General features: G+C 49.0%; 4 protein-coding genes, 1 non-coding gene and 3 pseudogenes across 6 annotated transcripts in view; 5 read left to right on the forward strand and 3 right to left on the reverse strand.

The window, feature by feature from the left end:
- Positions 1 to 1,641: 1,641 nt before the first annotated feature.
- On the forward strand, positions 1,642 to 7,378 carry LOC136451278 (LRR receptor kinase SERK2-like). 2 transcript variants are annotated; one of them, XM_066452082.1, is made up of 12 exons: positions 1,642 to 2,043; positions 2,897 to 3,013; positions 3,123 to 3,255; positions 3,572 to 3,643; positions 3,877 to 4,020; positions 4,105 to 4,176; positions 4,263 to 4,328; positions 4,418 to 4,488; positions 4,613 to 4,753; positions 5,174 to 5,515; positions 6,210 to 6,604; positions 6,761 to 7,378. In XM_066452082.1, exons 2-12 carry the CDS (start codon positions 2,947 to 2,949, stop codon positions 7,073 to 7,075), a joined length of 1,818 nt encoding a protein of 605 aa, XP_066308179.1. In that variant the 5' UTR covers positions 1,642 to 2,043; positions 2,897 to 2,946; the 3' UTR covers positions 7,076 to 7,378. The 2 variants fall into 2 exon arrangements, with proteins under 2 accessions (XP_066308179.1, XP_066308117.1); XM_066452020.1 differs by having other exon boundaries at positions 1,642 to 1,981.
- Positions 7,379 to 7,482: 104 nt separating this feature from the next.
- LOC136452897 (beta-glucosidase 8-like) lies at positions 7,483 to 17,461 on the forward strand (annotated as a pseudogene).
- On the forward strand, positions 13,234 to 13,372 carry LOC136512204 (small nucleolar RNA Z247). Its single transcript, XR_010773005.1, has one exon. It is a non-coding gene; the product is annotated as a small nucleolar RNA Z247 (small nucleolar RNA).
- Positions 17,462 to 18,935: 1,474 nt separating the features above from the next.
- Positions 18,936 to 22,794, forward strand: LOC136474989 (beta-glucosidase 7-like). The gene is made up of 11 exons (XM_066472551.1): positions 18,936 to 19,270; positions 19,523 to 19,581; positions 19,696 to 19,771; positions 19,875 to 19,946; positions 20,040 to 20,127; positions 20,430 to 20,673; positions 21,059 to 21,174; positions 21,266 to 21,483; positions 21,563 to 21,594; positions 22,008 to 22,110; positions 22,212 to 22,794. Exons 1-11 carry the CDS (start codon positions 19,039 to 19,041, stop codon positions 22,487 to 22,489), a joined length of 1,518 nt encoding a protein of 505 aa, XP_066328648.1. The 5' UTR covers positions 18,936 to 19,038; the 3' UTR covers positions 22,490 to 22,794.
- A 2,048-nt stretch (positions 22,795 to 24,842) lies between these two features.
- Positions 24,843 to 28,664, forward strand: LOC136452908 (beta-glucosidase 7-like; annotated as a pseudogene).
- Positions 28,665 to 28,783: 119 nt separating this feature from the next.
- On the reverse strand, positions 28,784 to 29,809 carry LOC136475000 (uncharacterized; annotated as a pseudogene).
- Positions 29,810 to 31,472: 1,663 nt separating this feature from the next.
- Positions 31,473 to 34,517, reverse strand: LOC136475008 (eukaryotic peptide chain release factor subunit 1-2-like). The gene is given in 3 exon segments (XM_066472570.1): positions 31,473 to 32,749; positions 32,751 to 33,208; positions 34,369 to 34,517. Coding segments are annotated over 2 exon segments (1,314 nt in total). The 5' UTR covers positions 33,180 to 33,208; positions 34,369 to 34,517; the 3' UTR covers positions 31,473 to 31,864.
- A 35,795-nt stretch (positions 34,518 to 70,312) lies between these two features.
- LOC136475019 (transcription factor MYB4-like) overlaps positions 70,313 to 70,361 on the reverse strand; it is a 1,629-nt gene continuing 1,580 nt past the window's right edge. Inside the window, exon 2 of the mRNA XM_066472580.1 lies at positions 70,313 to 70,361. This exon is cut by the window's right edge and continues 1,072 nt beyond it. The gene's annotated coding sequence lies outside the window, so the exon portion shown is untranslated.

Here is a 70,361-nt window from a genome sequence, read left to right on the forward strand (position 1 = left end):
AATAAAAGTAAAATTGTGAGTTAGATGACGACAACAAGTTATACATAGAATAGTTGTCTTATAATTCTAAATTTTAGCTCATGAGATGGTTGTTGTATCAAACAAAGATATCTTTCTCTGTCCTCTGTCTTTTTCATCCACGTCAGTAAAAATCCTAAGTGCCACTGCATTAAACCACGTACGAGACCATCTACCTGTAGCAATGCAATAATCGGCTAAACGACCACCACGTCAGCACCGTGCATGTGATGGAGGAGAGAGTGCGTAGCTTGGCGCTGCTTCCACCGCCGAGCTCATCACAGAAACCAATGCTCTTCTTTCACTTTTACAGACTATGGGAATTGATGTGCGACACTGGTAAGTAATCCCAGTATAAATATAAAATACTATTTATACTAAAAAGAAAGAGACTAGTTATTATATGAACTGGAATGTAAACTTGTCTCGTATTGACTTGCTTAGACCGTCTCCAACGATGAGAGTGTAAACATGAGATCTATTCAGGATTTTAGTCACGTACGGGAAAAAAGTTACGGACCCGAAACCTTCGTTCTCCAACAACGAACCCAAAACAAGACTCGCAGTTTCCTCCATCCGTCCGGTGCCGCTTGCTCCTCCGTCTTCGTCTTCCCCGCGGCCGGTCACCGAGCTGCGAGCTCCGACGCGAGATTCAGCGAGGCGCTGAGGAAAGGCCGACATAGGGAGTGGACAGAGGCAAGAAACACCGTGGGCTTAAGCAGAAGAGGAGGGAAGAGGGAGCAGAGAAGGTACAACGGCGGCCGGACGCGCAGAGCAGTTAGCAGCGCACCGACGACCAGCGAGCGACGGCGAGGCACGCACAGAAGGCGGCAGCACGGGAGAGACGCAGCAGCAGAGCGGGCGGGAGACGAAGAAGAAAGCGAAGCAAGCGCGAGAGGACAAGAGGGCGCAGAACGAACGGACCGCGGGAGGCGCCACCGCCGATTCTGCCGCCGCGTCGGGACGGAGAGAGAGGACTAAGAGGATGGGGAATGGTGTGTTCTTTTTTTTTCTTTGTTTGGCTGATGATGATGGATGAGAGCGACAGCTATTTGTGTGGACAGCAACCTGCGGACGACGGATGAGATTTGCGTCGTCTCTCCGTTGAGACGTTTATTTGCATTTCGGATCGGCTTGGACGCAAAATGCGTCGTCAGTTTAGGTCATCGGTTGGAACATGTTTTTGGTAACAAAACACTGTGAACTACATATTTTATGTTTAGGCTGTGTTGTTGAAGATAGTCTTATAGCCCAAGTTTTATTGGACGTGATCTTATCATCACCCGCTTGGCAGCATGAAAGAGAGTATACAGACCAGACAAAAAGGTTATGCGCCGAACGAACCCGTCGACTTACCCTATATTCGATTCACAATAATTCAGCCAGACGGTATTTTTCAAACAGTTTTTGAAAAAATTCAGCTAGGCGAACCGGACCGAAAACTACACGCGGACAGCAGTCCGTGCACCGAAGCCGTGATGGCGTCCGCCTCGTCTCGCCCGTTCGGCCAATCCGTGAAGCCGGACAGACGCGTCATCAGCAAAAGAGAAAAAAAAAAGAGAAGAAGAAGAAGAAGCAAGCGATCGCAGCAGCATCCGCCAAAGTCCAATTCCACCTTATCCGAAGGGACTCGAGAAAGGGAGGTTCGAAAGATCCACCCACCCACCCCACACAGTTACTGGAGTGCTAGACCTAGACTGCTACCTGCCTAATCGCGCGCGCCTGCCAAAAAAGCGATGGGCTCCCGTTTCGGAACAGCATCAGGGGTCAATTCCGGCGCCTGGAGTCAACCGGCCGAGTCGTCCACCACCTACGCCTTCACACGCGCGGCGGCCGCGGTGGTGGTGGAGGTGGAGCAGAGCAGAAGATGATGATGCGGCAGGCGGCGTGAACCGCCGAATCTCGCGGTCGCGGACGGAGCCGCGGCGCGGGCGGGCGAGTGAGCCCTGGTTTCTCTCTGCGTGTGAGTGTTTTCTCGCTCCGTCGTTCTCGAAGCTCTCAGCTCTGTAACGAATCGCTAATAAAGTAATTGGAGCTCTTGCCCACTTTTAACTCGCTTCCCTTGTTTCTCCCGAATTGAGCTAGCTCTCTGCCTCTCTGTGTGTGCGCGCTTGCTTGCTTTGGCTGGGATTCTATGCACTAGTATCTGGAAACGTTCAATTCGATTCTGATTAATTCTTTTAAGCCATGCATGTATATCCACTCCAATCCACATGTGTTGGAGCGGATTGGAATGGAAATTAGTTTTATTCCACTCCAATCCATCTCAACACATGTGGATTGAGATGAATACATGGGGTTCTCATGAAATTAACTTTTCCAATATCATTTTGGCATCTTTCTATGCCCGTGCCTTAGTATCAAAATTCGGGCTCTAATATGTTGAAAATTGGGAATTCAGGGTTGACTCCAGAGATTTTGGGACCACCTCAGGGCTAGCTAACTGGTTGGTTGGGTTAGACTGGGGGAACTGAGGGGGGGTGGGGCTTCTCTTGGTCAGTACCTGAAATGGATGCATATTTCTTTTTTGTGCTGTACTAGTATCTTATTTAGAAATAAACTATGCTTCTTTTACTGATATAGAATCTGTTTTGGCTAATTTCTTAAACAAATGTATGCTCTGGTCTGAGTTCAAGACAACACTTGCATTTCTGCACAACTTGTTCCATTTTCCATGATATGCTGATCAGATGTGGATACTAATTTTCTTTCAGTTCAAACAAGTGCACACAACATTTGTATTTGACAACTTGCCATGTCTGTGCCTTACTTCTTCGTTTATTGTGTGCTCTGTATTCCACTATGAACTGATTTTGTTGATTAACCAGATAAGGCACGGACCACTAACATGATCAGTTTCTGCATGTTTTCTGGTCAGGCAAGCTTTCCAAGGAACTCCTCTGATGCTACAGTAATAATAGAAGAAAAATGGAGCTGCTCAACATTATTCTAGTTATAGCATCTCTGCTCCCATTCTCAGCATCTGATCCTCAAGGTTACTCACATGCCTATCATATGTGTATTTCACTTTTTTAGTTCACTTTCACTATCAACACATAATTTTCAAGCTCTTGCAAGTAACAAAGAATCTTTTGTTAACGTAGGTGATGCTTTGTATGATATGAAGCTGAAACTAAATGCTACTGGCAATCAGCTTTCTGACTGGAACCAAAATCAAGTTAACCCTTGCACTTGGAATTCTGTTATTTGTGACAATAACAACAATGTTGTGCAAGTGTAAGTTGCAGCATTCTGTTTCTCTGCACTCTTATTTTTAACTTTTGTACTTCGATTAGTTGACGAATAGATCACTTAGCTCAGAGCTAAATTTATTTGGTATTACATTTCCTACATTCATTACGATAAGCTCTTAAGGTCTCTAACAGCTCCAAATATCAGTTGAGAGGCATTTACTTTAGCATGTAATTATTAACTTTGATGCGGTTGCAGTTCAACCTGCAATATGTTGGTGTGCTAAACTCATCATTGAGCTATATCTATATGATAGGATCTCCATTTTTTCTGAGTTTACCTTCCTGATACCCTCCTGCAGAACATTGGCTTCTATGGGGTTTACTGGAGTTCTGTCACCAAGAATCGGAGATCTGGAGTATTTAAATGTTCTGTAAGTGCACTCTTCTAGATTGATGATGCACCTAAATATTTTAGGTAGTGGCTGTGATGTAATAGCTACTGACTACTGTGCTTACGATTCTTTGCAAACTAATTAGCATCTAAAAGTAACTAAGTATTAGTGTGTTTTTTTTTGGCTTGCTAGATGAAATAATGGCTTTGTTGTTATATCATGTCGCCATGAATTCCCTGTTTTGTTGATCAATGTAATGTATGATACTGCAGGTCATTGCCTGGTAACAACATCACTGGTGTCATACCAGAGCAGTTTGGCAACCTCTCTCGGTTGACAAGCTTAGATTTGGAAGACAACCTGTTGGTTGGGCCAATACCGTCTTCTCTTGGCAGGCTTTCAAAGCTCCAGCTTCTGTATGTACTAGAATCCTTATTCATTTGTTTTATGGACATTCAATGACTTGACATTCCTGTTTTCTGTTTCTGTTTCTTAACAAGGATACTAAGTCAAAACAATCTCAATGGCTCTATTCCTGATACGCTAGCAAGCATCTCAAGCTTGACAGACATGTAAGGTTTTAGCACTCAAATGATAGTTTTTCTCACAAGACTTAAATTCTTGTCTTATACCAACTTTTTTCTTCATATGATGGCAGTCGGCTGGCTTACAATAAACTCACTGGTCAAATACCTCCCCAGCTGTTTCAAGTTGCACGTTACAAGTACTGTGGAATAAGTGATCATTATAAAATTTATGTGGCGTCCATGCGTGCTAATTTTGAGAGCTAACAAAGGTTTATTTACTTCACAGTTTTTCAGGTAATAACTTGACCTGTGGAGCAAACTTCCTCCATCCTTGTGCCTCAAATATGTCTTACCAAGGTAACAGGCCATGCATTTTTGTGTTCTTTATTGTACATTTGTCAAATAGCACAGGGGACAGACTCCCTATTGGACGTTTGTCAAATAATTAGAAGCATCTGATAATATTGTCGCTTTTTTATAGGTTCATCCCGTGGTTCGACAATAGGCATTGTGCTTGGAACAGTTGGAGGTCTGATGGGGCTTCTAATCATAGGGGCTATATTCATTATCTGTAATGGAAGGAGGAAAAACCATCTTCGTGAAGTATTTGTGGATGTATCAGGTAGTGAATAAGCTGCACTTTATATCATCACCTTGCTGCAGCTAAACTTGTTCATTAGCTAAAAAAAATACTGCAATCCGCATAATTTCATCACGTATTAAACAAAGAAATGAAACCAATAAGTTAAAGCTGATATGTAGAGCACTGAAACTAAGTTCTCTCTAAAGAAATAAAAAAATAAGCTCAAGTAGAATTAGGTATAATGATTAATTAAAACCATGGTTTCCAGAACTGGCCTATGTATGCCAGTGTACGTCTTTGGAGTGGCATATTCTGCTTACTGTACCAGTTTAACACTGATGATGGCACACTAGAAACTAGCATATTTAGATGTGTTCCTAAGACACTGCCAATCTTTCAAATTCCACATTTCAAAAGATTTGCATTGAACTAACTGAATGGATAATTTATGCTCCCCAGGTGAGGATGATCGTAGAATTGCATTTGGCCAGTTGAAAAGATTTGCATGGCGAGAATTGCAACTTGCAACTGATAATTTCAGTGAGAAAAATGTTCTTGGACAAGGGGGTTTTGGGAAAGTATATAAAGGAGCACTTCCAGATGGCACTAAGATTGCTGTAAAACGCTTAACTGATTATGAGAGTCCTGGTGGAGAGGCTGCTTTCTTGCGTGAGGTTGAGCTGATCAGTGTTGCAGTTCACCGGAATCTTTTAAGATTGATTGGTTTCTGCACAACACAAACAGAGCGCCTACTTGTTTATCCTTTCATGCAGAATCTTAGTGTGGCCTACCGTCTGCGAGGTACTCTCTTTTTTAAGTCTTAACTAGCTAATCACTTGTTTCATTGCATTTAGTTCTGCACTGTTACTACTCTATGAAGTTACCTAGACCATGAGTGTGCTTATAGATTATGCAACTTATGTATTTAGAAGCTAGCATAGTGAGTTCAGTTGCCCCTTTAGGTAACTCTTTGTTGAAAATTCATGTTTCATATGCTCTAAGTTAGATGTAATTCTGCACGATTGGTTTGTAATACGGTGTTAAAATGATCTAAATTTACCAGGTAGGTGAGATCTGGTCTACAGAGTGCGTACAGCAATTTGTCACCTAGTAATGCTTGAGATTTGTCATCCAGTTAACCTACAGAGTGGGTTAGCACTTAGCAGAGATTTGCATCTTTTTGTTGAGGATATGTAAAGTGTTTTTCAGTAGGAACCTCTTTGGTATCAGAACTGTTCCATTTTGCTGATTGAACAGGTCATAGTCTACTATTTCTAGCACATTACATCATAGCTACACCATGTTACCATGTATGGATAGCTAGTTGCATTAATTTATATTTCACTGGATATACATCCAATGAGTGGAAAACTTTGCCACTTTTTATTTTTAACAAACAAATCTTTCACCACTTCTATACTATTTCCCTTTCATAGTGATGATTTTGCTGTAATACGTCGTCATCTAATACGTGCTTATCATGTCAACGATTCAGAATTTAAACCTGGGGAGCCAATATTAGATTGGTCTGCAAGGAAGCGAGTGGCTTTAGGCACAGCTCGTGGACTGGAGTATTTGCACGAACACTGCAATCCTAAGATTATACATCGTGACGTCAAGGCTGCCAATGTCTTGCTTGATGAAGGTTTTGAACCAGTTGTTGGTGATTTCGGCTTGGCCAAGCTGGTGGATGTACAGAAGACATCCGTGACTACTCAGGTTCGTGGAACCATGGGTCACATTGCCCCCGAGTATTTGTCCACTGGGAAGTCATCCGAGAGAACCGATGTTTTTGGTTATGGCATAATGCTTCTCGAGCTAGTTACTGGTCAGCGTGCCATCGACTTTTCACGTCTGGAGGAAGAAGATGATGTGTTGTTACTTGATCATGTAAGCCGATTCCTATGTCTTCTACAACTGATCCCTCGTAGCTGTTGTCTGAACTGCTTCTGTGCACGAAGAGCTTGCAGTTTTTTGATGCAAGCATACACATCGCATGAAATTTCTCTTCGCAAAACACTTGTGACCTTGCTGCAAAATTTGTAGGTCAAGAAGCTGCAAAGGGAAGGGCATCTCGACGCCATCGTTGACCGCAACCTGAACAACAATTACAACGGGCAGGAGGTGGAGATGATGATCCAGATCGCGCTGCTCTGCACGCAGGCTTCGCCCGAGGACCGCCCTTCCATGTCCGAGGTGGTCCGGATGCTGGAAGGTGAGGGCCTCGCCGAGCGGTGGGAGGAGTGGCAGCAGGTGGAGGTGACGAGGAGGCAGGACTACGAGCGGATGCAGCTGCGGTTCGACTGGGGCGAGGACTCCGTCTACAACCAGGACGCCATCGAACTGTCCGCCGGCAGGTAACGACGTCGGGTCACACGGAGCTTCAGCTTGTCGTCGACGTCGCAGCGCTGACATGTAACTATATGTATGTAAGGCATTGTTGCAAAGCTTGCTAGCAAAATTTGTGCCACTTGGTGTTGATACGTGCCTGTATTTTATTATGTGTATGAAGGATGATTTAAAGGGGTTCAGGTGTTAACCAGCTCGATCCCACCCTGTAATCTGTAGGAGGGGGAAAGCTGGGAACACGCATGTGCCGCCCGGTTGAAACCACATCACACGCAAGCTGCAAGCATCGGCTTGACGAAGTCGAGTCATTCATCTGCTCGACCTGTTCAGACTGAATCTAGTCTGGTTTATCCCTTCAAAAAATGAGGACGACACTCGCTTCAAATGTTTCACCGTTGACCATTAGCACTATAGCAGACATGCGTCTCAGTGCTCCACTGCTCCTGGTCCTGGTGAACACCGTTGCGTTTCTTCGTTTACTGCTGAGTGCGGAGCAGCACAGATCCACTACGGTACGTTCTGTAGTGCGTCACAGCTCACGGATTGTTCGTTCGGTCCTTGTGAGTGATGGCTAGCAAGACCGCCCGGCACGGTACGACGCTACCGTGCATCACTGCTCACAGAGCCGAGGACATAGCCGTGAACCGCGGGCCGCGAAGTGTGCGACCGCCACGCTGGTGTGGGGTCCACGCCTCCACGGACCAGTGGACCACCAACCCAGATAGCACCTACCCGGCTACCCCGCGGCCACGCCGACAGGCCTGAGCTGCCGCCATAAACCCTCCGCGACGCACGCGGCACGCCTCCCGCTCCAATCATCAGCAGCGCGCCGAGCATCGTTGGCTGGTGGGTACAGTTGCTGGTTCGTTTACGTGAGAGAGAAGTACTGGTTCACATGAACAGTGTTTATGTGAGAGGGCTGGCCAGCTAGCCCAGCCAGCCGCCCCCAGCTGATCAGGCTGCAACGATACGAACCAGCCAACCGAACAGGCTAGGCAGACAGGTAGATGCCGCAGATCAGCTCTCCTCGTTCTCGCTCGCCAAGCTCGCAACCCGCTAGGCCAGGTGGCAAAAAGAAAGGGGGAATGTCTTGTGTACCATTAAAAAAAATCGTAATGTCCGGTGTGTTTTTGAAAAAGTTCAGCGATCTTCAGCGTCACTACTCTAACTTTTTTGTGTCTTCCATGCCACTGCCGTCAGTTTGGGCTCTAGCGCCGTCAAAGTGCAGGTGTGAAATGTCAAAAATATCCTTAAGGGTAAATATGTCATTAATTTTTTTGAGCATCTTAACGACTTCAAATGAAAAAACTCAAAACTAGAAAGTTGTAGATCTCGTCGAGATCTATAATTTTCATATAAAAATTATCTTCATTTAATTCCATAAAAAATATGATTTGATATGATTAATATATCTTAGAAAAATCATATCTTTTTTTGTGGAATTAAATGAAAATAATTTTTATATGAAAATTATAGATCTCGACGAGATCTACAACTTTTTAATTTTGAGTTTTTTCATTTGAAGTCGTTAAGATGTTAAAAAAAATTAATGATATATTTAAACTTAAGGATATTTTTGACTTTTCACACCTGCAGTTTGACGGCGTTAGAGCCTAAACTAACGGCAGTGGCATGGAGGGCACAAAAAAGTTAGAGCAGTGGCGTTGAAGACCGCTGAACTTTTTCAGGGACACACAGGGCATTGCGATCTTTTTTAATGGCACACAGGGAATCCCCCATCTGTTTTAAATTTATTGCTTAATCTTTCCGTTGATTGATGGATCAGAGCATGATTGTTATTTTACTGGCCATGAAGATGCTTTCATTTATGTAGTAGCAATCATTTTTTATTCTAACATGAACAAATGTGCAAGAAACAAAAGAGTGTCCCAGGTGAACTCAAATCTGGGAACAAACAATCTTAAAATAGTGTTGGCCTCTGAGCAAAGCTAAAAGTTGATTTGGCATAAACTAGGCTTGTTGCATAGCAAACTGCCTTAGAGTATATGATTTTCGGAAATCTCGAGAGAGCTGTTAAGAAACATCTCACGCCAAGAATTAATTCTTCATTTAGAAATTAGGAACTATTTCTTTTAGTCTGATATTTGGCTTCTTTATCCTTGTACAGGAAGATGTTGATCTCATGAAAAGCCTAAATTTTGATGCATACCGGTTTTCAATCTCCTGGTCCAGGATCTTTCCAGGTGCATAACTCTACTAACACCATGCATGCTCACTATTGAGTTGTATGAGTCACCAGTAGTTTATTAGATCCATTGATGTGCCTCCAGGTGGCGAAGGGAAAGTTAATGAAGGAGTACAGTATTACAACAATCTTATAGACTACATGATTAAGCAAGGTAATGATTCAGACACGAAAGTCCAGTTGAAGATTTTACAGAAACATTATGTTCCTCTCTGAATGTTCCCTTCAAAACTGAGCAGGTCTTACTCCTTATGCCAACCTTAACCACTATGATCTTCCGCTTGCACTTCAGAAAAAGTACCAAGGCTAGGCCCAAAAATTGTGTAAGTGGGAAACGGCCTTCTTGTCTTTGTTACTTCATGTTGAAATATGTGAAGAGTCTTGTACAATATGAACTTGATACATTGTATACACATAGTTGAGACTGAAGCAAACGCACTAGTAGTGAGGTGGTTGGTTACCGAGTATTAGCATCAGCCAGCTGGCCCAACTTGCAGCTCCAAAAAAACTCATTCTAGGGCAGACTCAGTGCCGGAGGCTCCCACATGAGTGAGGTTTGAGGAAGGGATAAACCGAGGCAAGCCTTTCTCCCGCAAAACCTATGGAGAGGCTGCTTCGAACCCACGACCTGATGACTTAGTGAGACAGCTCTCACCACTGCACCAGATCTGCCTTTAAAAAAAAAAATTGGTTCTGCCTCCCAAAAAAAAATAGTGGCTAGGCACTGGTTTGTGGTAACGGTGCAGTCCTACCTGGGGTAGTAGCAGTGGTTGCTGGCCCAGGTTATGGTGCTATAGGGTGAGGCTGGGGTACAGGATTTTTTCGCCCAGTTTTGCTGAGGTTTCTTCTTAGTGCATAGCCATGGGGGCGGTCTTTCCCCAACCGGTCAAGTTTCTTTATAGTTGAGACTCAAGGCTTCATTGTTGTATGAACTTGTACTGGAAAAATTGCCACTTATCCTGTTGCAATTATTAGAAGGTGGGATAGTGGTTTAATTTTGAAATTTTGCATCAATATCTAGGCCAATTTGATGATGGCTTAGTATTTTCACCCACATGGACAAGTGTGAACTATGAAGTGATATTGTTCTTTTTAGATATACATTTCATTTGGTCTTATCATAATCTGTACTGAGGCAGGGCTTTTTCTGGATATATGCAGCCTGTTCGTTTGGCTGTGGCTCGTCGTAAACGATCGTAAATTTTCAGCCGGAACAGTATTTTTCTCTCACACAAACCAGCCAGCAGTACTTCTTCACGAACCAGCAACGATATGAACCAGCCAACCGAACAGTCTGATGTTCTGCAGGGACAAATTCGCTGACTATGCCGATTTTTGTTTCAAGACTTTTGGCGATCGAGTCAAGAACTGGTTCACATTAAATGAACCAAGGATAGTAGCATTCCTTGGTTATGATAAAGGGATTAACTCCCCTAACCGGTGCACACAATGCACTGCCGGTGGGAACTCATCAACAGAACCTTACATTGTTGTTCATAACATTCTCTTATCTCATGCTACTGCAGTTGCAAGATACCGCAATAAATACCAGGTATTTTTCAATGGAAGGGAAGAATAAATAAATAAGAACTATTGCAAATACTTAAGTATTAGTACCAGGATAATATGCATGTCTGTGACAAAATGTACAAACTGGTGCACTGACATTGAATGTGTCAATGGTAGTATAATTTGCATATATGCAGCAAGTAACCTAAACCTGCAAGTGTTAATTATTGGGTGTTCTTAATGCTTACATGCTGCGATGGTCCTTTTTCGAAAAAATACATCAGTCGATAGCAACATGACAACATACGAGATTAACTGTTGACAAATGCATCATGGTACATTCGGGGTTTCTCAAATTAGTTTTTTTCTACTTCCTCAGTAAATTGAACCCAAAATGACCATCCTGTACTACATTGCATCTTACACTCACACACACAAAAAAAAACTCTTGTGCCTAAGCAATCTAGTGGCAACAACTGTAATATGTAAAGCATATTCTGCATTTTTTATCATTGATGTAATTTATAAACTCCCCAACCCAAAAGAAGAAGAAAAAGATCGAAAATGATCCATTATTTTCCTGAGTCTTTTGTGAGGAAATGATCCAGAACAAGTTACTTTTTTTTCTCTATAGGCAACTCAGAAAGGCAAGGTCGGGATAGTTCTAGACTTCAACTGGTATGAACCTCTTACCAACTCAACTGAAGATCAAGCAGCAGCGCAAAGGGCCAGGGACTTCCATATTGGTTGGTAAGATCTTAACAGCAATATGCGACAAACTTCAGTATCTTATTTAACACAGTTACCAATATTAACCATACCAAATGGTCATGGTTCAGGTTTCTTGATCCATTAATAAATGGACAATATCTAAAGATAATGCAGGACATTGTGAAAGATCGGCTACCAAGTTTCACACCTGAACAGGCTAAGCTAGTCAAGGGCTCATCGGACTATTTCGGGATCAATCAATATACAACATACTACATTTCAAATGAACAAACTACACAGCAAGGACCACCAAGCTGCTCGTCTGACTGGGGCGTTCAATATTAGTGTGAGTTACCAACCTGTGATTCTGGTTCTATGTGGTTGTGTGTGTATCACTACAGTTTCTGAAGATCATCGCCTTCTTCCTTCCATGTTGAACTTTGCAGTTGAAAGAAACGGCGTGCAAATTGGACAGCTGGTATAAGCTTCTCCCTTTTACTACTTTGAACCCTCTACTTTATTCTGTTGGTGTTACAAGATTGACAAGTGCAAAACACCATGAAAATTTCTGATGATGAATGTACCTGTGCTGTGCAGGCGCACTCAGTTTGGCTTTACATCGTCTCATCGGGCATGTATGGAGTTGTGAACTACATAAAGGAAAAGTACCAGAATCCAACCATCATCATATCCGAAAACGGTAACACGAAATAACCTGTCTCCTTCACCTGAAATGCTTGCACTCCCTTCCATGATGCTCCTTGAATTGCATCGACAAATCATTGTGCCATGAATGAATGGACATAATTATATCAGGGATGGATCAACCCGGAAACCTGACACGCGAGGAGTACCTGCACGACACCGTTCGGATTGACTTCTACAAGAACTACCTGACGGAGCTGAAGAAAGGGATCGACGACGGCGCAAATGTGGTGGGCTACTTCGCGTGGTCCCTCCTGGACAACTTCGAGTGGCTGTCGGGCTACACGTCCAAGTTCGGCATCGTCTGTTAGATGATATAGGTAGTCCAGATTCTATGTATATCTTTAGGTTGTTATACAAGGAAGTAGATGAGTAATTCTAGGGATTAGTTTGTTGTAATCATGATCTTGTAACCTGCCACGGTGGAGGTTGTTTCCATCTATATAACATGAAGCTGAGGATCCCAAGGGGTAACCTCATTAACCTATTTCGTTTTACATGGTACCAAGAGCCATCTTCCACATGGAGCTCTTCAATGGCGTTTGCGAGTTCATCCCCATTGCCTTCTGCTGCCATGTTTCCCATCTCCTTTCTTCCAACCAATGAAAAACTCACCCGAGCGAATTTTCCTTCGTGGAAAGCTCAGGTTCTCTCGGCCCTGAGAGGATATCAGTTGGCCGGGTACATCCATCCAGAGGCGCAGTCGCCGTCTCCCTTCCTCGTCCCGGAGAAGGGGAAGGAAGATTCGAAGGAACCCCCCAAGCCCAACCCGGAGTATGATGCATGGGTGGCGAAGGATCAGATGGTCCTCAATTACCTCCTCTCCAACATGTCCAAGGAGATCCTTGGGCAGGTGAATCAGGAAGTCACCGCGTCGGGCGCATGGCGTGCGCTTGAGAAGATGTTCTCCTCGTTCTCCCGCGCGCGAGTCATTTCCACGCGCATGGCTTTGGCTACGGCCACGAAAGGTACAAATTCCATTAGTGAATATTTTGGGAGGATGAAAACCTTAGCAGATGAGATGGCATCGGCTGGACGCAAACTTGAGGATGAGGAGCTTGTCTCCTACATCCTTACAGGTCTCGACCTCGACTTTGACCCTGTCGTCTCAGCTGTGACTGCACGTGTGGAGCCTATCTCCGTCGCCGAATTGTACACCCAGCTCATCAGCCACGAGCAGCGTCTTGAGATGCGTAGCGGCGGCGGGAACCAGTCCTCGGCCAACATGGCGTCGAGGGGAGATCGTGGGGGCAGTGGCAACTGCAGCGGTGGCGGTGGCCGTGGCGGCTCCGGAGGTTACGGTCGTGGAGGCTACGGCCGCGGCAACAGAGGAGGTCGTGGTGGCGGTGGTGGCCAACGCAAACAACCCTTCCAACCGGGGGTCTACTGCCAAGTGCCAAGTCTGCACCAAGGAAGGTCACACTGCCATAGGCTGCTTCAAGCGTTTTGACGCATCGTACACGCCTCCACAGAAGTCGGCGTCATCGGCAACTGCATCCTACGGCGTGGACACCAACTGGTATATGGATACGGGTGCCACGGACCACATCACCAGCGAGCTGGACAAGCTCACCGTGCACGACAAATACCACGGTGGTGAGCAAGTGCACACCGCCAGTGGCTCAGGTATGGAGATCAGTCATATCGGTCATGGCATTTTAAGTTCCCCAAACACTAATCTCCAACTCAAACACATCCTTCATGTTCCATCTGCAAGCAAGAATCTGCTTTCTGTTAATCGTATTACCCGTGACAATGATGTTTTCTTAGAATTTCATCCTGATTGTTTTCTTGTCAAGGAACAGTCAACGAGGAAAACAATCCTCGAAGCCAGATGTGAGCATGGCCTTTACCCAGTAAGGCCACCAAATAAAGAGGTGTTAGGTGCGGTCAAGCCAACAACGTCCATGTGGCACCATCGTCTAGGCCATGCCGCACCCGCCATAGTTCACCAAGTTCTTCATCGTCATCAGCTTCCCTGTGTCAAGGAGTCCAATAATTCTAGTGTTTGTGGTGCCTGTCAACAAGGCAAAAGTCACCGGTTGCCATATCCTAGATCAACTAGTATTTCATCTAGTCCTTTTGATCTTGTTTTCAGTGATGTATGGGGACTTGCCCCGAATTCTGTTGGTCGCAACAATTACTATGTTTCGTTCATAGATGATTATAGCAAGTTTGTTTGGATTTATTTGTCGCGTAAAAAATCTGAAGTCTTCCAAATCTTCCGTGATTTCCAAAGCTTAGTAGAAAGGCAATTTGACACAAAAATGCGTTCTATCCAAACCGATTGGGGAGGAGAATACCAAGCTCTAAGTCCTTTCTTTAAACGTATGGGCATTTCACATCACATTTCGTGTCCCCATGCCCATCAACAGAATGGCTCCGCAGAAAGAAAACATAGACACATAGTTGAAATTGGCCTAACAATCCTAGCGCATGCTTCCATGCCGCTCAAATTTTGGGATGAGGCATTCTTGACAGCTGTTTACTTGATAAATTGGCTCCCGTCTAGAGTTATCAGTAATGATACTCCCTATTTTCGTCTATTTGGACAACACCCTGATTATACATCTCTGCGCACTTTTGGGTGCGCCTGCTGGCCACATCTACGTCCATACAATGCTAGAAAGCTAGGCTTCCGGTCTAAACAGTGTGTTTTCTTAGGGTATAGCAACCAACATAAGGAGTTCAAATGTTTGGATCCCAGGGAAGGACGAGTCTATATCTCCAGAGATGTTATCTTTGATGAAAATGTGTTTCCATTCGCCTCACTTCACCCAAATGCCGGTGCTCGTTTGCGCGCTGAAATTCTTCTTTTACCTGACAACCTTATCAATCCCTCTGGTATTGGGGAACTCCAAATGTCTGATCATGTGCTGACTTCTCCATTACCTATTCATGCACCTAATACTTCTGGAGTTGCTGCTAGCACAGGTCAAAATCATGATCCGCACGTCCAGTTTCCGACGATCGGCAGTGCATCCACCTCGAGATCGGAGACGATCTTCCATACCGCGTTGTTCCCGGGCGATCTGGCGTCAAGAGCGGGATCCTCTACACCAGCACATGGATTGACCGTGTCTGAGGCCACACCGGGTGCGGCGCATCCTGATCCCAGTGGTGGGCCTGAGATATCGGCACCGGCACCCGATGCTGATGCAGCCTCTGGATCCGGTGCGAGCGTGGATGCTGCACCTCCGTCTGTGGTCTCGTCCTCCCTTCCGGAACAGCAGCGCCCAACTACAAGATCGCAGCATGGCATCGGCAAGCCTAAAGTGTACACGGATGGTACAGTTCGATGGTGTCAACTTGCCAGCACTACTGTTGAGGAACCTTCTACTGTCTCTGAGGCACTCCAGGATGATAAATGGGTCTCGGCAATGGATACTGAACATTAGGCACTCCTTCGAAATAGAACATGGCATCTTGTTCCTCCACCAAGAGGCAAAAACATAATTGGGTGTAAGTGGGTCTACAAAGTCAAACGGAAAGCAGACGGGTCTGTTGATCGTTACAAGGCACGTATGGTTGCAAAAGGATACAAGCAACAATATGGGATAGACTATGAAGATACCTTCAGTCCAGTCGTCAAAGCTGCTACAATTCGTATTGTTCTCTCTGTTGCATTGTCACAAGGATGGTCACTTCGGCAACTTGACGTCCAGAATGCATTCCTGCATGGAGTTCTCGAGGAAGAGGTATATATGCAACAACCTCCTGGTTACATTGATCCTCAAAGGCCTGATTATGTCTGTAAATTGGACAAGGCCCTTTATGGTTTGAAACAGGCACCGCGGGCATGGTATGCTAGACTATGTGGCAAGCTTCAACAACTCGGTTTTGTGTCTTCCAAGGCTGATACATCGCTGTTCTATTATAGAAAGGGAGGTAACAGATTGTTTGTTCTCATGTATGTGGACGATATTATTGTTGCTAGTTCATCTCCCCGGGCCACCAGTGCTTTGCTTGCCGACCTGCAGGCTGATTTTGCTCTCAAGGACCTTGGAGATCTTCACTTCTTCTTGGGGATCGAAGTCAAGCGGGGAAGTAATGGTTTGACTCTCGCCCAAGAACGCTATGCCATGGATATTTTAAAGCGCTCTGGTATGCATCGTTGTAATGCTATTGACACCCCTTTGTCCTCCACTGAGAAGTTAAGTGTGGAATCCGGTGATAAACTTGGACCTGATGATGCAACAAACTACCGCAGTGTGGTTGGAGCCCTCCAGTACTTGACATTGACACGTCCAGATATAGCTTTTGCAGTGAACAAGGTGTGCCAATTCTTGCACACACCGACCACTGTACATTGGAGCGCCGTGAAGAGGATCCTGAGGTATGTTCGAGGAACTGTAAATCTCGGACTTAGTATTCGGAGGTCCAAGTCGACACTTGTGAGTGCATTTTCTGACACGGATTGGGCTGGTTGTGTGGATGATAGAAGATCTACAGGAGGTTTTGCAGTGTTTCTTGGTGATAACTTGGTCTCTTGGACAGCCAGGAAGCAACCCACTGTTTCGAGATCTTCCACTGAAGCAGAATACAAAGCTTTAGCAAATGCTACAGCCGAAATGTTATGGGTGCAGAAACTTCTTACTGAATTGGGAATACCACATCCAGCCAAGGCGCGACTCTGGTGTGATAATTTGGGCGCAACATATTTATCTGCTAATCATATTTTCCATACCAGGACCAAACATATCGAGATTGATTTTCATTTTGTTCGAGAACGTGTTGCACAGAAACTTCTGGAGATACGGTTCATACACACTGGCGACCAGGTGGCTGATGGATTCACCAAGGCTTTGCATGTGTTCAAGCTTAGAAAATTCAGGGACAATCTCAACCTTAGAAGTGGTAGTCCAGATTCTATGTATATCTTTAGGTTGTTATACAAGGAAGTAGATGAGTAATTCTAGGGATCAGTTTGTTGTAATCATGATCTTCTAACCTGCCACGGTGGAGGCTGTTTCCATCTATATAACATGAAGCTGAGGATCCCAACGGGTAACCTCATTAACCTATTTCGTTTTACATCGTCTACGTCGACTTCACGACGCTGAAGCGGTACCCCAAGGACTCGGCGTACTGGTTCAAGGACATGCTTTCGGGGACGGGCTCCAAGCCCGCCACCCCCGCAGACCGGTTCAGGCACCCGTCCAGCTGGTTCGCCGTCAGCCACCTCGAATGGAGCTGCCCTGCTGGTCTCTCTGTTCGTCTCCTTGTGTGTTCTACTTCCATCCGTCTTCATGGTTTCCTCGGTTTAATTAGAAAGGAGTACTTTTTTTCTTCTAGTGTGAATTTTGTAGTGCATGGCAGCGTGTTGCTTTTAAGACATGTTGCATCGATGAGGGGGACCTGTTGTAGGACTGAGACTATGATTGAGGGCTTATTTTTCAGGAGCCAGCTTTGAACGTATATTTAGTGTTTTTCGTGTGTTGATTGAGCTGAGCTGCCTCATTCCGTGTATCTGCGTTGATTAGAGTCCGTTGTCGATTGTCATGGTGGCCACCAGTTTAGTGGATGTTCTTTTTTGGCAGCTGAGTACCGAGTTTTCATTTTTCATATAAAAGGTTGCTGCTGGTCCATCATGGCTCGCACGCACGGCTGGATATCATATCCGAAGGAAATTCCTATCCGAAGCGGTGGGATCATTTGATGACCCTTTGATGCCGTATCGGAAGCTCCATAGACATGCGATGCGACACTGCTTGCCGGCACGTTAGCTACGTCCACTTCGAACGCGATATATAATGGTAAAGAATCACGCAGAAGCATGCTCGTGATCCTTCAGTTGCTATAGGTTACTGGTTCCTCGCAGCTTCTGAGCTTCCACCTGCCCCGTGAGGCCGTGACCTTGCGGTTCCATTTCGATTTCGAACAAATGTGCTTGATCCAGCGATCGCTGGAAACACAAGAGTCCAGATCGCTTCCCCACATGGCCACGTTCTTCCGATGTGGCAGCACGAGTACACCGAAGTTAGCAGCTGCAGCCTGCAGTAGCAGCACAGCGAAATCTTCGATATCCCAGCCAATTCAAGTCCGTCCGCACCGCACGACGTGCTGTTTCACCGGTCAACAAGACAGTAGACTGTAGACAGCCCGCACCGCGAGATACGCCCGCAGACCACACGCGACGGGGCGCGCCGGTTCATCAAAAAAGGAAGAAGAGGATCGCGCCGCTCACCGAAAACCGGGATTATTTACATATTTGTCATCATTATGACGTGAGTGATATAAAAAGTATCATATCAGTGACTCATGTGTCAATAACCATGGACGGATCCAGCGGTGGGGCTAGCCCCCCTACCCATCCTAAGCACGTGGAGTTTCTCTAAGCCATCTCTTAAAATTTTATGCATATATGTATTAGGTAGGAGGGGCTAAGGTTAAGAGAAGATAAAAAAACCTCTATTCTTTTGTTTAGCCCCCCTAAATTTTTTCCTGGCTTCGTCACTGTCAATAACATAGTATAAAATACCCTCCGTAATAATAGTAAATACGTAAATGCCTCCCGAAACCCGACGACCCATAAACAATCCAAGCCTCCAAGGAAAGTAGACGCGCACGAGCCATGCGATCGGATAAGTTAATCGCTACCCTCACCAGCCGTGTCGGCCCGTCGTAGTCAGGGAGAGGATCTCGTCGAAACTCGGGTGCGTGCACGGCCAAGTTCACATCAAAAAGATGCCGCGTCGGGGGACTGGAGTGGTGACTGGTGACGACCCTAGCTAGCAGGACTGCAGGAGCAATAGTGCTACTGCCACCCAACCGTTACCAGGAGTCCGGAGCTAGTGGGCAAACAGAGTGAGAGTTGCTTGCTCTGTGCGGCAGGGGAGGAGAGATGGTTGCTGTCCTGTGGGCGGCGCTGCTGCTCGCGCTGCTGGTGGCGTGCGGCGGCGCGAGTCCAGGTGCAGCGGCGGGGGGAGGAGCGAGCTGGCTGGGCGGGCTGAGCCGCGCGTCGTTCCCCAAGGGCTTCGTGTTCGGGACGGCGACGTCGGCGTACCAGGTCGAGGGCGCCGCGTCCACCAACGGCCGGGGGCCCTCCACCTGGGACCCATTCGTGCACACCCCAGGTACGGTAGCAATCACCTTCATCTCTCGCTTACACTCAGATTCAGTTGCGCCCGGCTGCCCCATCCCTACGCTAGCATTAGCAAGCTCGGTTTCGACTAGCGTAGTGTGCTGCAAGAGTCTGATACGCAGGCGTACGAAATGGCCCTCTCTGTACTCGACCCGGCAGACTCGGGAGCGGTACCTTGTGTCTGCTGCAACGATTGAAGTTTCCTGTTTCATTGACATTCTCTGTTTTGTGTTGCGAACAACAGGAAATATTGTAGGGAATCAGACTGCAGACGTCGCAGTGGATCAATATCATCGCTACAGGGTACTGCTAGTTATTATATGACAAATGAGATGTAGTAAATGCTTGCAGGTGAAGTTTGAAGTAAAAGAAAGTTTGTTAATTAGCCTTGTACTTAGTCCTTTTGTCATGCTACAGGAAGATGTTGACCTCATGAAAAGTTTAAATTTTGATGCCTACCGGTTTTCAATCTCATGGTCCAGGATCTTCCCAGGTACATATATCTGAGTTCAGTTGTACTTAGCAGTTAGCATGGTAGTCTAGGAGCACAAGTTCTTTTAGGTTTAACACCGGTGACACACCTTTGGTTTATGTAGATGGCGAGGGAAGAGTCAATCCAGAAGGTGTTGCCTATTACAACAATTTGATAAACTACCTGCTTCAGAAAGGTACAAGCTCAAGTTGGAGCAAATTCGACATCCGAGGCTTCGGTTGGAACACACATTCGCTCATGTTTGAATGTCTCCTTGAAAACTGAGCAGGCATTACTCCATACGCCAATCTTTACCACTCCGATCTTCCTCTTGCACTTCAGAACAAATATGGAGGGTGGTTAAACCCCAAGATGGCGTAAGTCAGTCTAATTTCTATCTGTTCATGTGCTGAGATTTGTTACTGAGTCTTAAAATGTGACTCCTAGAGTCCTAATCCCTACAAATAGATAATTATGAATATGAAAGTGTTTCTATATTTTCCCAAAAGAAGACTGCACAATGTATAGAAGCACTCTGTTTAATTTATTTTATCCTTGCAAAATGTGACATGCTATATCCCTCGTATCACAAGTCTTAGCAGGAAGAAAAATTTATTTCAAAAAAAATAGCAGGAAGAAAAAACAGATTTTATTTACATTTCTATATAATGTTTTGTAGGGAACTATTCACAGACTATGCCGACTTCTGTTTTAAGTCTTTTGGCGATCGTGTAAAGCATTGGTTTACATTCAATGAGCCAAGGATAGTAGCACTACTTGGTTATGATGGTGGGTCGATTCCTCCTCAAAGGTGTACCAAATGTGCTGCTGGTGGGAATTCAGCAACGGAACCTTATATCGTCGCTCATAATTTTCTGTTGTCACATGCTGCTGCAGTGGCAAGATACCGTAATAAGTATCAGGTATGTTCTACTTAATATCTCATAGAATTACCCTGAACAAAAAAATCTTATAGATCTGTTCTTGAAGTGCTATGTTAGTAATAGGTAATCTGGAGTACAGTACAAAATTTGATCTTATTTTACTACATGAAGTGTGCAGTCCAAAAGTAAATTTTAAGAAATGAAATGTTGCGGGTCTATATACTTTGGAACGATGCTCAACATACTTTATAATGTTTCAATTCTATTCCTCACTCAAAAAATGCAACTGATTCCTTCCATAACTAATTGGTCATGTAAACCGCAAAAGGCATGCAATAGCTATAGCCTGTCCAATTTGCTATATATGTAATAATTAACATTTTCGGGTTTAAATTGCTGATAAAATAAAATTTTCGAAGTGTAGGCTGCTCAGAAAGGAAAGGTTGGAATAGTTCTGGACTTCAATTGGTACGAAGCTCTCACAAACTCAACTGAAGACCAAGCAGCGGCTCAAAGAGCAAGGGATTTCCATGTTGGTTGGTAAGCTATGCAAGTATCCTTTGTCAAGATCTGAGTTTTCATGTAAGGAAAGTACAAGTTCTAATATCATCAATAATTGCATTTGATGCAGGTTTGTTGATCCATTAATAAATGGACATTATCCACAGACGATGCAAGATATTGTGAAAGAGAGGCTACCCAAGTTTACTCCTGAGCAAGCTAAATTGGTGAAGGGCTCAGCGGATTACATTGGGATCAATCAATACACAGCTAGCTACATCAAGGGCCAGAAATTGCTCCAGCAGAAGCCTACTAGCTACTCAGCTGATTGGCAGGTTCAATATGCTTGTGAGTTCTTACCTCAAACCCAAGTTTTACCTAAATTTAGATATTTTTCACCTGAGCATTCGTCCCCTAAATTATGCAGTAGAACGGAACGGCAAACCAATTGGACCACAGGTATGTAGTTCTTATTCACTTCAGCATTTGCAAACATCATCCAGTAAACTAGTACTTCCTCCATTCCAAATTATAAGTCATTCCAACTTTCTTGAAAAGTCAAAACATCTCAAGTTTGACCGAATTTATATAATAAAATAATAACATTTATGATATCAAATAAGTATCATTAGATTTTTCATTAATTATATTTTCATAGTATACATATGTGATGTAATAAATCTTTGTAATTCTTTCTATAATTTTGGTCAAACTTAAGATACTTTGACTCTTCAAGAAAGTTGAAATGACTTATAATTTGGAATGGAGGGAGTACTACATGGTACACGTTACACGCCATCAGTGGCTCAGTGCTGGTGAATTAAGAAATAACTTGCTAGTTTGTGAAATCCTGATTAGCTTTTCAATATCAGGCAAATTCAAATTGGCTTTACATTGTCCCAACGGGGATGTATGGTTGTGTGAACTATCTGAAGCAGAAGTATGGAAATCCAACAGTTTTCATAACTGAGAACGGTACTCATTAGTACAGTCTCACATCTCACCATTGAACATTTCACATGAAATGCGTTGCATATCAAGGGATACATATACCAATCTTGTTTCTATGTTACCAGGAATGGATCAACCTGGAAACTTGACCCGTGAGCAGTACTTGTACGACACCACATGGGTGCAATTCTACAAAGGCTACCTCACTGAGCTGAAGAAAGCCATCGATGATGGTGCAAACGTGGCTGGCTACTTCGCTTGGTCTCTCCTTGATAACTTCGAGTGGCAGTCAGGTTACACGTCCAAGTTCGGAATCGTCTACGTCGACTTCAGCACGCCCAAGCTCGAACGACACCCCAAGGCGTCAGCCTACTGGTTCAGAGACATGCTTCAGAAACACTGAACGTCTAACAACCACAAGCCTGAGTTAGTTACCATTTAATTTCTTCAGCGTTGCCTAAGGTAGTGTTTGGCTGGCCATATTATTCTACCAAAAGTTGTAAAGCAGCTCAGTGCAAGGATATCAAAATGGGAGTAAAAGATGATAAACGGAAAATCAATTTGAGCGTTCCATGCTAATTGTGTTTTATCTGTTTGCATCCTTGTGTTTTCTGCTATCATCCGTCTTCACTGTTTGTGGACAGTGGACACTTTATCCTGCTTAATAATTTTGAATACATGTTGCGTCTCCAAGAGGGACATGTCGTATCAATGTGACTATAATTCAGTGTGCCTAGCATACTTGATTTTTCATAGTCTTTGATGCATATCTTTGACCACTATCTTTCAAATATAACAGATTTTGCAAGTAGTTTGAATACAAACTGACACATAAACTTATATGATTTTTAAACTACACAATGTAATAATTATTAACGCTTGCAGTTTTTAAGCTTTGATCAAATATTGTGTTAAACAATAAGTTTCTGTTAATCAATTAGAAATAGTTGAACGAATTGAGTGGAACTCAGTTGGTTGGGTTCCTTGTGGTGAAACTTGTCTATCCGGGTTCAAGTCATTGACTTGACATATGTGCTCGCATTTTTCTAGATTTAACGGAGTTATTCTTTCAGTAGTAGTCGACGTTGTTCTTTTAGTGGTTGTTGACGTACCCGTCGATAGTGAGACATCTGTGGTGACTTTCTCAGTGTCAGTATTTCATCAATCTCGAGATCTACCGGCTCAGTCTCATTATTTCAAAGGTGCTCATAGGAAAGGGTGGTGATCGGGTGAAGTATTTCGAATGTGCTCAAGATCTGTTGGTTTAAGGTGCTCATAGGGGAAATGTGTGTGTGCTTACGTTCGTAAGGGTGGGTGGGTGTATATACGTGGCTTCGTCAATCTCGAGATTTATGCGTTTATATGAGTGAGTGTGTGCATATATAAATATCTGCACCAGTACTATGATTAAAAAAATGCTCGGTAGTGATATCTTTTTTCGATAAAGGAAGCTTTTATTATGTTTCTCATCACGTTGAGTTGATACAATCATCTTGAAAGCATTCCCGGACTCTGCATTTCAGGATGCACACAACCTGCAACTTTTAAAGAAAGTACAAACATACTAGTACTAATTAATCTGCAGACTAGATCGTCACCCAGTGCCTAAGAAAAGTATTACTTGACAACATTCGCTAATTGTAGACAAACCACCACAATCGAATTCTAGGAAGCCAGCCTCTGTAGTATAGGTAACATGTAGGTGAGAAGAAACACCTTTTGTTTCAAAAATTATATCATTCCTATATAACCAAAACGACCAATAAATGGCACCAGCTCCCAACAGGACTAGCGGCATGAAGTCCTCGCTTAAACGCCGTAACCAACTTTCGAACATGTTGGATACACTACAACAAGGTTGAGGAAGATTTGTAGCTGCATGCACAGCAGCCCAGACAGCGTGAGCAAATCGATGCTCAAAAAACATATGCTTAGTTATTTTGTTCTTGTAACAAAAGCAATTGTACTCTCTCCCTTGCCCGTTGCGCTTAGGGTCAGTTTGGTTGCCCAAAAAAATTGGCAAAACGCCACCGTAGCGTTTTCGTTATTATTTGGCAATTAGTATCCCATCATAGTTTAATTAGGCTTAAAAGATTCGTCTTGTGAATTTCGTCTAAACTGTGTAATTAATTTTATTTTTTATTTATATTTAATACTTCATGCATGCGTCAAAGATTCGATGTGACGAAGAATCTTGGAAAATTTGACATTTTGGGAGGTAACTAAACAGGGCCTTAGCTAAATTATCTTTGGTCAATACTCCAAAGTGACCGATGATTAAAACGAAACACGCGCGAATGATTGCTCGATGGCTGCACGACAACCGGCTGTTTTGTCACCAAGCAAAACAGCCAGTTTGAGCAACGCGCGCACCAGGACATACTCGTCCTTGCCATGTTCGATCCTCCCGGGAACGTACCGTAGTCCGTGGCCAGCCGCGCCGACGAACCGATCGGACGCCTTTTTGCACATGCGCAGATGCATACGCCGCGCCGCGCCGCGCCGCCCCGATTCCCTGAGAAAAAGAGAGCGACACGCCATCCACCGAAAACCGGCATGCGTCGTGAACCGCCCGCCATTCCCGGCACTAACGCTTCATCAATCGAACAGCCGAGGACGGCAGGAGACAAGCGCGGCCCACCCGGGAACGCGAGGTAGTAGGGACACGCCAGCTAGTGCGCCAGCGCAGTCTAGTAGTAGCGCTGAAGGCCTGCGCCTCTGTTACTCTGCTGTGCTGGCTGACGCGGTGACGCCGGTGGGTTGTGAGCGAACTGCGAGCTGACACTGCCCGGCCGCCGTGCGTGCGCGCGGAGCGAGATGGACGCTCGGTCGCGCTGCTGGTCGCCAGCGGCGGCGGCGGCGGTGTCCGTGTCTACGCCGCCGGGGCGAAGGGCGCCAACTGGCTGGGCGGGCTGAGCCGCGCGTCGTTCCCCAAGGGGTTCGTGTTCGGGACGGCGACGTCGGCGTACCAGGTAGAGGGCGCCGCGTCCACCAACGGCCGGGGCCCCTCCATCTGGGATTCATTCGCGCACGTCCCAGGTACTGCTTCGCTTCGCTTCATCACTGTGTGCTACGCTGAACTCTGCTTGACTGCTTCGGTTGGCACGGGAGTGAGGAAATCTGATGCGTAAGCGTGGGTAGTCCTAGGAAGCATGGATCCAGGTACTGGTTATCCAGTATCCACCCACGTCAGTTGCCGTATCAGTGCTGCAACAACAGGGCGTCTGAATTACCATGGCCTAGCCAATCAGGCGTTGATTACGGGTTGGATCTCCGAATGTTTGACAATGAGAGCAAGTGGCTACTTGATTAGATGGTTAGTACTTAGTAGTAGTTGACATTATTTTGGGGGTGGGGGTGCAAGAGATGGATCTAGGCAGAAAAAACTATGAACCAACTAGGAAATGTTGGACAACAGTTAATCCGATGTTGATTGTACGCCAAACATTCATTGAGATCTATGCATCTTGATTCTCATTAACTGTGGTAAACTATTCTGCTTAAACTACATTCATTAAGATTTTCTATTTTTTGTTTTGTTGCAATGAACAGGAAATATTGCGGGGAATCAAAATGGAGACATTGCAGTGGATCAATACCATCGCTACAAGGTACCTGACTATGAGAAGTAGATGAACCGATCTACGCTGAGATATAAGAGAGTTTGGTGGCTTTATGATTAATTCTTTTGTTCTTCTACAGGAAGATGTTGATCTCATGAAAAGTTTGAATTTTGATGCTTACCGGTTTTCAATCTCATGGTCTAGGATTTTCCCAGGTAAACAAATTTGACTTATGTTGTAACATGATTGCGCAAACATGTGTTTTTGGGTGCTACTACTGCTTATACATCTTTGGATTATGTAGATGGCGAGGGGAAAGTCAATCCAGAAGGTGTAGCATATTACAACAATTTGATAAACTATCTGCTTCAGAAAGGTAACAAATAAGTTGGAATTGGATAATTCTACTTCTGAGATGTTCATTGGAACCTAGTGTTACCTATGTAAACATAACTGAACGTCCCTCCTTGACAACTGGGCAGGCATGGCTCCTTACATCAACCTTTACCACTACGATCTTCCTCTTGCGCTTGAGAAGAAATATGGAGGGTGGTTAAGCGCTAAGATGGCATAAGTCAGTCTAAAAATTAATTGTTGTTTATATCTGGTCATATTATGGACGACTTTCTGTGTTTTCCCAAAAGAAGAATACAGAACATAGAAGCACTCTAGAAATTATATGTTAGCCTAGCTATGTGTCATGGCTATGACAAAGGGTCAAATCCTCCTCAAAGGTGCACCAAATGCGCTGCCAGTGGGAATTCAGCAACCGAACCTTACATTGTTGCTCATAATTTTCTCTTGGCACATGCTGCTACAGTTGCAAGATACCGTGCAAAATATCAGGTAATTTCTTCTTGAGGATCTCAAAAGTTCCCCTGAAAATAAAAGCTAGGCTGATGTTATTTTATTCAATGAAGTGTGCGGTCCAAAATTTTATTTTATTATTAAATGAAATGTGGCAGGGTCTATATATGCTTGGAACATTTCGTTAAAAAAATATATGCCTGGAACAATACGCTCAACATACTTTCATATTTATAACTCTATTCTTCATTAAATGCATTAGCTTGTTTTCCTAAATAGTTGGACATACCTGTTGAATCTCAATTACTTCTTGGATTTAAAATTGCAGATGGAAGAGTGGCATAATGTTTTCAATACGTAGGCTGCTCAGAAGGGTAAGGTTGGAATAGTCCTGGACTTCAATTGGTATGAAGCTCTTACAAACTCACCTGATGACCAAGCAGCGGCCCAAAGAGCTAGGGACTTCCACATTGGCTGGTAAGCTATATCCTCTGTCAGAACCTAAGTTTTGATAAATGAAAACTGCAAGTGATAATATAGTTAACTGTTACATCTGATGCAGGTTTGTTGATCCATTGATAAATGGACATTATCCACAGATAATGCAAGATCTTGTGAAAGAGAGGCTGCCCAGGTTCACTCCTGAGCAAGCTAAATTGGTCAAGGGCTCAGCAGACTACATTGGCATCAATGAATACACAGACAGCTACATGAAGGGACAGAAACTGGTCCAGCAGACGCCCAGTAGCTACTCTGCCGATTGGCAGGTTCAATATGTTTGTGAGTTTCTTGCCTTAAACTCTATATTTTGTATAAATATATTTGCCTTAGATATTTTTTAACCTAACCTAAACATTCGTCCCATAAATTCTGTAGCTGCACGCGATGGCAAACCAATTGGACCACAGGTATGCAGTTCCTCCATTTACTCTTTCTCAACGTTATTTCCTTTGTTAGCGCTGCATAGTGCATATTATGCTACCATTAGCTACAAATTCAGAAGTACTACAATAAATCCTTGCTAACCAATGCATGATCTTGTGCGGATGTAGGCAAATTCTAACTGGCTTTACATCGTCCCAACGGGGATGTACGGATGTGTGAACTACCTCAAGGAGAAGTATGGAAATCCAACTGTTTACATAACCGAGAATGGTACTCAACAGAATTCCATATTTACTTATTTCATGTTTCACATGAACACGTTGCGTACCAAGGGAATCCTCATATATCAATCTTTTTTTTTTGTGTTACCAGGAATGGATCAGCCTGGAAACTTGACCCGTGACCAGTACCTGCGCGATACCACAAGGGTGCGGTTCTACAGAAGCTACATCGGCCAGCTGAAAAAAGCCATAGATCAGGGCGCAAACGTGGCTGGCTACTTCGCCTGGTCTCTCCTTGACAACTTCGAGTGGCTGTCAGGATACTCGTCCAAGTTTGGCATCGTCTACATTGACTTCAACACGCTCAAACGGCACCCAGAGGCGTCAGCCTACTGGTTCAGGGACATGCTTCAGAAGCATTGAGATCTCTAGGGCAGAGCCTGAAGATACTATTTTGTTCAGCTTTGCCTAGTGTGTTTGGTTGGCCCAATGGTTCAAATCCGGCCTTGTGCTTGGCTAGCAAAATGGGAATAAAAGAGAGCCACTCCGATCAATTGTGCATTCCGTATGGTCAGAATGTTGTGAGTATGTTCTCTGTGGAGTTTGAGCTGTGGTTATTTTATCGTGCTGATTGCAGATGGGCCAATTTGCAGTGTGCGCTACAGGTTTATGTGCGAGCCTGGGAGAAGATGGCGCTACAGGCCTCAGTTTGAAGATATTTGTCACGCCTGTACTGTGCATGAGCTGAAAAATGCACCCCAGTTTACTAAACCTGAAGAGTGAAGAAGCATTATTGGGTGAATGAGGTTGTGTAATCTGGGCATTCCCGTGCAAACCTATGGAATGCATTTGTGTGGTTTATAAGCAGGATCATGGATTTCCTAACTTGAATCATCAGTGCTCGATATTGTGTAATCTGGGCATTCCGGTGCTTGGCAAAGATTAGTCGAACCGCCTTTATGCGTGACTTCAGATTCTGACTGATACAGGTTCTCCAGCCGAACCTATTTCCGCTACTACGGGTTCTTCAAATCTGATCGTCGAGGCATTGCCATCAGTAGAGAAGGACAAATATTAAGCTGCAATTGCGAAAGAACACGATCTCGGTGGGATCCAATTATCCCAATCTGGTTCTCGGATCTTTTCTTACTGATTGATGAAGACGATGCATAAAACGGTCGCATAAAGGTTCTGATCAGAAATGATCGAACAGGATGCATGCTCAACAAGAATAAGAGTTTGTAGTATTTTACACATTCAGAATACAGCACTTGACTTCTTGACATCATAAGCAGGGGAAAAAAGGCATAAACAAGGTCAAAAGATGGACAACCCTGGATTCTCACACAACCCTAAACCCTCCTATGACGCGTCGACGTCGAGAAGTGCCTCTCGTCCGTCGATCTCCAGCTGCTAACTCGGCTCCTACTCGCCGGCTCCATCCTCGGCCTGTGCTCGACCATCTCCGGGACCTTCCGTTGCCGCTTCACGTCATCAGCTTCTCGGTAGCAGCCTCCTGCTCCTGCTCCTGGGTGCTTGCGCTTCGCATCCCCTGTCTGCTTGTTCCTGACGCGATCGCCGCCAGCAAAGGAAACACCAGGAGGCATCTTCTTGTTCTCGGGGCACTCCAGGTCTGAGATCTTGGCGGCTTGCTTGATACTATCTGCTTGAAGAACTGTCGTCTCAGGGCCGCTGCGAATGGATGCGGTGACTGGAGCGGCCACCTCGTGCTCACACAATATCTGCAACAGCGTGTCCAAGGCGGCGCCTTTGACTTCGGTCGACGCGGCTTCGGCTTCGATCGACGAACTCCACTGGGCCAAGATGCCGCGCGCGAGGGCGCGCACCCACCCGGCCTCGTGCCTCAGCAGGCCGCCGACGGCCTTGGCGACGTCGGTGGCCGCCAGCATGGTCGGCGTCACCGGGATCGGGATCGCCCGCAGCGTCAGAAGCGCCTCGGCCATGGCCCTGTCGAGCAGCCGGCAGAGCCCCTCCGCTCGAACGTCGTCGTCGCTGCCCGCGGCATCGCAGTCGCAGAGCATCTCCACGAGGTCGCTCCTCACTTGCCGGTACTTGTCCCGGGAGCAGCCCTCGGTGGCGGCCTCGATGGCCGTGTCGATGGCGCCGAACGCCGGGAAGAAGGGCTTCCACCGGCGGAGCGCCATCACCGCTGCGGCGCGTGCGCTTGGATTGGCTGCAGGGAAGGGAACTAGGAAAGCTGTCGAGATAGGCGCTGAGGAGGAAAGGGTCTCGATGGCTCGCTAACGATCGATGGGAGGGAGTATGGGACAGGGACGATGGGACACCGGGCTTTATATCGATCGTCGTCGCGAACACGAATCGACAAAGGAGATTGGTTGTTCGAGTCGTACACGAATTCGTAGAACGCGATCGATGGGACGCCGGCTTTTGCCCCTGTTGGCCGGGAATCCGACTGAGGAGATTGGTTGTTCGAATCCGACATGAACTAGAAACGCGGCCACGCTGGCGCGGCTAGGCTTTAATTTGCCGCGCCTCCCCTTGTGACTGGGCTACACACGTTTCCGAATCGATCCCCAGTCGGGAACGTCGTCTCGTCCAGGCACTCCACCGGCTAGACCGTCGGCCGCGCGGGAGCTGCTGCCTGCTGCTTCTGCGAGAGACGTGCTTCCTCCATGCTGACAGCTGCTTCGCTGACGGGTGGCAAGAAGATGCACGTACGATCGGCACAACACTGGATCTCCCTGGTCATTTGAACTCCTAGATCATTTTTATCCCTAATAACCTCGAAAACGAGCTGATTAACGACCCATCATGGTCATGGCAAACGCAGTCAGTCCAGTAACACCCCAAAATTAGGGGGCGGCGGGCGCCCGTCCGTCCTAAACTGCAACAAAGAGAAGAAGCTCATTCCTCTCCGTCCGCTGTCTAAGTTTGCCTTCCTCGGCAAACCTCAGCCAAAGCCATCTTCGAAACATGCATCGGCCACACGCGCGCCATTTTGCATGCCGACCTCCACCAGACACGTACCTCATCTCGATCGTCCCCGCAATCCCCCCACGCACCGTCCGCACGCCACCACCACCGCCGTCGCATCGCCACCGCCATGGCCACGGCGCCCGTCAAGTTCGCCGCGCTCGCCGTCGCCATAGTCGCCGCCGTCGCGCTCAGCTCCTTCTTCCACTACCAGTGCCGCCACCGGCCGTCGCCCTTCGTGTCCACCGAGGTGCTCCGCCTCATCGTGGTGAGCAACGAGCAGGAGGTCGGCGAGGAGATGGACCTGGCCGACGGCAACGTGGAGCTGCGGTGCTACGGCTTCAGCGAGCACAACCACAACCGGTCGGCGTGGTCGGCGCGCGCCGACATCCCCAGCGGCGCGGAGGCCAACCTCACGTTCCCCGCCGTGCACGGCGACGAGGTGTTCGAGGTGCTCTGCTCCTACCGCGGCGCCAACCGGTGCTGGGCGCACGGCGTGCGGGTGTTCGAGAACCCGGGCCACGACAACCTCTTCTGCTCCCAGCAGATCGGCGGCTGCACCGTCAGGTTCCGCAAGGATGGCGGCGTCGAGAAGGTGTACCAGACGAACGGGGAGCTCGACGTGCAGCCACCCATCTTCATGGGGTTTGTGCCGGACTTCGACAACGCCAGGGACAGCGGATGCTCGTCGGCGAGCTGCGTTGGGAGGACGATCAACAGGGTCATAGGCGAGGAGAGCTGCTGCGACGATTCCTGCGGGGGATGGGAGAAAGCATTGCCGAAGAAATGATCCATGCTCACGCATGCATGTAGAATTCAAACTTGAATCTTTTGTATAATGTAGAGCATTTTAATGGTACATACATGAATTAGAAGACACTTGAAGCCAGTTTAATCGTGCTATGACTAAGATGGTGCTGAATCGATCAGAGTCCGAATGGAGCAAAATTCAAAAGGAAAACAAGCTAGCATAACCCAACTCCCAAAAAAAAAAATAGATAACTTTGTGGAAACATGTAGATGATTTGTTACACCATGCATCAGTAACAACCATGGTCGCCAAAGGAGTGCAACACATGAAACTTAAATAGATGCATTTGCAATACTGTCACTGGAGCATTTGCTAAACTCAAACCTTGGACAGAGCCAATGTCTACATAACAACAGGACATGAAGTATCAACCAGATTGCAATGATGTGCTTGGCATTGCAATTGTAAGCTGCGGCAGAGGAAACAAAGCAAGTGTCTTAAGTAGTACTCTCCTCAAAAACTGAATAACCAAGCAAAATTTGGAAGAACAAAACTAGCAATTGCATCAATCCAGGGTCCAGCACAGCCATATGAACTTAATCAGAGTCTTCATAGACACCCTCGTCATCAGAAAGCTCATCAAAAGAACGGATGTCCAGTTGGTAGCGCAACATGCCACCAATGCCACCAAATCCTCTGCAAAACTGAGATCCTTCTTGAGATTTGTTGGTAACAAATTCAAGTGTGCACCCAAACTTTTTGTACTCATTTGCAAACCATTCCAAGAGTGAGGTTTTCTCCTGAACCTCCAGCTCAGCATTGGTAGCTGGATCACGGAAATGACTCTGGTCAGCTTCTTGCTCTTTGTTCAGATGTTTGACAACAGTTTCTCCAGTTGCACTATTCTTAAGCACATATCTGTTGACATCAAGGTTTTCCCACACTATCAGTGTTTCCACAGCACCCATTTCAAGAGCTTTGAGTGTGTCATCGACACCAAACGCATACTTCCCCGTATCTTGACTAATTTCTTCAAAATACTTTCCAATCAGCTTTTTCTCTTGTATGAACTTCACATTTGCTAGAATTTCAGCTGACAACTCAATAGCTTGGTTAAAACCGTTCTCCCCACCATATGAAACATCAACAATGTTAAGTATTTTGGCCTGGAGACGCTGATCAAACATGTCAGATTGGCTCAATTCTGTCTTAAAATCAGCAGAACCAGCCAATATAAGTCCAGCAACATTAGGCTGACTGGTAGCTGGATTGATGAAAAACTGTGTAGCAAGTTCGGCTGTCTTTCGGACATAATTATGACGTTTTTCCATTCGAAGCCGAGCAAACCGAAGAGCAGATTGTCCTCCTCTTCCATGCTTCTTTGGGAGATCAACAGTGAATTTGTGAAGCACTTCACGAGTATTGCCACTCAGTGTACCAAAAAGAGTTCCATTACCATCCATAACAATGAAGCCAAACTTGGTCATCAGATTCCAAGAGTTCATTCAAAGCTTCAGTGTGGAACTTATTGTCACAAAGGTACAGGGATGCATTGATAGGCCTGAAGGGCTCAAAATCAATAGTAACTTTCTTTTCCTTGCCATCTTCAGTAACAATTGTTCCAGTGTAGAGAACAAGTCCATTTGGGGGAACCTTGTTATACAGCTTCAGCCTCTGCTGAGCTGAAGTGATGGCTGCTAAAACAGATTGCCGATTGACTCTACTCTTAATGTTTGAAGCAGTACCATATTCATCACCCAACATCTTGGTCACACGGGAAATTTGGTCACGTGGTGGCATAATCAGAGAGATCATGCTGGTGCCATTGCCTCTAGCAGCTTCCAATGCCTTGATCAACTTCTTGATCTTCCAAATCTCGATGTTCTTGTCAGTTTCCTGACCGTCAGACATCTTGGTGAAAGCACAGTACTTGAATCACCCTGCAGAATACCGGATGTGAAGACCAAGGGCATCAGATAAAGAGAGGAATATAGAAGCTGGCAAGCGTAAGTGGTTGAATGTAAGCATATTACAAATAGAGTAATACCAAAAAAAATGAGAGTAAATAGTGGTAGTACATTAAGCACAGCTGTTTCCTATCAAAAAGAGAGTGGTTATATCTAATGTCATCCAAGGGATGCGGATACAGTAGGAAAAAAAAGGTATACCTCAAACCGGAGACTAATATTTAAGTTATTGACATATAATCTTCATTAAGTTGTGCGCACTGAGTTATGATTGTGGTCACACGAAAATTACTATCTAATATTCACAAATGTACCACAGAAGCAAGCCACACACAAATTACCAAAGTAATGAGGAACCTTATGTTCTATGGTGTATTGGTGTCAATACAAATAAATAACTACATATGACAGCATTAAATACTGTATTGTAAAACCAGGGGGCTAACTAAACAAATAAAAAACTTTAAGGTAACAAACAAATTCTAGCAACACTTTAGGGAGTAAAATAGACTTCCTATGAATAATTCCAGAGCTGATGCTACACACTAAACTATTAATGGTGGAGCTTACACTCTATTCACAAGTTGGATTCATAATGTAGTCTAAGCTTCAACAAGAATTTTACGAATGATTTATGCATCCTTTTGCAGTCAGTTTTAATACACACACGGTTAGACTCAGATTCTAAATACCTCCGAAAAAGATGATTCTCTTGGACATTTAAGAGCATATGAGATCTAGTAGTGCATAAATACAGAGACTCGCAGTCAACAAATCAACAAAATGTTAGAAGAGAGAAATCATTGGAGCCATTTCCAAATTACCACTTAACATGTTCAAAGTTGGGTCAATCCTCACAGAGGAAAAATTATCGGCCAAGGCTAATGAACAACTCACATCATCTAAAAGGTCAAAAAGCTACCACAACCTTTTAGCTGGGCGGACCCAGTAAGGACATGGGTGATAATTTTTGCAAAACAATCGAAGTTAGTAGGCATAATACATGCATAAACTTGTAATTAGATCAGATCCGAATGCAAATAGCTTAAGTTAGGGTTTGGGAGCTCGGTTTCGCACAGCAGGAAGAGCTCGGTTTCGCACAGCAGGAAGAGAAGACAAAGGGGTGGGCGCACCTGGTGGCGCTTGTCGCCGGCGAAGGACGAGAAGAAGACCTGGGCACCTGCTGTAGAGCGGCGGCGGCGGCGGTCAACCAGTCGTCGGCACGACCACGAGAGAGAGCGAGAGTGAGGGATGGCAACGCGCGGATTCGGATCGGGTGAGTTTCTGTGCACCCGAACCTGAGACCCAAAACCAAAACCCAAAACCCAACCGAACACCGATTCGAGTGATAATTGTAACGTCCAGTCCCGACATACATGGCCCAGGCCCACTCTTCCTAGGAGTGGTCCCACCCGCGTAGCAACCCGTTTAAACTTTCGTCCTCGCTTCATTCAAAACGGTTAACCGAAGGTTACTACGCGTCCCTGGACCCTGGTATTTAAGTCGATCCGACGAATTCAGTATGCTACTAACGGTTTATGCAGTGCTTTTCCGCGGTGCTACAGTAGCCCGTGAACAGTACGCCCGGATTCGGCCGGCCCAGTTTCGGATGAACAGTGCTTCGTGTCACAGTAGCCGAAATTCGGATGCTACAGTACCGGTCCGTGTTCTGCTAGGGTGCCATCGGCCCATGACTGGATTAAATTGGGCCCACTTTGGCCCATTAGGATGTTACAATAATCCGTCCCCAAAATTAAACCCGTGGATACTCAAAACCCGAATGGATACCCGAAACCCGCTTTGTATGACAGTATAGTAAGAGAAACAAGGACTTTGTATAAACATATGCATGATATATATACACATATTCACATGTATAAACAAGAGGCAACAAATAATAAATATTTTTATAAGTCAACTTAAAATAAATTTAATAATATAAGTAAACAAGTTATTATTAGTATATTATATAAAACATGAGTTTTAATTTCAAATGATTTATTTCGGATATCCATTGGATATCCACGGGTGGAAAATCAAACCCGAAACCGAACCCGATTGGTTTCGAGGCCCCGAACCCGAAAACCGTGGGTGAGAAATCATCTCCGAACCCGAACCCGCAAGACCCGAAACCCACGAATATCCGGCCCGAAACCGTCCCGTTTCCATCCTTAAGTGAGACTGACAGAGCGCGCATGCAGGGGGAAATGGAAGAGAAGATATGGCAGTGGCAGGGCTGGACCGCTGGAGCGAGGGATAAACGTACACCGGTTATCGGGGGTATGGTAACGGTATCCATCAAATCAAAGGAGAAAAAAAAGGTGGGGACTTACTATAAATTTATGTATGTCCATATGTAATCATTCAACGTGTGAGAAAAATCTCATATATTGGATGATTATATATAGACATGTGGTATAAATATGTCTACGGCTGTCTTGTAGGGATAGTCTCTACCTCTTTTTTTCTCTTCTATAGACCTGTTTGGTAAGCTCCAGCTCAAGGACTTCAGCTCTGGCTTCTCATATAGAGCAGTTTTTTCGTGCATATGAAGTTATTTTGAAAAAGCGTTTAGCAAAAATAGGTCTAGTAACAATTTTGTAATAGATTTTTGAAGAGCAGCAAGGAGAAACTATTTTTTTCGGCTCTGTTATAAAAAAAACAACTCTGGCTCCTCCAAGCTCCTTGCAAGGGACAGAGCCGAAGCCTGCCAAACGAGATCATAGTCTACTGTAGAAGGTTAAATATGGGCTTCAGGAATTTTGTCTTTTAGTGAACATGAAGATAAAATTTGTCATTTTTGTATGAATTTTTCAAATAAAAATTTGTATCTCAATTTTTTATGTGAGCACATATTTATATGCACCATGGATGTGTCAAGTTTCAAAAAAAAATGAGTGGTCAAAATACTTTTTTTTAATTGGTTTCTAAATTTTCACCCGGCAGGTGTATTTTGCCGGTGCAAACCGGCAGCCTGTTCGCTTGTTGGTTTCAGCCAGCCCAAACTAGCTAGCCAACAGTATTTTTCTCTTACAATAAACCAGCACCAGCCAACCCAAACCAACCCAGAAACCAACCAGCGAACAGGCCGCGGGTCTGATCGAGCGAAGGTCTTGAGAGGCCCTCGATATAGTGTATAAAGTCAACCTTTAGCAGAGGTGACGTGTTTAAGGCTAAGTTGTCGTTATGTATAACTGTATAAGATCTAAATAAACTAGCGGAACGAACATATTAGTTAAAATAAATATAAATCCTTATTTTCTTGTTTTCGTTATCGTATATGGCAGGCAACAGTAACATATAAACCTAAGAAACTAGCTTTTTGCTCCAACCCCAAGCCCGTGTTTGCCAGCGTCGAGAGCTCTTAACTAGTGCATGGAAACCTATAACTGCAGTAGCAGTATCCAGTTGTCCATGGCAAAGCTCTATGTTACCAAAAGGGTATATCACTCCTTTTCAACAGTAACGGGAGTCCAAGAAAACAATAGCTCAACATAGTGCAGGAAATAGCTCAACATCTCGGCTTAGTGCAGGAACGAAGACGGTATTGCAGTATCTGTTTCTAGAGTCTTGCATCATCTTCATATACTAATATACAAGTCCAAGTCCAACTTAAATGGATGCATGGAATATGACATAACAGGAACACACGCCACACGCCACACGCCATAGTAAAACTGCACTTACAATTAGGGTATGCAGCAACAAGGCAGCCTGCAGTAGGTAAAAACACATTAGAGTGACCTACGTCTGCTTGTAACAGCAGACAACAGCAAAATTTGCCAGATTCACACTTGGTAATCCGCTAGTACAGAAGGCAGCAATGACAGAACAAACTAAAAAGGAAACACTACATGTCGGTGTTTTGGAACCGGGGTCCCTCAACCAACGAGTGAATTTGTGCTGCGTGCCCCTAATCCCGGATGGTGATGCAAAGAGACACAAGGTTTATACTGGTTCAGGCAATCGAGGCCCTACGTCCAGTCTGCGAGATCGATCTTGTATTCCTTGCACCGGAGTGCTCGTAGTAGGGGATTACAAGCTAGGTGAGAGAGGGAGCTAGCCCCAGGTCTCGGCGAGGGTGGTGCGAACTGCTTGGGACGTTGCTCCCAAGCAGCGTGGAAGTGTGTGGTTCTATCGGTGTGTTCGTCTTCTTCCTCCTTCTCCCCTAGAAATGGTACCGGCTACCTCCTTTTATACCCACAAGGAGGAAGCCAGAAGTACATGAGGAGGCTACTATTTGCTGACGTATTCTGCTCCTGGAGCAGCGCGGCGTCGTGGGAGTTCCCGTCGGTGTCTAGTCGGTATGGTCTCCAGGCCGGCGACATGCTGCGCTCCTGTTCATTTGTTGACTTGGTGAAGTGCCGAGACCTGGTGGCTGCTGTAGTCGGTTGTGCCGAGACCCGCCGCGCTGAGGCCGAGACCCGCTGTGCCGAGGCCGAGACCCGCTGTGCCGAGGCCTGCTGTGCCGAGGCCTTTGCAGGCGGTAATGCGGGGTCTTGGCGGTCATCGTCGTTGTTGATTTAGGCGGAACAGTGCGGAACGTGCGTCTACAGGATATGGTTCCCTGTATTGTCAGTAAGAGATGGTAAAAAGGCGATTTGACCGTTGTCCCGTCGCTCCTGTCGCGGCGTACTGCCGATCGTGGCTTACGTAGTGGGTGCAGCCGGGCGCATTAATTGGATGCGACGAGCGACTTTTGAGGCGGAGGCGACGAGGTTGCGGGACGAGCCCAGCCTCGGACGAGGCGGAGCATGGCCAGCTCGCCCGAGGCCCTACCGGGAGTCTCGGGCGAGGCGGAACTCGGTCGGTTCGCTGGTCCCGAGGTCATAGGAACCCAGCTCTGACTCCCCACGTCGTGTTTGTCCTTGGTGCAGGAGTTTAGGCAGCACAGTAGCCGGTAACCCCTGCACGATCCCGTCGTGGGTGGCAGGGCGCTGACGTGCTGGCCTGCCACTTCGCTGTACTGTGCCGTCGTGTGGTTGTCGGGGTGGTTGAGCGCCTTGATTAGATGTGATGTCCAGCTGGAATAGTCTAGCCAAAGCGGTGGTCGCGGGGCTGGTGGCGAGCCGGCCTCGCGCGAATCGGAGAACCGTAGACCTCGGCGAGGAGGCCTCGGGCGAATCGGAGAATCGGTACTTCTTCTGAGGCCTCGGCGAGGAGGCCTCGGGCGAAGGGGCCTCGGCGAAGGGGCCTCGGGCGAATCGGGGATTTTTGGCTGGGACCTCGTCTGCCTTATTGGATCTCGTTTTAGGGTCTAAGCAGTTTTTTGGATCTTGCTTAGGGTACCCCTCCTCACGGTATCCGACAGTAGCCCCCGAGCCTTGGGGGGAGTGGAGGCACTCCCCCTGAGGTTCTGACGAGAATTGGCTCTTGATAGTTCCTGTCGGGATGGTGTTTTGTTTTCGAGGTTTCGGTGGGTGCGCGCGAGCGCACCCGCCGGGTGTAGCCCCCGAGGCCCTGGAGGAGTGATTTCACTTCTTCAGGGGCTTTTTTCTCTTTCGAGCGAGGCGTTTTCATCGTGTTTGCCGGGCCCGTGGGTGCGGGTTCGGATCGCGGGGCCTCGACGATGTTGCGGAAAGAGCCCCTTAGCCTCCACCTGGAGCGAGAAGGCCGTCAGGGGTTCCCCCGGCTTTTAGTACGACCCTCGTACTTCCTTTTCGCTCGGAAGGAGGGTTTGTTTTGCCGAGCTCCCTCGTGTGCGAGCCCAAGTCGCTGGGTCTCGGCGTCTTTTGCAGAAGGAGCTCCCTAGCCTCTGCACGGAGCAAGAGGGCCGTCAGGAGTTCTTCCGGCTTTTTGTACGACCCTCGCGCTTCCTTTTCGCTCGGAAGGAGGGTTTGTTTTGCCGAGCCCCCTCGCGTGCGAGCCCAAGTCGCTGGGCCTCGGCAATGTTCTGCAGAAAGAGTCCCTTAGCCTCTGCGCGGAGCAGGAGGGCCGTCAGGGATTCTCCTGTCTTTTTATTCGACCCTCGCGCTTCCTTTTCGCTCGGAAGGAGGGGTGGAAGATGCCATGCTACCCTCGGTGGGCGCGAGCAACGGCATTTCCGATGAGCTGTTATCGGGTAAGTCCGAGTGGAGGCCCGTACCCCGTTCGCTGGGGGTCGGCTAGCGGTCCGGAGACGCGCTCCAAGAGTACCGGAGGGTTTCTCTAGTGGGTGCCGAGGCCGTTCGCTGGGCCTCGGTGGCTCGGTGCCTCCCTACGGTGGGATCCCATTCGGAGACCTCCCTACCGGTCTCGGACACGACACAGGGCGTCCCAAGCGTTTCGCTTGCTTGGGCCTTGGCCTCGTATAGGCTCGCCCGTAGTCGCCCCTGACTCTGTTGCCCTGGGGCGGCTGTCGAAACCCCTGGGGGCCCAGCCTTCGAACCCCTGGACCGTAACGGGCTTGGGTCGCTTTGTCTTTATCTTGGGTGCAGGAGGAGCCCCCGAGCCTCTGCACGGAGCGGGAGGGCGGTCAGGGGTCCTCCCGACTTTTTTGTCCGTCTCCCGCACGTCCTTTTCGCTCGGACGGGGGGCTGTTTGCCGAGCCCACTCGTATGCGAGCCTGAGCCGCTGGGTCTCGGTAAAGTTGCAGGAGGAGCCCCCGAGTCTCCCGCACGGAGCGAGAGAGCGGTCAGAGGTCCCCTAGCTTTTTGTTCGCCCCTCGCGCGTGAGGGTCTGTCCGCCGAGCACCCCTCGGGTGCGAGCCTAGGTCGTGGGGTCTCGGCGTCTTTTGCAGAAGGAGCTCCCTAGCCTCTGCACGGAGCAAGAGGGCCGTCAGGAGTTCTTCCGGCTTTTTGTACGACCCTCGCGCTTCCTTTTCGCTCAGAAGGAGGGTTTGTTTTGCCGAGCCCCCTCGTGTGCGAGCCCAAGTCACTGGGCCTTGGCAATGTTCTGCAGAAAGAGTCCCTTAGCCTCTGCGCGGAGCAGGAGGGCCGTCAGGGATTCTCCTGACTTTTTATTCGACCCTCGCGCTTCCTTTTCGCTCGGAAGGAGGGGTGGAAGATGCCATGCTACCCTCGGTGGGCGCGAGCAACGGCATTTCCGGTGAGCTGTTATCGGGTAAGTCCGAGTGGAGGCCCGTACCCCGTTCGCTGGGGGTCGGCTAGCGGTCCGGAGACGCGCTCCAAGAGTACCGGAGGGTTTCTCTAGTGGGTGCCGAGGCCGTTCGCTGGGCCTCGGTGGCTCGGTGCCTCCCTACGGTGGGATCCCATTCGGAGACCTCCCTACCGGTCTCGAACACGACACAGGGCGTCCCAAGCGTTTCGCTTGCTTGGGCCTTGGCCTCGTATAGGCTCGCCCGTAGTTGCCCCTGACTCTGTTGCCCTGAGGCGGCTGTCGAAACCCCCGGGGGCCCAGCCTTCGAACCCCTGGACCGTAGCGGGCTCGGTGCCCAGTTCCTTTGCCTGGAAGGAATCGGGGGGTTGTTTCTCTCCCTACGGCTAATTAATGGCAGGCACGCCTTTTGAGGCGGCTTTTTCGGGGAGGCGAAACGGCGCCTGCTGCTGCTGCGGTTGGACGCGACGTGGCGTCAACCGACGGGACGTACCTGCACGCGCGATTAACGAGGAGTGCGTGGGCGGTAAGACCGGATCTGGATAACCGCGCCGGATTTTCTGGGGAAACTTCCCCGATTTCGTCGCCCGGCGGTTTCAACTCGTCCCTGCATAAATACGCAAACAGCCTCGCCCTCTTCCTCCTTACCTTTTCCGCGTTTGCCTTTGCTGCCTCCGTGCCGTTGCTGAGAGCATAGAGCGCCGGAGAAGAGAAGGGCGAGGGCGAGAGACCGAAAGAGAAAGGGAGAGAGATTACCGTCGTCGCAGCGTCCTCCGCCGCGCAATGGCTGGTGGTCCCGTCATCCTCCCGGCAGCTCCCTGGGAGCGGTCCGACGTCACCGAGGAGAAGCTGCAGTCGCTCGTGGAGGCCGGTCTTCTTCGCCCGATCACCGACCCCGACGAGCCGGAGTGGATTGCTCCGGGGGACGAGTTGGAGCCGAGGCCGCGCGACGGTTACGTGGTGAGCTTCGTCGTCTTCCATGAGCGAGGCTTCAGGTCGCCGGCGGATAGCTTCATGCGGGCACTCCCGCACTACTATGGCGTGGAGCTACACAATTTCAGCCCCAACTCCATCGCGCAGGCGGCCATCTTCGTCGCCGTCTGTGAGGGGTACCTAGGGATTGCTCCCCACTGGGAGTTGTGGCTCCATTTGTTCCGAGCGACGTTCACCTCCAAGCCGGGGGGGACGAGGGGGGCTCGGAAGGCGCAGAGGGCCGGCGGCTGCACCCTTCACGTACGCCAAGACCGGCAGTCACTCTACATCCCGGCCCAGCTGTCGACGTCCAACCGTCGTTGGTATGACGGCTGGTTCTACCTCCGCAACGACGGCGGAGGACTTCCCCCTTATACCGGGCGGGTTGTAGAGAGTCAACCAGAGAAATGGGGGTACGGCGTTATCAAGGCCGATCAGCCTAGGCTGGAGCCGCTCTTGAGGGCCTTGGGGAAGCTGCGTGACCACGGCCTTTCGGCGGCCGTGGTTGTGGCGGCTTTTCACCGCCGGAGGGTGTTGCCTCTGATGGCCCGGCGGCGGCGGCTGTTCGAGATGACCCCGGGCGATTCAATCGCTGGTGTCAAGATGTCCGCCTTCGCTCTTACCGACGACGAGACCCTGCGTCGGGTGAGAGAGGCGGTAGACGGGAAGCCGAGGCTTGATGACTTGATGCCGTTCCCGATGCGCCCGTCGCGGGGGTATGTCTCGCTGGTAAGTCGGATGTTGTCGAGGCTTTCGCGGCCTTCTTGTCTTTCGCCTCTTTGGTCTGTTGTCTTACTTCGTCGTTCTCGCAGGGGATAAGAGACGTGCGAGGCTCCCCGCCGCCCGTTCCCGAGGACGCCCGGCGGCGATCCGTGAACAGGGCGCGTGCCGAGGAGGAGAAGAAGAAGAAAGATGCCGAGGTGGCGAAGCGCACGAAGAAGATCCTCGCGCGCGAAAAGCTGGACGCCCGTCGCCGGCGCCAGAGGCTCGACGGTCTCCCTTTGGAGCCGTCCCCCTCGTCATCGGTGTCGGATTCTTCGAGCGATGGCGGCGGGCGCGAGGTGGGGATGGCCTGCCTGGAACACCTCCCCGACATCAGGGAGATGGTTCTCGGGGCGCCGGCAAGGAGCCTGACGCCCCTAGGAGGAGGAGAAGGTGTCCCGGGGCCAGTGGCGGCCCGTCCCGGGGCCGAGGCCGACACACCCGAGGCGCGGGTGTCGGAGGAGCGTGCCGTCAGCCCGATGGGTTCGACGGTGGAGGTGGAGCGTGTGACGGTGGGGGCGACCCCATTATCTCCGCGAAGGGTCGAGGAGGTGCCGGGGTCCGACGGAGGCCAGCTGGCACTGGTGGGCACCGAGGCCGCGCTGCTGCCACCACCGCCGCCGTTGCAGAGGAGGCAGGTGGTGTCGAAGCGGCTGCATCCCCGTTCGCGGTAAGCGTCTTCTCTGGTGGAGTCCGTAGTACTTCTTGTTCGCCCCTTGGTTGCATGCTGACCTTGGGAGTGTCTTTTCTTCCAGCCAGACGCTTCTGGTGGGAGATCCTCCCTTGGCGCCTCGTAAGGCGCTCAAGGTGAACGTTAGCTCCTCCGCTCATCAGGCAGCGGAGGCGCAGGCTGGCGCGCGACGCGGCGCGGCGTCGGGCGAAGCCGTTTCGGAGGAGGCGGCTGCCCAGGAAAAGGAGGCCGAGGCGGCCGTGGAGCGAGTGGGGGAGGAGGAGCCCGTGCCTCGCGATGTTGTGCTTCTTGGGGTGAAGGAGGCTGGGGCGTCTGCTATTGCCGAGGCCACTGAGGGCGAGGCCGGAGCCCCCAAGACCTCCGACGTCACAGCGGTGGACGCCGGGGCCATCGAGGTAGAGATGGCGGAGGCCAGAGCCCCCGGGTCCGTCGAGACCGAGGCGATGGAGGTGGAGACGGGGCAAATTTTGGCGCCGCCCCTGGTTCAGACAATCTCGTCTGATGATTCCTCCCGAGGGAAGGAGGCGGCGGACGTCGAGGCGGCCAGTACCACGGAGCAACCAGTCCCAGACCCTGCCGAGGGGAGTTCGGCTCTTGTCCGGCTACGGCCCGAGCCTCGCAGGTGGAACTTCCCGCGTGTTTTCTGGCGGAACCGGGCTGACCCCGAGGGGGAGCCCGTGTTTGCCCTTGAAGATACCGCAGAGGGGGGGCATTGGAGCACCCTCGAGCAGTACCGCCAACTGGCAGTGCGGTCGCTGCAGACAGCGATGACTATTATGGGTCAGGACTTGCCCGGTGTCACGCGGGTAAGTACTTTCCCCTCTCATGCCGCGTTGTTTTCTCTCCGAGCCCCCTCGCAGTGTTTGACGTGTGTTTTTTGTTTTGCCTCCCTAGGAGCTCGAGACCCGATCCTTTGGGAAATCGGTGTTCCTGCGAAATGAGAGGGATATCTGGGACCAGCTCTGGCGCCAAAAGGGCCTGCTTGCTGATGCCCAGGGACTATTGTCGGCGCGGAGTGCAGAAGTGGAGGACCTCCGCCTTCGTTGTGCTGACATTCAGGCCGAGTTGGCCACGGCTAAGGAGCAGTCCGCCCCTCTGGTGGCCAAGATCAAGGAACTGGAGGAGGAGCGAGACTCCTTCAGGCTTCGAGCCCAAGAAGCGACGGCCTCTGCGAAGGCCATAGCCGGGCAGCTGGGTGCGGAGCAGAGCGAGCATCAGGCGACAAAAGTCGCCCTGGCAGAGGCTACCAAGGCGGCCGAGGCCTCTCGGGTCGAGGTCTTAGCCTGGAAGAACAAGGCCGAGGGTAAGTTCCGCTCGAACCGTGTTCCTTGTCCATTTGTTCTGGTTCGCGTTTGGCTCCTGACCCCTCGTCGCGACGTAGATCTGGAGAAAGAGGCTTCCCAGGCGGCTGAGGCCTCCGTCGCTGCGCAAGCGGCGCTGGATGTCGAGGTCCGGGAGCACGAGGCGCTGCGCAGCGCTGTCCGGACCGCCTGCGAGACCCTGCACGTCGAGGAGGTCCAATCAGCTAGCTCCCTTGGGAGCCGCCTGATTGCGTTGAGCGCCCACGTCCGCGAGAGACTCCGAGGGGCGTTGCACACGGGTGTCAAGCGCGCCCTGGCCGTCGTCTCCTCGCACTACGCCATCAACCTCGAGGCTGTTAGCGACGGCTACGTGTTGCCAGAAGATGACGAGGAGGCGGATGCGGAGGTTAGTGAGGCTGTTGGAGGCAGCCGAGGTGCCTGGCACTGCGTTGGCCAAGCTGTTCGAAGAAGAGGTGGTCCCTCCCGCGCCAGCCGCCGATCCTTGAGCTTTGACCTGGGCCAAAAGGGGCCATGTAACCAGGATTGGGTTAGTTGCCGAATCGTGACGTTTTTTGTGGCCGTCGAGGCCCTTAAAGTATCTGCGTATGTGTGTTTCTTAACCGTTTTCCATTCTATTTCTAAGTCCGTGCCCTCTGTCTCGATTGCGAAGAAATCCCTTGGAACCTAAGCCGTCCTTCGGCGAAGGGTGGTGAGGGAGCTGCCGTAGCCCAGAGGCGTAGGCCATTCTCACGACTCGGCCGGCCCTTTGGCCTCCAGACAAGCTTTTGGTCCCTGGGTTTCTTGCGAAGGTCCCGTCGGAGTGCGAGAGAGTTTGGCGTGGAAATTTTCGGAAAACGGTTGAGAAATGGATGTCCGGGACTTAGGGGGGTTCCCCCTTTTTAGCCCCCGAGGGAGGCTCGACTTTGCAGAGGCAGAGCCGAGTCTCCCTTATTGCGTTATAGTGACGTCGAGCCCCTATCGATAGACAACCTTTCTGCAAAGAACTTCCTCGGAGCCTAAGCTGTCCTTTGGGCGAAACGGTGGTGAGGGAGCTGCCGTAGCCCAGAGGCATAGGCCGTTCTCACGGCTCGGCCGGCCTTTTCGCCTTTGAGACGATCTTTCGGTCCTTAGGTTCTATACAATCGATTTGTCTATAAGGGGGTTCCTCGAAAGATTATAACAACTAAAGAACGCTTCTTTATTGTATTTCGAGAAACAATGTAAACAACGTTTGGAAATTTAAGGGTAGAAACGACGTAGCTGTTCTATGTTCCAAGCGTTGGTGAAGATTTCGCCCTTCTCGTTGGCTAACTTGTAGGTCTCGGGCTTCAGCACTTGAGCGACGATATACGGCCCTTCCCAGGGTGGGGTCAGCTTGTGGCGGCCCTTGTTGCTCTGCCTCAGTCTCAGCACCAGGTCGCCCACCTTCAGGTCCCGGTTTTGGACGCGCCGGGCTTGGTAGCGTCGTAGGGCTTGCTGGTACCTGGCTGAGTGTAGCAGCGCGACGTCTCGGGCTTCCTCCAGTTGGTCAAGGGCGTCTTCGCGGGCAGTGCGGTTGCTTTGTTCGTTGTACGCCTGTAGCCTTGGGGAGCCGTATTCTAAGTCAGTGGGGAGGATAGCCTCGGCTCCATAGACCAGGAAGAACGGTGTGAATCCCGTGGCTCGGCTCAGGGGTATTTCTTAGACTCCAGATGACTGACGGGAGTTCGGCAAGCCATTTCTTGCCAAACTTCTTCAACTGGTTGAATATTCTTGGCTTAAGGCCTTGTAGGATCATGCCGTTGGCACGCTCTACTTGGCCATTCGTCCTTGGGTGCCCTACGGCCGACCAAGCCACCCGGATGTGGTGGTCGTCGCAGAACGTTAGGAACTTGCGACCGGTGAATTGTGTCCCATTGTCAGTGATGATGGTGTTAGGAACCCCGAACCTGTGGATGATATCCGTAAAGAACAGCACCGCTTGCTCGGATTTGATCTGAGCGATCGGACGAGCCTCGATCCATTTGGAGAATTTGTCGATAGCTACCAGCAGATGGGTATAGCCCCCGGGTGCCTTCTGCAGAGGCCCAACCATGTCCAATCCCCACACAGCGAATGGCCATGTGATGGGGATGGTTTGGAGGGCTTGGGCCGGGAGGTGCGTCTATCGAGCATAGTACTGGCATCCTTCGCAGGTGCGTACTAGCTTTGTGGCGTCGGCCACCGCTGTTGGCCAATAGAAACCTTGGCGGAAGGCGTTACCCACGAGCGTCCGAGGCGCCGCGTGGTGCCCACAGACTCCCGCGTGTAAGTCCCGAAGTAAGGATTGGCCAGCCTCGGTGGTGATGCATCGTTGGAGAATACCAGATGGGCTGCGCCTATATAACTCGCCGTCGCAGAGGACGTAAGTCTTGGCGCGCCGTGCGAGCCGCCGGGCTTCGGTTCTGTCAGCAGGGAGGTCTCCTCGGACGAGGCGATCAAGGAGAGGGACTCGCCAGTCCGTTCCTTGGTCGTCCTAGGAGGCTCTGCGTCAATCGCCATCGCCTCGGGCTCGGCTGGCGGGGTCTCGGCGGTAGAGGGGACCTCGAGCCCTGCAGTGGGCTCGGCCGATGGGTCCTCTTCCGTCACCGAGGTGTGGTCGACGGATGGCTTGTGGAGGTCTCTGGCGAAGACGTTGGGAGGGGCCGGGGTTCGTGCCGACGCCATCTTTGCCAGTTCGTCCGCGGCCTCGTTGAACTTTCGTGCAACGTGGTTGAGTTCGAGACCGTCGAACTTGTTCTCCAGACGACGTACCATCGTGCAGTACGCCTGCATTTTGGGGTCATGGCAGCTTGACTCTTTCATTACCTGATCGACGACGAGTTGCGAATCACCACGTACAGTCGAGACGTCGTACTCCAAGTTCGATGGCGATTTGCAGGCCGTTGACGAGGGCCTCAGTATTCGGCGACATTGTTGGAGGCGGCGAAGTGAAGTCGGATCATGTAACGCATGTGTATTCCGAGGGGCGAGACCAAGAGCAGGCCCGCGCCGGCCCCAGTCTTCATCAGAGACCCGTCGAAGTACATGGTCCAGCATTCTGATTGGATTTGAACGGGTGGCAGCTGTGTGTCGGTCCACTCGGCTACAAAGTCGGCCAGGACCTGAGATTTGATCGCTTTTCGAGGCGCGAAAGACAAGGTTTCCCCCATGAGTTCAACGGCCCACTTGGCTATTCTACCCGAGGCCTCCCGGTTTTGGATTATCTCTCCCAGAGGAAAAGACGACACCACAGTCATCGGGTGGGACTCAAAGTAGTGACGCAGCTTGCGTCGAGCCAAGACTACGGTGTAAACCAGCTTCTGGATGTGGGGGTAGCGCGTCTTGGTCTCGGAGAGCACCTCGCTGATGAAGTAGACAGGTCGCTGTACGGGTAGAGCATGTCCCTTCTCCTGCCTCTCGACTACTACGGCCGCGCTGACCACTTGGGTTGTCGCGGCGACGTAGAGTAAGAGGTGCTCGCCCTCGGTGGGCGGAACCAGGATGGGGGGGTTGGTGAGCAGTGCTTTGAGCCTGGCGAGGGCTTCCTCGGCCTCGGTGGTCCAAGAAAAGCGCTCGGACTTTCTCAAGAGGCGGTACAGGGGCAGGCCTTTTTCGCCGAGGCGCGAGATGAAGCGGCTTAGGGCCGCGAGACATCCCATGACCCTCTGCACCCCTTTGAGGTCTCGGATCGGGCCCATGTTGGTCACGGCCGAGACCTTCTCCGGGTTGGCCTCGATTCCACGTTCCGAGACTATGAATCCCAAGAGCATGCCTCGGGGAACCCCGAAGACGCACTTCTCGGGGTTGAGCTTGATGCCCTTCTTTCTGAGACATGTGAAGGCAACCTCTAGGTCGCCGACGAGATCGCCGGCCCTCCTGGACTTGACTACGATGTCATCTACGTAGGCCTCAACGGTTCGTCCGATATGTTCGCCAAAGACTTGGATCATGCACCGTTGGTAAGTGGCCCCTGCGTTTCTGAGGCCGAACGGCATGGTTATGTAGCAGTACATGCTGAATGGGGTGATGAACGAAGTCGCGAGCTGGTCGGACTCTTTCATCTTGATTTGGTGATAACCGGAATACGCATCGAGGAAGGAGAGGGTTTCGCATCCCGCAGTGGAGTCGACGATTTGGTCAATCCGTGGTAGTGGGAACGGGACCTTCGGGCATGCTTTATTTAGACCAGTGTAGTCCACGCACATCCTCCACTTGCCACTTTTCTTCCTGACTAATACGGGGTTAGCCAACCACTCTGGATGGAATACTTCCTTGATGAACCCGGCTGCTACGAGCTTCTGCACTTCTTCGCCGATGGCCCTGCGCTTCTCCTCGTCAAACCGGCGCAGGCGCTGCTTTGTCGGCCTGGAGCCCGGCCGGATATCTAAGGCGTGCTCGGCGACCTCCCTTGGTATGCCTGGCATGTCCGAGGGACTCCATGCGAACATATCGACGTTCGCACGGAGAAAGTCGACGAGCACGGCCTCCTATTTGCTGTCGAGGGTGGCGCTGATCTTCAGTCCCCGACCGTCGGGGACGGTGGGATCGACTGGGACGAACTTGACGGCCTCCGCGGGTTCGAAGGTCCCGGTGCGCCGCTTGGCGTCGGGAACCCTGCTAGCCAAGCTGGTCAGAGATCGGCGATGAGGGTCTCGGCCTCCGCGATGGCCTTCGGCGTACTCGATGCACTCGACGTCGCAGTCGTATGCATGTTCGTACGTGGACTCGACGGTGATGACGCCGTTGGGGCCCTGGCATCTTGAGCTTGAGGTAGGTGTAGTTGGGGATCGCCATGAACCTTGGCGTAGCACGGGCGCCCCAAGATGGCGTGGTAAGCCCCCTTGAATTCAACCACCTCGAAGGTGAGGACCTCCTTGCGGTAGTTGGAGGGAGTGCCGAAGCAGACGGGTAAGTCGATGCGCCCGAGGGGTCGCGTGCGCCTTCCTAGCACGATGCCGTGGAAGGGCGCGGAACCACCTCGGAGCCGCGATTGGTCGAGCTCCAGGAGCTCCAGAGTGTTGACGTAGAGGATGTTGAGGCTGCTCCCCCCGTCCATGAGCACTTTGGTAAGTCGGGTGTTGCCGACGATCGGGTCGACGACAAGCGGGTACTGCCCAGGGTTTGGAACATAATCAGGGTGGTCATCCCGATCGAAGGTGATTGCCTCTCGAGACCAGTCGAGGTATCGGGGGGTGGCCACCTTGACCGAGAAAACCTCCCGGCGTTCCCTCTTTCGCTGGCGCGCCGTGAGGCATGCCGAGGGTCCGCCAAAGATCATGAAAGCGTTGCGTACCTCGGGGAACCCGTCGTCCTCGTCATCGTTCCGACCGCCGGGGCCCTTCTGCTTGGCGTCGTCGTCGGGGAGCCCGAGCCTGGCGTAGTAGCGCCGGAGCATGGTGCACTCCTCGAGGGCATGCTTCACCGGACCTTGATGGTAAGGGTAGGGCTTCTTCAGCATGTCGTCAAATAGCCCGGGGCCAGCGGGGGCCGCGGGGATTCTTGCGATCCGTTGTGGCGACATGGACGGCCTCGAGAACTTCCTGCTTCCCTGGGCGACCCTTCTTCTTTTTCTTAGGGAGGTGGGGGGCTGAGGCCTCGGGGGCCTCTTCCCTCCGCTTCCCCTTGGAATCGGTGTTGGGGAAGATGGCTCCGACAGCTTCTTCCCCTGAGGCGAAGCTGGTGGCGATGTCGAGGAGCGCGGCAGCAGAGCGCGGGACGTTGCGTCCTAACTCTCGGACCAAGTCCCGACAAGTGGTGCCGGAGAGAAAAGCCTGGACGATCTCCGAGTCGCCGACGCTGGGTAGCTCGGTGCACTGTTTGGAGAAGCGCCGGATGAAGTCTCGAAGAGACTCGTCTGGCTTCTGGCGGCAGCTTTTAAGATCCCAGGAATTCCCAGGGCGCACGTATGTGCCCTGGAAGTTCCCGACGAAGATCCTAACCAAGTCGTGCCAGTCGTGGATTTGCGAGGGAGGGAGATGCTCTAGCCAGGCTCGCGCCGAGTCCGACAAGAGCAAAGGGAGATTGCGGATGATGAGCAGGTCATCGTCCGTGCCACCTAGCTGGCAGGCCAGGCGGTAATCGGCGAGCCAGAGTTCTGGGTTGGTCTCGCCGCTGTACTTCGTGAGGTTGGCCGGCTGTCGGAACCGGGCGGGAAAAGGAGCAACGCGAATGGCCCTGCTGAAGACCCGAGGTCCTGGCGGCTCAGGGGAAGGACTACGATCCTCACCGCTGTCGTAGCGACCGCCTCGGTGTGGGTGGTAGCCCCGGGCGGCTCCGTTGTCATGGCGCCGTCGCCTGCCAACTACCTCGTGGTCGCCTTGTACCTCGCGTTGGTGTCCAGGTCGGTCGCGCACCGAGAGGGCCCTGTTGACCGTCGGCGCGTGAGCGGGCTCGGGACAAAATGAGGCATCCTGACCTTGGCGAGGTCGCGCCGTGGGTTGCTCCGAAGTGCCTCCACGCCGGCGGGAGGTGGAACTTTCGGCCTGCTGCACTGCTGCGGTCTCGAGGAGGTCGCGGAGCTCTCCGCGGACCCGTCGCCCCTCGGTGGAGGAGGGTTCGGGCATTGCTCGGACCAGCATTGCAGCAGCTGCGACATTCTGGCTAGCACGATTAAAGATCGGGGGTGGCTCTCCCCCCTCGTTGTCGTTGATGCGGTGATGGACGTCGCGGGCCCTCCCTCGGGCCCCTCCGCCCTCACCGCGCCCTCGCTGCTCCTGCTCGAGAGTGTCCCGAAGCTGTTGCAGAAGGAGTCGATCTTGTTCGACCTTGGCTTGAAGCTCGCGGAGCTGCTCCAGGTCAGGGCGTCGATGCCCCCCGCGAACGGGGTTCTCGTTCCGTGCTGCCGGGGCCTCGAGACGCGGAGGTGTGGCGTCGGCCCGCCCCTGCCCGGGGCGGGGAATGGTTGCCTGTCCTCTCCTCCTCTTCGCCCGCCCTTGGCATCCCGAGCCCGACATGGAAGCACTCACGAGACGGATCGTAAGTCCCTTCATCGTCGGAGTCGGAGTAGCCGAGGCAGTAGTCGCTTGCGGCCAAGAATTGGCGCACAGCCCCAGGGTTGTGGAGTTCGGAGAAATCCACCCTGGGCCACGCCTCGTCCTCGTCCGAGGGGTCGGAGTGGGTGCTCAGGTCGAGAGCGAAGCGTTGGCGGCGCTCCGAGGGGTGCTCGTGAGTGGCAGCGTAAGCGTAGGCGTAAGAGGCGGCGGCATTTCTCAACCCAAAGGGGTATGGGGACGGGGCCGTCTCCAGATTCTGCCCCGCCGGGGTCGGCTCTTCAGGGAGTGGCGGAGCGGGGTTAGATGACTGGGCATCGCCGTAAGCCACCGGCGATTTTCCTTTGTCCAGGCTCAGGTCAGACAGGTCCCCAGCCAGGGACCCCGTACCAACAGCTGGTCGTAGGGCATCGGCGGGGAATGGCGTGCCGCCCCGGGCTTGCGTAGCGTCGGGGTGGCCTTGCTCGCGCCGTTCCTGGCGAGCGTGGCGAGAGCGGCCGCCCGGGCGCCGCCTGCGCCTGGGCTGCCGGGGCGCGACTTCGTCGTCGGACGGTGGGATTCGAGGAGTGAGGAGCACCATGTCATACTCATGCCCTAGAGACATGAACTCTAGGCTCCCGAACCAAACTATCGTGCCGAGACGCAGTGGTCGTATGTGGTCTGCCATCCGGAACTTGCTAGGATGACGAAGCTGACACGCAAAGTCCCCTACCTGGCGCGCCAACTATCGGTGTTTTGGAACCGGGGTCCCTCAACCAACGAGTGAATTTGTGCTGCGTGCCCCTAATCCCGGATGGTGATGCAAAGAGACACAAGGTTTATACTGGTTCAGGCAATCGAGGCCCTACGTCCAGTCTGCGAGATCGATCTTGTATTCCTTGCACCGGAGTGCTCGTAGTAGGGGATTACAAGCTAGGTGAGAGAGGGAGCTAGCCCCAGGTCTCGGTGAGGGTGGTGCGAACTGCTTGGGACGTTGCTCCCAAGCAGCGTGGAAGTGTGTGGTTCTATCGGTGTGTTCCTCTCCTCCCTTCTTTCCCCCTAGAAATGGTACCGGCTACCTCCTTTTATACCCACAAGGAGGAAGCCAGAAGTACATGAGGAGGCTACTATTTGCTGACGTATTCTGCTCCCGGAGCAGCGCGGCGTCATGGGAGTTCCCGTCGGTGTCTAGTCGGTATGGTCTCCAGGCCGGCGACATGCTGCGCTCCTGTTCATTTGTTGACTTGGTGAAGTGCCGAGACCTGGTGGCTGCTGTAGTCGGTTGTGCCGAGACCCGCCGCGCTGAGGCTGAGACCCGCTGTGCCGAGGCCTACTGTGCCAAGGCCTTTGCAGGCGGCAATGCGGGGTCTTGGCGGTCATCGTCGTTGTTGATTTAGGCGGAACAGTGCGGAACGTGCGTCTACAGGATATGGTACCCTGTATTGTCAGTAAGGGATGGTAAAAAGGCGATTTGACCGTTGTCCCGTCGCTCCTGTCACGGCGTACTGCCGATCGGGGCTTACGTAGTAGGTGCAGCCGGGCGCATTAATTGGATGCGACGAGCGACTTTTGAGGCGGAGGCGACGAGGTTGCGGGACGAGCCCAGCCTCGGACGAGGCGGAGCATGGCCAGCTCGCCCGAGGCCCTACCGGGAGTCTCGGGTGAGGCGGAACTCGGTCGGTTCGCTGGTCCCGAGGTCACAGGAACCCAGCTCTGACTCCCCACGTCGTGTTTGTCCTTGGTGCAGGAGTTTAGGCAGCACAGTAGTCGGTAACCCCTGCACGATCCCGTCGTGGGTGGCAGGGCGCTGACGTGCTGGCCTGCCACTTCGCTGTACTGTGCCGTCGTGTGGTTGTCGGGGTGGTTGAGCGCCTTGATTAGATGTGATGTCCAGCTGGAATAGTCTAGCCAAAGCGGTGGTCGCGGGGCTGGTGGCGAGCCGGCCTCGCGCGAATCGGAGAACCGCAGACCTCGGCGAGGAGGCCTCGGGCGAATCGGAGAATCGGTACTTCTTCTGAGGCCTCGGCGAGGAGGCCTCGGGCGAAGGGGCCTCGGCGAAGGGGCCTCGGGCGAATCGGGGATTTTTGGCTGGGACCTCGTCTGCCTTATTGGATCTCGTTTTTAGGGTCTAAGCAGTTTTTTGGATCTTGCTTAGGGTACCCCTCCTCACGGTATCCGACACCGCCGATTCATCGAAAACTTCTCCAAGATAGCCCGTCCAATGACCAACCTTCTAAAGAAGACCAAGGAGTTTGAATGGACGCCCGAGTGCGAACAAGGCTTCCAGGAATTGAAACAGAAGCTTACCACAACTCCTGTGTTAGCATTGCCTGATATCAGCAAAGACTTCGTGGTCTATTGTGATGCATCCCGTCAAGGACTTGGCTGTGTATTGATGCAAGATGGAAATGTGATAGCTTATGCTTCTCGACAGTTGAAAGAACACGAGAACCATTACCCTACTCATGATCTTGAGTTAGTAGCAGTTGTGCATGCTTTGAAGATTTGGAGGCACTACTTGATAGGCAACAAGTGTGACATCTACACCGATCACAAGAGCTTGAAGTACTTTTTCACTCAAGAAGATTTGAACATGAGGCAACGCTGTTGGCTGGAGTTGATCAAGGACTATGACCTAGAAATTCACTATCATCCGGGGAAAGCTAATGTAGTCGCAGATGCTCTTAGTCGCAAGAGCTACTGTCACACTTTGATCACTAAATCCGTACCACCTGAGCTCAAGGAAGAGATTGATGATTTCCAACTTGAAATACTACCGCACGGCTTGTTGAATGAGCTCCGCATACAGTATGATCTCACGGATCGCATCCGTCAAGCTCAGAAAAATTGTGAAGAGATCGAATATCTCCGTGGTCTGATGAAACTAGGCTACAAGACCAACCACCATGAAGATGAACAAGGAACCATCTGGTTCAAGGACAGAATCTGTGTACCTTCTGATCCAGCTCTACGAGGGGAAATTCTGTCAGAAGCCCATGATTCTAAGTACTGTATTCACCCTGGAAATTCAAAGATGTATCAAGACTTGAAGAAACACTATTGGTGGAAAGGCATGAAGACAGACATTGCAGGACATGTGGCACGATGTGACACTTGTAATAGGGTCAAAGCTGAACATCAAAGGCCTATAGGGTTGCTAAAGCCTCTTGACGTTCCCGAGTGGAAATGGGAGAGCATATCCATGGATTTCATAGTTGGATTGCCCCGTTCACAGAAAGGCAATGATTCCATCTGGGTGATTGTTGATCGCTTGACCAAAGTTGCTCACTTTGTACCAGTTAAGACCAAGACCAATGCCGAAAAACTAGCAGATCTATACATTGAACATATTCTCAGACTGCATGGAGCTCCCTCTAGTATTGTATCTGATCGTGGTCCTCAGTTTGTGTCTCGATTTTGGGAAGCCCTACACAAGTCCATTGGAACCAAACTTGACTTTAGTACCGCTTATCATCCACAGACAGATGGACAGACTGAACGAGTAAATCAGATCTTAGAAGACATGCTTCGCGCTAGTGTACTGAATTATGGCTCTGATTGGGAGAAATGCTTACCCTATGCAGAGTTCTCTTACAACAACAGCTACCAAGCCAGCATCAAGATGTCACCTTTTGAAGCTCTATATGGCAGACCGTGTAAGACACCTTTGATGTGGTCCCAACCGGGAGAAAGGTCATTCTTCGACTCCGCTAAGATTCAAGATGCCGAAGAAGGAGTTGCCCAAGTAAGAGAGAATTTGAGGATTGCTCAAAGTCGATACAAGGGCTATGTTGACAAAAGGAGAAGAAGACTTGAGTTTAATGTGGGAGACTTCGTCTATCTCAAAGTATCTCCGCTACGTGGGACGGTCAGATTCCATGTGAAAGGCAAGCTTGCCCCTAGATTTGTTGGCCCATACAAGATATGCAAGAGAATTGGAAAGCTCGCCTACAAACTTGAGTTACCTGAGGAATTGACGGGTGTATATCCCGTATTTCATGTGTCCCAGCTACGCAAATGTTTGAGAGTGCCCGATGAAGTGATCCCAATTGATACACTTGACATTCAAGATACACTTGAGTATAGAGAACACCCTATCAGAATTTTGGGCAGAGATACCAAAGAAACCCGAAGCAAGACTATTCCTATGTGCAAGATCCAATGGAGTAACCACACTGTGAGAGAAGCAACATGGGAGAAAGAGTCTGACCTCCAGCTACGATATCCTTACCTCTTTAAAGAGTACGATACGCTTTAATCTCGAGGACGAGATTCTGTTAAGGGGGTAGGACTGTAACAACCCAAAAATCCACACACCAAAAATTCCAACTACAAAATTTTTCTTTCTTTAAAACCCTTGAGTGATGATGTGGCATGTAGGAAAACCCCTAACCTTGCACTAACTAAACCTATATGACTAGCACGAGTATCTCACCTCATCACCTAGAATTTATTTTACCACCTAGCATACATCAAGTTGCATCATATTCAACATGGTGATTTGGATTTTATTTGATTTATGTGTTGATTAAATAAAAGCTAACAAATATGTGTTTATAAATAAATGAACTAATATGGAATTAATATCCCAATAAATACTTTGACCAATGTTTATCACCATGGAACATTTTATCAGAGGAGAAGGAGGCCACTTTGATTTATATACAGGAGAGAAGTGTAACATAATACTAAAGGTAAGAAGAGGGAGGCAGCAGCTCAGCCCAGCCTGCCTCGACCAGCCCAGCCAGCCAGCCCAGCATCACCGCCCGTACGTGCATGCCACTGACGAGCCGGACCCGCCCGTCAGCCGTCACGCAGGCACGCCGCCGCATCAGGACAAGTTGACAGATGGGCCCCCTCTGTCAGCCACCCAGCTACAGGATCATCTTCTTCCCCACGCCAGCCTCATCTCTCGACCGAGCCCCGACCAAAGCAGCAGACGCGGGCCCAGGTTCATGCACATCGCATGACCCTGTTCCCCACCTTAGCGCCGTGCCCACGCAACCGCCCCCGCGCACGAGAGCCGTCCGATGTGCTCGGCACATCACCAGCCGTTCCGTCATCCGCCATGGGAGCTTAGAGCTCCGGCTATAAAAGCCACGGCCCTCGGTTGCCCTAGTGTTCGCCCCATCACCCCGCCGCCCCTTGGTGGCCAACCACTTCACCGAGCCAGAGAAAGGAGAGAAAGAAGGAAGGGAGAGGGAGGAGGAAGAAGGAGTCTCCGTCGGAGCACCTTCGAAGCCACCAGAGCAGGAGACGACGCCGACATCTTCATCACCGTTGCGGGTCGGCACTGCACTGCTTCTGTCTACACGGCCACGACTCTCCACTGCACCACCATCCTATCTCCCACGACACCTACGGTGAGCGCCTGATTTTTCCCTGCTCACCGCCGGACTCTGCTATTCCAGCCATGGCGCTCCACACCGTGAGCGCATAGGCCGAGGCCATCTCCGGCCTCTGGATACACAAGCACAGCATCCACGACCACACCATAGACCCCTCCTAGCCCCATGGACGCTATAGCCGAGCACCCTCATGCCACGCTCACGACGCCACCGCTATGGCGCAGCCACCACCAGCTCACCCGACCACCTCGCTAGACTGGAACCTAGCCGTAAAGCATCATCGTGATGACCGGAAGATAGCTGCGTAGACCGAGACTCCATTAGCAGGCCACAGCGCCCTGGCCAAGAGCACCAGACCTCGGCCGAAGCTCCGCCGTGCACCACCACCGCTCGCGGACTCCACCACACCTTTTGGGTCACCATCGTTACTTCACCATGTCGCCTGCTAGCCGTCTGGACAAGGAACGAGGCACCAGGACCACTAGAACAGACCACCATGACTCCGTCTCGCTCACCGAGGCCACCTACAGAGGCCACATGCAGAGGCCACACGCAGAGGCCACATGTAGAGGCCACATGTAGAGGCCACATGTAGAGGCCACACGCAGAGACCACACGTAGAGGCCACACGTAGAGGCCACATGTAGAGGCTACATGTAGAGGCCACATGTAGAGGCCACATGTAGAGGCCACATGTAGAGGCCACACGTAGAGGCCACATGTAGAGGCCACATGTAGAGGCCACACGTAGAGGCCACATGTAGAGGCCACATGTAGAGGCCACATGTAGAGGCCACACATAGAGGCCACATGTAGAGGCCACATGTAGAGGCCACACGTAGAGGCCACATGCAGAGGCCGCTGAGACTCCGTCTCGCTCATAGAGACCACATACAGAGGCCACTAAGACTCCGTCTCGCTCGCCGAGACCACATGCAGAGGCCACTGAGACTCCGTCTCGCTCGCCGAGACCACATGTAGAGGCCACTGAGACTCCGTCTCGCTCGCCGAGACCACATGTAGAGGCCACTGAGACTCCGTCTCGCTCGCCGAGACCACATGTAGAGGCCACTGAGACTCCGTCTCGCTCGCCGAGACCACATGCAGAGGCCACTGAGACTCCGTCTCGCTCGCCGAGACCACCGTGGACCTGTCACTGTGTAACACGTGTCAGCCCATGATTAATTTAGCCTTTTCCATTTTTAGAAATGATTTAAACTTCGGAAATTCATAACAAATTCATACGACCTCAGAAAAATATGAAACCAGGACCAAAATTCATCAAAAATCGAGCTCTACGCAATGAACCCATGTTTGAGTGCATTTGGCTCTTTTGAATTTTCATTGCTTCTTTGTGCTATTCTATAGACGTCGCTAACGCGACTATAATGCGATCGTTTGCAGACTCAGAGGAAAACCGGACGGACGAGGATCGTGAGTACCGAGAGGAGTACGGAGACGACTACACTGAAGGTGCCACATCCCACCCAATCTCGTAGCACCTATTACGCATGGCTAATGTAGAACTGCTATTGCTTTACTTTACTGTCATAATCATACTATGATAGGACTTGCATGGCAGTATACCTTCTTGATGGCCTTTACCTTGACGCAACCTTACCCTTGCTCACCCTGCTGTTAGGCTAGACACACGCTCGCCACTATGTTTTATTGCTTATTACTTCTACTACGCTTATAATACTTTGATGCGTGGTGGAAACCGGTGTTAACTGGACTACGGGGAGAGTGCTGCATGTGTGACTTGGGTGAGTGGAGGGTGAGGGTTGTGTCGACCAAGTTGGAGTATACGACGAGCCTAGGGCAAGTCTTGCCGTAGGGTGCTACCTGGGCACCCCTGGAATGGATACCTGTGGTGGGTAAATGGATACCTGTAGTGGGTAAATGGTATACGAGGTGGCCTTGGGTGTGAACCTATGGTGGGTGGAGCCTAGGGTGGAGGTGCTGTGGTGGCACGGTAAATGGAAACCCTGATGGAGACATTCTGGCTCGGTCATCCCTAAGGACTTACTAGTACTCAGATTCACCGGGAAGCCTTACGTACCACTCGCCCTATATGGTGCGGGACGGCCGGACTACTTGGTAGGATATTGCCACTACTGCTAGGTTGTTAGCGGACAGTGTAAGGAGGTACGGGGTATGGAGGATCTCCCCCACACCCTTCCGAGACTTCATGGAGACCTTGTGGACCCGGCTCATGACTCACAGTTTCAGCCACCCCAGACCGGACTTGGGGTGAACCAGGGCTGAATGGTAGAGTGGCATTATCCTAGGCTAGCAAGTGGCCGGAATTAGCCCAGTTGACGACGGTCAGCGAGGAAGGCGGATCTTGTGGTTATGTAAAACCTCTGCAGAGTATGGTTGATCGATCGATACATGTGCCGACTTGTCGGCTATGGACCTTTCCTGGGTTTCGCTTAAACTAGATATGAGATGAGTCCTCTTCTTCCCCCAAGGAGTGAGTGTTCGGTCGTAGCCAGGGGCTACAGGCCTTGAGACAGTGCCGAGAGGGAGTTGGCCTGTCGACTGAGCGATGGTATGGGTGTGGTATGGTGAAGGTGTGGAGATGGTGGTATATCGGTCCCAGGATCGAAACCTGGCTTTGGAATAGGAATGGGGTGGAATGGGTGTGGAAATGGTGTTAAAACCTGACTATGCCGTTATATACTTGATATGCTAATACATAGGAAACCCCAGCCTTATAGGTTCCTTTTGAATATATCCGACTTGCATCCAATTACCACAAAGCAATGCTCATAGGGTTGGGAGTGGCCAGTACAAATCGTACTGATAAATTTTGGCATACAGGTTCTGCTGTGGAGTATAGCTCCGAGGAGTTTGACGGTTGAGGGATTCGTTCCTACGCTCGAGTTTGGCGATCTTATCTTCAAGCTGTTCTGAATGAATGCTACTTTTGATTCCGCCAATGCGGCGATGTAATAATTTATGTAATTCTGCACTATTTGTACTCTGATATTATCGATGTATGGATGTGATCATCGACTGGAATTTGGGTAATATGATCTACCACGGTCTTATTACACTTTGACTCTGTGGATTTCCCATCGTGGAAATCGGGGTTGTTTCAACTTGAACCCATATAAACCCGGTAGTCCGTCGAGTACCACGACGGGTCTCGATAAACGATTTACAACAACCAAGATCGTACAGGATTCAACATACATGCCACATATTACATAAAGTTCACAGATACTTTTCATCATCAGAGTACGAATAAAAGTTATTACAAACCAAGTTTGATAAATAAAGTGGAAGCAAATAAGTTCAAAGATAAAGTTTCCAACATAGTTTGATACAGTGCCAAACCAGATCACGATCCACAAAAGCAAAGATAGGAATTACTAAGGAAGCTTGCCCAAGGCTTACTCCTCATCCACAGCGGGATAGAAGCAACTCTTGCAATAACCATGATACACAGTGCCATCTGCAACAATGGGAAAATAAACCCTGAGTACGAGAAGGTACTCAGCTAGACTTACCCATCATGAACCAGAAATAAAATGACTCCAAGGATTATGCAAGGCTGTATAAGTGGACGTAACTTGGCAACATTTTGCGAAAAAGGCAACTTACCCGTTGAACAATTATAATTCCTTTATCAAGTTAATTATAACTATTCCTCTCTAGATTAGCAACTATCCTGTGCCAAACATGTGGTATATCATTTAGAAGCATACAATAGTAACCATAGTCGGTATTGAAATTCAAATTTTATCCGAACCATCATGTTTCATAACACAGTTACTACGATGTTGGAGCTAGCCAAGTTTCTCACTATCCGGGAGAGACGGCGATTCGAATCGATTTCAACCAGCTGGGAGTTTATTCCTAACACAAACCCAGGTCTACCAGCCACGATAGCCTTAGGTCACCTTTGATACAACTCAGGTACACATTTCGCGGGTCCGTACCGCGCCGCACGATCTAGAACACCAGATGCCAGGATGCTCAGGCCAAGCCTGCCCTTGGGCTCAGTTTGATCGTTCCCCGGAAGGAGCGCACAACAGAACGGTTCCCGGCCTGAGTTGAATTATTCGGCTTCGCGGTCGGAACGAATTATCCGGCCAGCTAAGTGAGAGGCATGCGTTCAATCTTGTCAGAAGTTCCAACAACGGTATGGTCCTTAATCGACACAGACGGGGATAGATCCACACCCAAGACCTCCATGCCTTGTTGCTTTTCTATCGATATCCCGCCCGGTCTCCATTTACATTAACCATGGTTCTTTTCCACGATAACAATTATAACCAACCGTGCTCCGGTATCCACCTATATCTCACAGGTGACAGGAAATCACCTGACTTCTACCGGTCTAAGCATGGCTAAGCATATATTCGATCCTGGACCTATACCGGTTAAAGGTGTGATATCTGGACAAGGAATGTACATGCACCAAGTGGTTTCAATCAACTCTTATAACCTAATGCAACAACCATAAGTACGTAAGTAAACAATTGTAAATTACTGGGAGACTTATAATGCTCCGGGGCTTGCCTCGCAGAAAGGAAGTAGGGCGATGGTCAGGACACTCCGGAAGCTCTTCAGGGTTCTGCTCCACGCCTTCGGGAGCTGCGGCTTGCGGATCCTCCTGTGGGTTCCCTTCCTCTGCTTCTTCGAATTCCAGCAACGTGATCTCTTCCTCCGATCCTAGATGCATGAGTATGGTATAAGTATTACGAATGCATATATGTTAACAAGTGCATCACGTTGTTTGAGTAGGTGCATATCTCTTCTCGATTATTACTTAACTACTTCTACAATGCATCGACTATGCCATAAACAGTAGCTACTTGCTTCACTCATAACTGGAGTTCTACAAATCCAAATCCAGTGATCCTGGACTTTCTGGAAAGCTTATCAAATTATTTACAACTTTGTTATTAACCATTTTTACAGTCTACATCAGTTTCAACATGCAACTCATCACACTCTAGAATCAGTACAGAAATGATTTAACATGCAATATAAAGTAAGAATACTTCTACTTCAGGTAATCATTCAAAATTTGACAACATATAATCTACCAACAGTTTAAGCATACTAATTACATTTAATATAATATAATGGTGAAGCCCAAACTATTTATTTAATTGCCTTTATTATTTTATTTAGATATCTAGGTTAAATAATAAACATATATCAGATGTACTTCATAAATTCTCAAAAATTTACAGTGCCTTACTGATGCTATAAAAGGACTACTATAAAAATTTCATGTCATTTTACTAAGTAGAACATCCTATACAAAAATGATAAGGAAGCAAGGCTTGAAATAGCATAAATGGAAAATCCTATTGAAAAGTGTCAAGCAACAGATTTCTTATTTTTCTTAACATCCATATGGTACTAGTATTACCTCCAATAAATTTCATGAATTTTGGACTCATAATTAATTTATAAAAATTCATGCAAGGATTAACTATTTATAAAAGAAAAATCTATAACTATAGATCTACACATGCACTGGTCCTCAAATTTTTACCAGAGTTCACATATGCTAAGACTAGCTTACCACAAAAATTTCATAATTTTTGGAGTACAGGAACTCTAGATATAAAATAAACAAATTTGAATGCATTCAAAAGCACATTTGAAATCCCTATTTAAATCTCCAGAAATTTCTACTGTTGAAGCCAAGAACATATTTTTCCTAAATACTACACTTCCTAAGGAACACAACCATATTTATTTCACAATTTTAGGAGCTACCAAACTAAAGATACAAAAATAACAAAACACATGAAATTAGGGTTTAAATCTGAAAAGAATGAACTAGCTTTCTAATACCAGTCACTGGCAACCAGGGCCCACCGGTCAGCCGGGCCCGCGTGTCAGCGACTGAAAACAAGGGAGGCGGTTCCGTTCGACGCGGCACGGCCCTAGCTCGTCGCCGGTGAACTGGCCGGCGGTAGCGACTACACCTATAGGGTCTACTCATTCACCCGCACCCGGTGGTGGCCTTCATAAGGATGGAAGGAGCACCGAAGCACTTCACCGCCGACCATGGCGGACGGCTGTGATGGCACGGCGGGGCGGGCCAACGGCAAAACGCCGGTGACGACCTTGGTGTCTCGATCTAAGGCTCGGACGAGCACCAGGGTACTACGGCGGACCTAGCGCATCAGCTATCATGCGGACTGGTAGACTACAACGGCGTGGCCATGATGACGGACCACGGCGGCGAGCTCCGGCAAAAGCGTGTGCGCTGCTGCGGCTTACCGAGCTGGAACAGCAGGCAATGGGGGACGTCGGGAGTTGCTGGGGTGACGGTGGTGCTGTGGCGGTGGCGGAGGAGCAGCGAGGACGAGCTGTCGTCGGCAATGGCGCCGGCGGCTCTTGGTGCGGGAATGGCTGCAGCAGCGGCGAGGAAGAAGGCCGGGAAAAACGAAAGAAGGGCGCGGGATGGCTCGGACAGGTGCTGGCGGGGTCAAGGCCGCGCCCAGGCGCGTCGTGGCCTGCGTGATCAGAGCGCTGGCGACGCGCGGCCGTCGCCGGGGACACGCGGCACAAGGGTTCTGCCGGTGTCGGCCACTGAACGTTCGCGATTCAGTTGATTCAGACGAGCAGCGCGATGCCTGACAGCGCGTTTTGGTGATGATTAAACTTCCAATCCGTGACGAATTAGCGCTAGGTTACTAAACCGACTTTGTAGACCTAAGTACCAGTTACAAATGTTGTTCAATGATTGTGTTCCAATTCTCATCATAAACTGAGTAAAATCATGATCAAAGTCGGCTCGTCAGGCTGTCAGTGAACCTAGACTTAGAAAAAATCGTTAAGTGTTGAAAGCTGGGTTTTGCTGGTTTTTGTGGGACCCATTCAAGCATGTTTGAAGCTAAATCAGTCCATGACCCAAAAATAAAAGTTGTTCCTTATGTCAAACACTACAACTTTGCTTTAGTGAACTCCTCCATGCAAGGTCTCTAACACCTAGTTCAACTTTAGTCAAACATGTCACTTTGAAATCATGATACATACTCAAACCATGGCTAAATGACCAAACTAGCCCTAGCACTAAATACCAAAGTTGTTCCTAATGATATCCTAAGCATGTTTGAGCAATTTGCAAGGTCATCCTATCATTTTATGCAGTGGTCACTCATAGAGCTATCCAGGTCAACACATGAAATATCACTTAAGTGCTTGATCATGAAATGTGGCCTTCATGAACAAGGTTCCTTTTGTTAACCTAAGTGTAGCTAAGGTGTTTTAGTGACTAGCATTACCCACTTGCATTCATTTGTACAAGATCATATGCATATGTTCTAAGAAACACGAGATAACAAGCAATGTTTCATATGTTTCGATCAAATGTTTCAATTGTAAATGATGATTTATGAATGCTTGATGCTCATGCTCATGTTATGCAAGTCAAGTTATGCAAGGCTAACACCCGAGGTGTTACACCTGCTAAATAAGTGGTACATGCAGGCGTCTACCAGTGGAGACTTCTGCGTTGGTGTCAGAATTAGAGACGAACATTGGTTCCGTGGCGATGATGTTATGTATGTTGACTTTGCAGAATTTCATCAACTATGCCACCTGACCTCTCTGGACAAAATTATCATTAGCTGCTATTGCCTGTAAGTAATAATTCTTTCGATCTATTATTAAACTCATCATATGTGTGTATATGCATATAAATTATCCTAACAAGTACTATATATATGCCGATTTACAATGACAGAGCTCAGAAAGGAAGGCTGCAATGAAATTGGTTTTGTTGATCCCCATATAGTATTCAAAGACCCAATTACTCCAAAGACTAATTGTAAGTCTGAGTCAGAGAGTAACCTCATGAACTTCTTAGTGAACCAACGCCACAAGAAGGATATACTCTTTCCCTATAACTTCAAGTGAGTGTTAATCATGTCGATCATATCCTTAATGGCTCATATGTTGATTCTAGTTAATTAATGAGTGTTATGCGTTATATCCTATAAACACATGCAGCAATCACTGGATATTGATGGACATCGATCTGGTGAAAAGTCACTTGATAATCTATGACTCGATGAGAAAACCACAACAAGACTACCAAGATATGATAGATATTATCCAGAGGTAATTTCGGGATATCTAGCAACTATATATACATACAAACATGATGATTAACTATATCTGATGATGTGGCAAATTTTTTATAGGGCAGTGTTTGGAAAACCTTTATTGAGAAGCAACACATGGAAAAATGCAAAGCGCCACTGAATGTAATCCCTTTGAAAGTAAGTCCCCTGAATCGCATCATCTTTATTAATTAAACATATAGCTTTCACCGGATCACCAGATTGGATGACAAATCTTTTTCTCGTAAAGTGGTGTCTGAGGCAGGAACAAGGGAACAACTACTGTGGTTACTATGTTTGCAAGTTTATCAACGTGCTCTCCCAAAGAACTCCTACAGAGAGACTCAAAGTACGTTAAAAATACACTATATATTCATTTAATTATTATTATTGATTGTGTTACTATGTCTTTATATATATATATATATATATATATATGTACATATATTAATTTATTTTCCTTTAATTCAAACCTGTAGACTCGATGGATGGAGGAAAAGGTCATACGGCAAGACCAAATCAAAGCAATTCAAGAGTCTATAGCCGGATTTTTAATGAGCAGGTCATCGATTCCAAGGGCGAGTTCTACTTCGACCCAACACTGCCATTGAAGCCAAGCTAGAGGATGAGAGGAAACTTGTTATGTCACAACAACTGTAATGCAATCTTTTGTAATATATGCACATGAAATAATATAATGTAAAATACACATATGCATGCATGCATGTAAATATATATATGATGCATGCATGCATATATATATATATATATATATATATATATATATATATATATATATATATATATATATATATATATTTCTATGCTTGAATTGTGTGATTTAATACGTTCATTGTGCTTGAACCGAAACATACTATATGCGCGTATAAATGTATAATTAGCAGCGTACAATACGACTTCGAAAACCTATTTTGAAAAGAAAACAAAAAAATGAAAAGAAAAGAAAAAAGAAAAAAACCTTTAGTCCCGGTTCGTATTACCAACCGGGACTAAAGGTGCCGGCCATCGTGGCATGTCAGGAGGCACCTTTAGTCCCGGTTGGTGTTACCCACCGGGACTAAAGGTCCTCCTTTAGTCCCGGTTCCTGACCCGGGACTAAAGGACCCCCTTTAGTCCCGGATGCTTGCTCCCGGGTGGGGAACTGAGACTAGAGGGGGTTCCCCACCGGGAGTAAAGCTCGGTTCTCTACCGGTGACACCGGAGTAGATAAATAAATCAATGGTCTAATACAGACAGAACAAGTATGAGAAAGATATAATAACATAGGATTCAATCAGCATGCATTATAGCTAGATTTTTGCCATATAATAAAAATCAAGGAAACCACAAGGAGCATTTAGGTGTGTGTGTGTGTTGGGAGGGGGGGGGGGGTGTTTACACACTTCAAAGAACTTTTTGTAGTTTGTTTGGGAATGCTTGACGCGCCAATGAATATGATGTTACAAGGTGCAATAATGGCTGTAACATATATGAGCAACATTGTGATTGATCTACCGATATTTAGGGCAAAAAGGAACTACCGGCTCACAAGAAAAGATACAAGATGATCCAAAAAATAATTTACAACTAAGAAATGGAATAGTATGTGAGAGACTTGGATAATGGTTTTACCGAGTAATGAAGCTCATCAATAAAAAAACTAAATGTTGCCTTGATTTGGTGGCCTCGATAGAGATTCTACAACCACAGAATAAGAGTAATTAAGACGTAAAAGGAATAGGAGGGGAAGATGGCAATAGGTTTAAGTCAAGGATATGGTTGACAATAGCTATACGTATTGTTCATACCGATTGATTTAGTAAAGATGCATGGAGGAGAGGACAACAATTACAATTAAACTAACAAACAAAGTCGTTTACAATATTTATTTATAATTAAAAACAGCTAAATGTTTGAATGAAAAATCTAGTTACCCACGCACTACAGTTTGCTAGTTTTGAATACTTACCGGTGCCAAATACCAGTAATATGTCGTGTGTAAAATGCATTTCATTTTGCTGGCAATACTGGAGTGGAACAAAAAAAAAGTGCCTATAATCTTGCTAGGCATACTTGAGCCTTGTGTGCCTATAATTGCATTCTTTTTACGACGGGAGTAATTCCGAATACTTACCGGTACCAAATATCGGTAATGCCATGTATTATAAAATGCATTTCATTTGCCAGGAAAACTTTACTGGAGTGAAACAAACAAACAAAAAAGTGCTTATATAATCTTGCTAGGCACAGCTGAGCCCTGTGTGATGTGCAGCTTGCAGGAGGTGTGTGCGTGGTTGCTGCGCGTTTGCGTTGCGCCCATGCGTTTTCAGAAAGTGCAAGTCCTTTTCAGACAGCTTCATAAACACTTGGGGTGCAGCTAAGACGTTAGCCTTTTGTTCCTTTTTATCCTTTTTAGGTTGGTAGGGAAAGCGACGCATATCATATAGGAGAGACACTGCAGGGATGATTTGCACTCTCAGTGAGCCTAGAGCTAGGCAGCAGCAGCCAGCAGCACGCCGTGGAGGCACCCACCACCACGGTCACGCACGGTGTGTGCCGCTCATCAGCTCGTGCACTTTACTTGGAACCGCCGGCATGCATGTGGCTTGCAAGTAACCAAGCAGTGGACGACACACGTTTAGCGAGTCGTTTGCCCAGATTTCGTCCTCGCCTGTCTGTTGCAGTTGCTCCCTTGTGTGAAAGTTGTTCTAGGATCAACTGAGGGCGCAGAGCCTGACGGAAAGCTACAGCGCACCGTACGTTACAACGTTGGTCTGACTCTGAGCTATACCAGGTGTGCGGCTTTTAGCCCTGGGAAAACGATCGAGACGTCAGTTATGTATACTGGACTAGTTGTTGGCAATGTGGCAGTCTTTTGTTCGCAGCTTCACATTTACGCCAGATGCATGTCCTATATTGACCTATTCCTATGGATGAGCGTGATTACTACAGTCTCTATCCGTTGTTTTGACCATGTGGGGACAGGAATTAATATAACCTAACTGTTGAGGAATAATAGCACATAGATAGAACGAAGAACCCAACCGGCACAAGTTTCCCACACAAGTTAGGCCTCACTAGCTGCCTGCCTCGACCCAACCGGCACTACTCTGACTAATGACTGCCATAAGCCAGACACCAGTAAAAGCAAGCCCAGTTTATTTCTACAAGTAGTACGTACGGCAGAAAGGTTTACACACTGACAGTGTACAGCCATATACCATTTCGGCATTTCCGACACACAAAAGGGCAAGATATCAGGTCACCGACCCTCTCAGTTTTGTAATCACCCTGCACTAAACAAATCCCTTGGGGGCTTCGCGGGATCATGCCAATCAGAGCGCGCGAACGCTTTGCGCTTTATCTACGCATCTCCCGATCGACGATGGAGCAGATAAGGATCACGATCGATTTCCTACGGAGACATAGGATGGCCAGCTGATCGATTTACTAGTATATAGTACACTCCTCATCTAGCACGAACAGTCGTCCTAGCTAATAGCTAGTACTCCGTACGTGCTTTTGGCCCAATTTCCGTTGCCCGTGACGTGCGACGTGACGCTGCGAGGGGCGCCAACGCATCCCACGCCCATCGATGAGACATCAGAGGGCGGCAGGGGGGCTTGCAACTGGACCGTCCGCCCGCGTGCGTGCGTGCGTGGTGTGACGCTGTGACTGATCGATGAGATAGATGGTTGTAACCATGGCCACTGGCATGGTGCTGGACTGCTGGTGCGTTGTGCGTCGTGGGCGGACGGACGGACGGACGGGCGGAGACCGGGCAAGGCTGCTAAGGCAGGCCAGTTCGAACCTTCCGTTGAGCCTTTGATCAGGCGTCTTCAGCCAGGAGGACCGAGGGCCGCCACACCCCCCCCCCCCCCCCCCCCCCCCCCCCCCCCCCCCCCCCCGCGCGCGGTGCAGCTAGCTGCAGAATCCATCCGATCCGGGAGAAAAATATTGGAGCGGCCGGCGGCCCATATCCATCCGTGCCATGCACATCTCGTCTCTGGCCTTATTCCGAGTCCCGATGCAGTAAAAGATATGGGGCGCATGCATGCAGTATTATAATGGGACGATGATTGGTGGTGTCATGTGTTTGTGTGTGTGTCACCAAGGATGTCATACAAGTATGCATGTGCTCCGACCCATCCGGTAGTGTATTCTATTGCGAGATTAGCATGCATGCATACGCGTGCCGTCGTCACTGTTCGCGTGAAAGGTGTGTCGATCTGCTGGTTTCTTGTGACCGATCCATGACAAAAGAGACGAAGAAAGGCTCGCTCGTACTCGGTGACTCGGTGTCGATTACGAAAAGGGCTAATGCACGGTATTGAATCAATCTTTTTGTCGACGATGGAGTGAGTACATGGCAAAGAAGCTTCTTCGAAGCTGATTATAGTTAACACATGGTCATCTAGGTGCGTGCTACGACAAATTAGTACTACTACTACTAGAAAAGTAGACAGACCTTAGCTATACTAGACGGTGTCACCTTTCTCGATCTCATGCACACCACAAGTGTCCAAACACCCCTGTGATAAACAATGGGAGGGGCGTGCCTAAATGTGGCTAGCTAGCTAGTAGCTAGTTTATCCAACGCTAATCCCAACGGCCATGTGCTCCAAGAGCTGACACATGCACCGAGACATGACAAAGATCACGGAACCAGATGGAAAGTACCATTATTTAATCAAATGCACAACATGGTTTGGTACTCCTCAGAGAATCCAATCCAACCCAATCATCCGTCCGTTCTTCTCACCAATCTCAAAAGAGTTTGCTTCCGTCCACACGCCTCGTTCTACGTTTTTTTCTGGCTGCGCCGGTGATTGGCGCCGCCCATCTCGCGGTGGCCTCGCTCGTCATCGCATGGAACGGGTCGGCGAGGAGGACCGAGTCCGCGCGCGCGGGGCACTGTTGGTTACCCTTTGCCCCGTACGTCTCGGTACGTGCATGCACGCGAGCCTCATATATGATGCCCCTGGTCCATGCCCATGGATGCCGCGAGCGCACACGGCACCGCGCGCACCAACCCCCCGGCCCGCGGCCCCGGCTTCGATCGTCCGTCGCCGCCTCGCCGGCCGTCGTCGTCAGCATCATGATCATGACGAGGAAACGCGCGCGGACGCAAGCACAGCGCACCGAGGAGCAAGTGCTCTCAGGTCACGGATTGAGAAGCAAGGCGCGCCAGATATCATATACAGTATATCTAGGTGGCGACATCGGCCCCGTTTGCTGAGCTGAAATTGGTTGAAAAATACGGTTCCAGCTGAATTGTTGTGAGAGAAAAATATTGTTGAATTATCGTGAAAGAAAAATACTATTTCAGTAAAAAAAACCGAACAAATCGAATTACAAGGTAAGTTGAACGGGGCCATGGATTTTACGGTGTCCGAAGTGACAGGTCGCGGCTGCTGCTGCTACGTGAATTAATGGGTCCGTCTACCCAACGCTGACACCCGAGTGTTTGGGGGCACGAAAACAATCGATTGGATGTAGAGCCGTGTTTTGATCCATTCATCACTTGATTATTGGATCCAGATTAAATGAATCAAAATCAAATAATACAATACAAAAATAAAATAAAATTTGCTACATTATTTTTATGGAAGCTAAATTGAAATTTTTTAAAGGGAAACAAATAAAACATACAGAAAAATAAAAAAACCAAAAAATATCAGATAATTGATCAAATAATTGTGACCATTCTCATATACCAATAATCAATTTAAACTAATTTACCACGGAAATTACACCTAGACAGAAATACGTCATGTTCGCTTAGCTTATAAACCATATTTTTTCAGCTAACGAACAATATTTTTATCTCAGAGTAAATCAACCAGCCATAACTCATCAGCCAGCGAACAGAACAATAGTAAAATATGGTCTCTATAGAGAAATAAAATTGCATACATACATATACAAACTGAAGAATAGTTTT

Source organism: Miscanthus floridulus, chromosome 1 (assembly GCF_019320115.1).
Source record: "Miscanthus floridulus cultivar M001 chromosome 1, ASM1932011v1, whole genome shotgun sequence".
Taxonomy (NCBI): Eukaryota; Viridiplantae; Streptophyta; class Magnoliopsida; order Poales; family Poaceae; genus Miscanthus; species Miscanthus floridulus.

What these genes read in the sequence shown, in the direction of transcription:
- LOC136451278 (XM_066452082.1), top strand. Translation starts at nt 2,947, where the DNA reads ATGGAGCTGCTCAACATTATTCTAGTTATAGCATCTCTGCTCCCATTC. An exon ending in CTGGAGTATTTAAATGTTCT is followed by an intron (nt 3,644 to 3,876) that starts GTAAGTGCACTC and finishes ATGATACTGCAG; the next exon opens with GTCATTGCCTGGTAACAACA. An exon ending in CTCAAATATGTCTTACCAAG is followed by an intron (nt 4,489 to 4,612) that starts GTAACAGGCCAT and finishes GCTTTTTTATAG; the next exon opens with GTTCATCCCGTGGTTCGACA.
- LOC136474989 (XM_066472551.1), top strand. Translation starts at nt 19,039, where the DNA reads ATGGTTGCTGTCCTGTGGGCGGCGCTGCTGCTCGCGCTGCTGGTGGCG. An exon ending in CCCATTCGTGCACACCCCAG is followed by an intron (nt 19,271 to 19,522) that starts GTACGGTAGCAA and finishes TGCGAACAACAG; the next exon opens with GAAATATTGTAGGGAATCAG. An exon ending in TTGGCAGGTTCAATATGCTT is followed by an intron (nt 21,484 to 21,562) that starts GTGAGTTCTTAC and finishes TAAATTATGCAG; the next exon opens with TAGAACGGAACGGCAAACCA.